Genomic DNA, 72,089 nt, shown 5'->3' with positions numbered 1-72,089 from the left:
AATGTCATGAAGGAATTGCGGAGACTTCTTCACCATACAAAAGAAATGGTGGGGCAGCATATTAATGTGACACAAACATAATGTTCCACTAGCTATTTCATTTTGCAAAGAAAGCAGTTCAATGAAAAATAATTAAGAGGTTCTAAGGTGGCACTGGCAAACTCTGTCCAGGAAGTAAAGTTTGTCCTAAAACTCAGGTGGTTCTCCCAGAAGTTGCACAGCTAATACACTTGATTCTGACCAATCAACCTTCTACCTCTCTGTGCTATTTCAGGAATATGTAATAGTGTGGTATGAAATGTTGATTGATTTTCATCATAGTCTATCTCCACGTTTTGAGATGTGAGATTGGTCCTCCTCACTATAACAATCGCACCAGCTGCATTGAACACATGCTCAGAAGACACACTGGATAAGCCGCATACTTTATTGCTAGACTGCTGAGCTTTGGCCATTGGTGGGGCTTCCCATACCAATACAGTAATGGATTTTGATTCATAGAGACCTCTTTTGGATCATCCATATACTTCTGGATCATCGTCTCTGCACTAGACTTAATACCTGCCAGTTAAAACCAATACAATGCAGATGCTGGGTTCAGTCTTCCTGTTGCTGTTGTGCCAATATTCTGGTTGATGGTGTTGTTAGCTGCTATGAGACATGACTGCCCTCTCTGGGAGTTGATGGCACCACTCCAGAACTGCGTAGTGGGACTCTAAGTTCCAGCCATTCTTCTTCCAGGTCTCAGGGTTGCTTAACAATCCACTTTTGTATTTTGAAACATCCCTTTTAAAAAAAGCAATGAAAGTGGATGCAATTTTTTTGTATGATAGATCAATTAGTTTGGCTCTGATGTACTCTTTGGAAGAGATGATGTTATCTTTCATGCTAGCATTGGCAGCCAATTGAAAGAGTAAGCTCTCAACCAAGGCATGCGCTTCTATGTTTTCATTCACACCTGCAGAGGCAAACCTTTCAGACAACTTCTTCAGCTGGTCCTTTAGCAAACACAACATTGGAATAGCTTAGCCCATCGTGCTGTCCTCCTTGCTAACCACCCTTGTGAAAATCTTAAAACTGTGCTGCATCTGTGTCAGGCATTTGACTAGGTCCCATTTCTCGCCATTCATGGTCAGAGCTTTCCCAACTGCATCACATCCTCTTTGAATGACATAGTCATTGATCTGTTTGTACTGCTCAAACAGACATTGCAACATTTAATAGGTCGAGTTCCAACATGCTGGCACCTCCTGTATCAGGGCTTTAACTGGTATTCGATAGGCACACCAAATAATCCGCAACTGTTTGCGGGCTTTAAAAGAATGGCTGAAATGAGTGCAGATTTTTGTGCAGGAGGTAAGTATGTTGCTGACTATGTCTTTTTTTCAGAAAATCTTGTACCACCAGGTTGATGCAGTGGGCCAAAAACAGAAACCTGAAATAGCCACCGTCTGACATGGCCTTGACTATGTTACTGCAGTTTTCCATGGCAACAGATCAAATTCTGAGACCGTGGGTCATAGCCATTCATACATCTTGCTGTTAAATTCGTCCAAGATGTTTATAACTGTATGTGATTTCTCCATGGCAACCAAGGCCACTATTGCAAGCTTCTGAACACTCTTAAAACTTTCTTCAGGGCCAAGACCTGTAGATATCTTTTGCTTTTCCCCCTCAAATGAGATATAGTGTGCAGTGATGCACATGTAATCAGTCTCCTGACAGATGGTACACATGTCTGTCATCAGGCCGATAGTGTAAACAACACTTTGCTGCAAAGCTTCTCCAAGCAATGCAGCACATAATGATGCAGCACTGGAACAGCAATGCTGGCAAAATAGGTACAATTTGAAACCTCCAGTTATGGGCAGATAACTGCCACAAATTGTAAGCATTGTACAAACATGCAGCTCGTGGTTGCAGTCATAGGGTCTCTCCTGCCTCAACATACCAGAAATATTAGCCTGGACTTTTGAGAAGTAGGTGGTGGTAGACTCAGTGCACATTGTGGTTGGGCAGTCACTGTATGCTGTGGTGTCGCCATCTGACTCTGAGCCTTGTGCTATTGTGAAGTCACTGAGGTGGGTGAATATGCTGGTGCACTCCTCGGGACAGGGCTGCTTTACATGAGGAGATCACCCTCTTCTTCCTCATCATCATCTTTCACCATGATTGGACTTGTACCTGATGTCCCTGGTTCTCCTCACCTTCACCACCACAACCGATTTCAGCAATTTGTTTACCGTGCTACTCACACAGGATTGATTGGTGTTTTCTCATTTGGGTTGTTTGGCCTCCAGTACCCAAATCTGTACCAGGCTTACCTCGACAAGCGTTCATGTGTCAATGCTGCATACTGCAATGTGTTCCCCCTCTTTGCTAACTGTAAAAAACTGCCAAACTGGGAGGAGCACTTTTTTACTAGGCCACTGCCAAAGCCTGGAGGAGAACTAGAGGTATGTGGGCATGTCATTGATTGCTCTCTTGCATGCACACTTCTACTGTGGCAGTGCTTATGGGATTTAGCAAATAGCGAAGCTGGCTGTGCTACCTATGCAACATCCCTTGGAGCAGATTGAATAGCAATATCGGACTCCTCTGTGCCATCTTCCACAATGACTAGCTCCTCGCGATCATCCTCCTCATCACCCCTTTGCATAATTCTAAGGCTTTCATTAGCTTTTATTTTCCCTTGCCTCTCCTGGCATCTCTTGAATACTGCTGGGGTCCACTCCATGCCCCTATCATCATTATCAGAAAATGGTGTAGTAGTATCCTTCCTTTTCCTTGCTGGAGATCTGGGAGCCAATGATTCTAAAAGAGGAGGATCTTGTTTGGGAAAAAGCTTGGCCACCTGTTCTTTTCCAACATCAGTAAGATGCAGTATTGCTGTCAGAGGCTGCTGTCCAATTCGCTTTGTTTCCTGATATGATTTTGTATTACTTTGAGGAAGGAACAAATCTATTGCAGTGTCACTTCTCGCCAACATCGCCATGATTGCAGTGGCTGCCTCTCTGGCAGACATGTTCTTGGACTTAGGTTGGGGTGCTACTATTTATGCAGGAGTGCTGCTCTCAGCATCATTCTTTGGAGCCATCTTAGAGCTGTCAGTTGCTAGTTGTACTAAGCTGAAGAAGTAGAAGAGATTGCAGAACTCACTTGTGACATCACTGAACAGACCTTCTGTTTGATAGTACTGTGGGTGATGGCCCTTCTCTTGTGCATCCCAAAGTAAACAAGCAAGTAAAACATTTAGTGAAACATGACATTGTTGCAGTTTGAATTAGGAAAGGGGAAGGCAATACTAGTGTGGTTGGTTACTAAAGTAATAACCACTTTAAAGTCAAACCACACCACCATACCATAAAATGTAATTCCCTATCAGGATAGCACACAATATACAGAATGATAGATCTCTGTTTTATATCCATATATTGTAAAGGAAATGCATGTGGCACTCAGGGAACTGCATGGGTAAATGGAATAGTAATCTTTTAAAAAATGGAGGTTAGTGTGTGCCTATGGCAGGCAATGTGGTCCAGGGTGAAATGAAATAATCACTACACAGCTGAATGATGCTGATGTGTCTGAAGTGCACTGGAGCCAGGGTTTTCAGGAGGAAATGGAATAATATACCTCAAAAAACTTAATGCTGTTGCGTGGCTGTACTCCTATAGTGGATGGATGGATCGACTGAGCTAAAATAAAACAAATAAATATATAAAATGCAATTTAAAACATTTTTCTTTAAGTGAAATCATGTTTAAAAAGAAATTCAAAAAGAAATTAAAATAAAAACTAAAAAATCTAAATAAACAAATTAAAAAGAGAAAATAAAAATTCTAATAAACAAAATAAAGAAACTGCAAAAAATACATGTCATATATAATCACTATTCATCAAAATCATGTTCTTAATATACATACTACAATGATCCCCAAGCATATTATTAATCTGATTCCTCACATCCATCCATGCAAGCCTATGGCAAAGGCACACTGGCTGGATAGACAAAATGGCTGCCAAACACTGCGACTTGGTCAAAAAACACTGAACAAGGAGGCATGGGGAACAAAGAACACATGCAAGCCTATGGCAAAAGCACACTGTTTGAATGAACTAAATGGCTGCCAGCCAGTGTTCCATGGTTAAAGAACAACACTGAGCAAGTAGGCATGGGGAACAGAAAACACATGCAAGCATATAGCAAAAGCACACTGGCTGGATGCACAAAATGGCTGTCACACAGTGCCACCTGGTCAAACAACATCAGCAAGAAAGGAGACCTGTTGAATAAAGAACACATGTAAGATCATGGAAAAGGCGCACTGTCTGGATGCACAAAATGGCTTCCAGCCAGTGCCAGACGGTCAAACAACTACACTGAGCAAGGAGGCACGAGGAACAAAGAGCTCAAGCAAGCATATGGCAAAAGCACTCTGGCGGGATGTGCAAAATGGCTGCCAGCCACATGGCCAAACAACAACAGCAAGCAAGGAAGAATGGGGGGCAAAGAAAAGACATTTAGGCCTAAAGACACAGACTCCACAAAATGGCCCCCGGCCATATAGCGTGGAGAAGGAAGACAAATCAATGGTGGCTAACGACAAAACACACACACTGGACAGACAAAGGAGGAATGGTAACATTGAAGAATACACTATCATTAACTCAGCAATGCTAAAAATGAAAATTAAGTGATCTATAAAAATTTTACAAAAACACTCATCCTCTCAAGGCATCAAATATTACACCACCAGAGTGCAACAACCTTGTCGGGAAAGGACTCCATTTACTGTCCTGCTTCAGGGCCCCAGGAGGCAGCCCTGGAATCAATTCACCTGCTCCCTGCACAAGCGCTATATTGTGTGATCACTTCCACCACTGCGCAGGATGCACCGGAGTGTGGCAGCCTTGTGGAGAAAGGACTCCATTTACCATCCTGCTTCAGGGACCCAGGAGGCGACACAGCAATCAATCTCACCTACTCCTGGCATAATCATTGTATAGCACAATCAATGCCTCTGCTGCGCAGGACACACTAGAGTGTGGCAGCCTTGTGGGGAAAGGACTTCATTTACCATACTGCTTTAGGGCCCCAATCAATCTCACCTGCTCCCTGCACAAGTGCTATATAGCACGATCACTTACACCACTGTATGGGACGCAGGCAGGCTGTGCCCAGGCCAAAGGCGGGCCCATCCACACCAATCACTGGATAAAGCTGAGTAGGGCTGGGCACACTCTCTTGGCTTTGATTTTCATTGAATCCTAGAAGCTCTATTCTTGAAGGACCAGTGTGAAGTAAGCATTATATTGTGTCTAAATATATTAAGATGGGCAAGCGCAAAGGAATTCATCTCACATTAAACATCAATAAATGAGAAACTGGCTCTAAATTTATTACTAGCTATTTATCTTCTCATATGAGGATAATTGAGCATGAGATTGGCCGGGTGGAAGCTCCCATGGATTCAACCTTAAGAAAGTCTGGGTTGCTTGGCAGTAACACTGTGGAGTCCACTGTAGATCATCCCAATCAGACCCATATAGGGTTGGTTACCCAGACTTTACAGGATAACTCATGCTTAGTAGACCCAGAACTAATTTGTAGGGAAATAACTGCTGTAGCCCATGTAACCCCTGCTTGGTACAAGATTCCCCAAAAATGATACACCACTTTGTTCCGCCAGCCTTCAGCTGCAGAGAAGCAGACAGTAATTGGTGGCTACAAGATGCCCTGGCCCCACTCTCTCAGCAATCCACCCAGCTAATTTTCACAACAAAGGTTCATATAGCAATAAGTGTTCAGGGAACAACATCCATTAAAAAGCCCTCAAGAGTGAATCTGATGTAAAAACCTTTGCCAAACATTGTGTAGAGAGGCTCAGCTGCCTCAAAAATTAATTACTTTAAGGATTTAACAAAGTTCTGTTCCTCAATTCTCTCAAAAATAGATTATTTGGAAAAAAGTTAGATAACTCTTGTTTAGTCCATGTGAAACTCATAGATAAAATAGCCCAGATGGGCAGTATGGCTGTACCAGGGCCCATATAGTCTTCCCTATGCTATCCACAATAGAACAAGGGGGAGAGGGATCCTCAAACTCGGGTACAGCTCCAGAACCATTTCATTGGAATCATGCCTACAAAGTAATAGGGACATGATGACATCCCAACTGAGAGAAAATGCTAAGGAGGGCAGTCAACAATTTCACGAGAAGGGTGGGAATGAGGTTTTGGCATATTCCCTTGAGTGTTCACCATGCATACTTGCCTTGAGGAATGTTCCTAAAACTGTGACATTACATTGCAATTCTCGCATATCGCTCCTGATTAAAGTCTTGTTCTGACTGAATAACCACTCACAATGTTATACTGAGCTTTTCAAAGAGATTGTAACTGTAAGAAGGTTTGCTTGGATTGGCTCATTTCCAAAGTTGGTAAATGGAGACTGTATAATAATGCATTTTAGGAAACCTCACTTAGTGTGAGCCCTGTTACATCATCTGTGACACTCAACATCCTTATTGGGGGCTATCAGAGCACAACCCTCAGAGTTCTTTTACCTGTCCATCAGCAAGTTGGTCTCCCGCTCCCAAATAGATTCAAAACTCTAAGCTCATTGGAGCAACAAGACTGAATGTTTCATCCTGGAGGCACAGTGAATAATGAGGAAAGCACATTAGTTCCTTAACCGCACCCCCAACTGGCATTTAGAAGAAAAAGCAGAGGAGGATAAAATAAGGAGAGTAATCTCATGGAACGTGGCAGGCTGGCGTCCCAAGATAGGAAAGCCAGACTTAAGGATAGTGGAGCAGCATCTAATCATTTGCTGTCAAGAGACCTGGAACCTGACTCCCCCCGCCCCTCCTTATATAGATGGGTACATCACAACTCATATTCTAGGTACCCCTTCAAAAGCTGGTCGGGCTAAAGGGGGTCTGGCCACCATTATCTCCATAGCTCAGATGGACGTTTCAGTATGGGAAGCTGCTACCTCACAAACATTTCCATATGCTTTAGTTTAAATTGTCAAAACCATTTGATTCCTGATTGATTAATTGCTATTCCAACATTTTTGACCCAGCAAAGGTGGTTGATGATTCAGAAGAAATCTTGATCACGGTCCAGAACAAGCACACAAAGGAGCTTTCAATCATTTGAGTGGGTATTTTAATATCCAACTGTGTGGCATTAAAATAGTGGACTCATGTGGAATTAATGATGAAGTGGAACAGCCACTTGTCCATTTTAGACATACTTCATATGGGGATGCTTTAAATAGAGTTGTAGTAGCTAATTCTCTCATAGTCACACAGGATTTTGTTAACATAGATTAAAATCAAAAGACAATATATGTCAGGGTGGTGCAAGCTCAGTAATTGATTATGTTCTAATTTCAAATTATGCTTGAGTATTTATTTTTGATTGTGATATGTTGACTTTGTGTATAGTTGACTATAACCTTTTGGTATTTGGTCTCAACCTAGGATTCAGCGAGACCATCAAGGGCCAGGCCACACTACACAAGGTAGGATTTAGGAAAAATAAGGGGCTGACTATTAAATTGAGGATTATTGATAAGCAAAATTTCTTCAGAGAATTAGTGATAAATATTCAAACTCAAATAGCCATCAGATGAAGCAAATCCTCTGGATATTAAGCAGGCTTACTCCTCTATAACTGGGTACATGGCTGACAAGCTAACAAAAGACAGGGCAAGACCCAGGAAAAGCTCCTAGTGGTCTAGCAAGATGTGTGTGCACCCCCATAGATCCCTACAACAAGAAGGGTGAATTGAGACAGAAAGCCTGGGAAGATCTAATAACAGCAAGTATAGTGAGAGATTTGGTAGCCTTCCGGCATGTGATTAATTGCCCAAACCTGCTAGGAGATGCCATGACCAAAGAAGAGACCCTTGTATCAGCTGCGAATTAGGTGAAATATTTCTCAAAAATCTTTAGCATGAATGATCAGAATGATTACGTGGAAGGGGAGAGGAGATTTCCCTTTGTTCAGGATCTGAAATCTGTAATTGCCCTTAGCCTGACAATTGAAGTCCTGAATGTTATTCAGGCTATGCGAAGCGGCGCCTCTGAGAAAGCTCTGGAACCAGATAGGATTCAATCTGACATATATAAGTAATTCCCACAATTTTGGTGGCTTTTAATCACCAATGTTTAAAGATCTGCAATACTGGGACCACTAGGTAAGACATGGCAGGAGGCGATTATCATCCATATCTCTAACAAAGGGAGAAAAAGGCCAACCCCATTTCTATCACCCAATTTGCCTGCTGGATTTCTCAGTGAAAATCTTGGGCTGTTACTTTAGCAAAATTAGAAAATTGGGTAGCTGAAACACAATGTCTTTCTGATGTCCAATTTGGGATCTGTTCTGGTCTGGGAACAATAGAGCAGACTCTCAACCTATTGCTGAGAGAGCAAAAGTACACGAAGGCAAAAGAAAGTGTGCCCATCTTACTTTTATGGGCCTCACATGTGCAATTGACACAGTGAATAGCCCAACACTCTGGGCTATTAGGGAACAATTAGGTGTAGGTACTGCAATCATAACTTTGCTTTATAGTCTTCAAGCCAATACCTCTGCAAAAATCCATTATAGTAAAGAAGGTAACCTCAAGGAGACAATTCCATCATGAATGGGGGTAAATCAAGGCCCCCTCCTGTTCCCTTTGTACATTAACAGGCTTTAGGATTATCTTTGTACTACTGGGAAAGACCTACCCACAATTGGATCGCCTCATGTCTCTGTACTACTCTATGCTGATGATGCAGTTCTCATAGCGAGAACAGCTAATGGCCTTCAATCTTGGGTGGATGCTTTCAATGCCTTCATGGTTAACTTGGGCCTCAGGACAAATAGAGTAATACTATTGCGGGTGACTGTGCTGTTTCGTCGATTGTCTGTTACACATTAAGTAAGTCATTGGTTTGTTTTAATTTTCAGTTCTTATTCTCTTAAGTGTCTTTGTACCTCTTTGCTCACCGTCATTATACACTGCATTTGGGCGGGGTATGATCTATATGCTTTCCCCCTGTGCCCAATGATATCGTAAACTACATACGCGGCATGGGAAGAAGGGTTTGGCTAATACCACCTACTTGTGTGCTTTATCCAAGCATAGATCATATATATTTTCATTATGTGTGACCGTGTCAGACCCTGCATGCTGTTTTGAATATAGGTTGACATGCTTGCTTATTGATTTGGGCATGACGGCTTTTTAAGATATATCTTGGCTCTCTACTTTTTATTTACACGTGATATTATGAGGTACTTTGCTGGAAATTCGTGTTAAGCCACAAGTACTAGTGCGCTTTATTTAAACATCGGTCAGACATGATTCCCCTCAGTATGACCGTGTTAGACCCTGCGCGCTCTCTGAACATAGGACAACAGACTCGTTTATTGAATTTGGCATGATGGCTTTTTCATAGATTGTCTGTGCGCCCCCTTTTTTATATACTTGCCCGACATAGGTTTCAGTAAGTGCATCTACCCAACCATTATTGTATTTACTTTGCTAGGTGGGTCGTATAATTTCCCTTTGCTTCTTCAATTTGGAGGTACTATAAGGATTGCATTATTCTGTTCATCCTTGCTTGGACCTCTGACGATATGTCAAGACTTTTGAATTTTCGCATCTGACCAGGTGTATACTGTACCTTAAGGTGAGAACATTCTAACCTAATGAGATTATTAAGTTTCTCCTTAAACTAAAAAAATTCAATTTCATAATTGGTCAGTTTACGATTTTCTTAATATGGAATGTCATTCATTTTAAAACTGGATTCTGGATTATATTCTTTTTATAAATATTAGAGGACTTATTTAACATGAAACTTAAGATTGATTGGGATTACAAATCACCTTATTATATAATTTTTCCAAAGGTGAGATGCGTCTTTTTATGGAATAAATTATAATGTTTCCGCTTGATTACTGTTTGTTATTTATGCACATTTACATTTTCTTTGTCTTTGTCTTCCAGTGTTCTTTTTGATTTTTCCCTTCTACTTTCTCTTTGGCAATTTCCCACCGTAAGATCATTGAGCCAAAGAAAACCTCTCTCAATTTATTTCTTTTTCTCTTTTCTTTAGACCGTAATATGTGTATATTTAAAACACCTTTTTAGACAATGTCTTTTTAAATTGTGTCTGTCTGTAATATGTTGTAAAATATGTCTTTATTTATCACTGTATATATTATTTAATGTGGGTTGTCTTTTTGATGTTTATACATGTTCTAGTTTTGCTTTTAATGTTATCATTGTGTTATAATATATGTTGATTTACATTTTGTCTTTATGTAATCGTTTCAGCCCTGACGATGTTCCTTGGCAAAAAGGAACGAAACGCATTGGCTGTGCCTCTACCTATATATATTGGTTTTTGCATCAAGAAGATCCTTTGGACATTATCGGCTCTCCTGAATAATTATTGAGTGCACCTCCTTTTTCTTTGAAATACTTAAAATTTTCTGGAAGCATTTCCAATGAAGGGCACTTGGTTTCTTGTCCTTGTAATGGACTTACCCCTCAAAGGACAAAGCACTTTACCTTTTTCTACTCTTTATACACAGTGCAGAGGAGGTAGTTGTTATACCTAGTTTTGAGACAATTTGAAATTAGATCACATGGATTGGCTTTTGCTTTCTTATAAAGCCTGGTTAGTAATGAGGTTACCCATGCAATCCTGAATTTTATCCTTAAGTGCCTTTCGAACTTGCAGTAAATACTGATTTTGGTGGCCCATTTTTACATGTTTTAACGTCATTTAAATTTTGAGATATAGTCAAATGTATTGCATTTTATTAGATGTACTCTTTTATGATTTGTTGCACTGTATAAGATATATAAAGGAAAACACTATGTTAATCGTGGGGAAATTGTTTTTAATTCCCTTTTTATAAATGTGGTTCTTGTTCTTATGCACTGACTAAATTATAGGCCTGTGCTGAAACTCCACTGCACTACACAGAGTTTTTAGTGTGATAGGTCATGCCGTTTGCATTGATTTTTAGTGCTGGGTGTTTGTCGGCATGAATGGCACCATGATTCTTTCTGCCACTCAAGTAGATTTTGTCCTCAAGCAGCAGCTTCCTCAATGGAAACAGATGGTTTCTCAACTGGATAGGTTGCGACCACAGACAACCACTCAGATATAGAAATCTCGCTTGGAGATGGTCTAGCATTGGATTTTCCCCGCACACCAATTTAACGTTGGCGAGCAAGGAAAAAACTGTGCAGTGAGAAAAAAACCTGCAAACTCCGCGAACAGAGTGGAGTTCACTGCCCCAGCCTACTAAATTAACAGATAGATAGATAGAAAGACTTTATTTCGATTTCGATTCAAACCATAAAAGTATGCATATAAACATCACAGTTGAAGACAATTGTTAAATAGTGCCATAAATCATGTAAAGGATTCCACCAAAACCGTACAATGAATTCATAATCAATAAGATGCAAATAGCGCAAAATATAGTATAGTCCATATAATAGGTTCCTGAGGTAGATGAGGCAGTCAAACAGTAAAAAGGCAACCTCAATGATCCATACAGATTCTCAATTTAACAGACAGTTTTAAGAATTATGGGGCATATGTATCAAACTCCCCTTTAGCGAATCCTAATTTGCGAGATTTTGCGATTCGCAAATTCAGATTCGCTAAACGGGATGTATAAAATAAATCGCTAATCATTTGCGATTACTTAAAAATCGCAAATAATTCGCAGAGTCCCGTATTGCGATTGCTTAATAGCAAAATTCGCTAATTAAGAAATCGCAAAAACGGGAATCTGCAAGCCTGGTGCAGGCTGATGACATCACAAACAGGAAACTGTAGTGATTGCCTGCACCTGCTCACCTGAGCCACACCCAGAGGCTGCTTGTGGAGTGTGAGGAGGCTTTCCTGGAGACAGCAACCAGCAATGGATCCCAAACAAAACCAGCAGGGCAAGGATGCAGAAAAAAGAAAGAGAAAACACAAGTTTTCAGAAAAGGAGCAGGAGGTCCTCATTGAGGAGATGGTCTGCAGCCATGAGCTCCTCTTTGGGAAGAAGGCACTCAAAGTCCCAGAGGCCAGGAAGAGGAAAATCTGGCTGGAAATACAGAGCAAGGTGAATGCTGTTGGAGTCACCACACGCACCATCGAGGAGCTGCGCAAGCGGTGGTATGATATGCGCCAGAGGTCCAAGGAGAGGGTGGCAGCCAGACTCAAGGATGCCAATCAGACTGGAGGAGGACCATCAACTGCAGAGCAGCCAACCCCCCATGAGGAGCTCGTGGAGTCTACCCTCCTGCCTGAGAGCGTTGGTGGTTTGGCTGCAATAGACAGCTCCGACCCCTCATCCAGCAGACAAGGTAAGGTGCATGCCAAATCACCCTGCACTCCTCCCCATCCCTTGCACACTCCCCCAAATGCGCATAGTAAACTCCCAACATGCCAATCCAGCCCAGGTCTTACAGCACACCCAGCAATGCATCATGGGACTCGTAATACTGTGTCTGACTGTGTGTCCATGACACCATCACAATTAAATGCAACATATGTGTTTTGGGGATCATTGAATGGAAATGTGTCAGAGGTTAGCCGTCAAAGAATTGTAACTTTATTGAGTGCCACATGCAGACAGTAACACAAACTCATGTAGTCCCCTTTACATCCACAGCACACGGCATGCCACAAGAAGACAGCGCAGAGGGAGAGGAGCCTGCAGACCATGCGGACTCCAGCGATGACACAGAGCAGCAGCCAATTCAGCGCAGGAAGCGCGCACATGTGCCCCCCACTGCCTCCATTTGAGGACGAAGTCCCAGCAACAGGCGACACCGACAGGAGAGAGGGGAGTCAGGGTGTGACAGACATGCCCCGTCATGACGCACCAACACCAAGGCAAAGGGAACAAGCCATATCCAGGTCAAGGCCCAGGAGCAGCACTGCAACAGAAGGAGAAGGCACCGTGTTCTCCGGCTTGGAACAGTGCATGCTGCAGGAACAGCGCCTGCAAAGCAAGGCAATGCGGTCAATAAATCACCAGCTAGGCCGCATACATCAGGAAAATCGCAACATGGTAGCGGCAATACATGAGCTCTGTGCCACTTTGAGGGACACCCAAGCTGCCAATGACAGGGCTGGACGACGTGCCAATGCACGGCTACACAATTATACAAAGGCAGTCAACCGCCTCTGCACCACCACCAGCGCACTCACACGCAGAAGCGTAACCATGCAGGTGGACATGGCACATTGCTGCCAGGACATTGCACGAGGGCTAGAGCAGGTAACCACTGCTGTGGAACAGCTGCAGACAGCCAATGCTGGTGGCAGCGCACTAATGGCCTCTGCTGAGAGTGAGGACACATCGAGTCGCAGCAGCATCACTCCAACCTTGCCAGGTGAAAGACGCCACAGTGGCAGACAGGTAGCAGGCCAAGGGCGCACCATGGGGGGCACTCACCCTGGACGGCACCAACGGAGGTGATCATCTGCGGGGACACTGATTGTAACACGGGTGCATTTACCCGAAAAGGCTGTTTGCCCTATTACTTGTGCCTTCTCTGCACTGTGTGTACAACATGTGCTGGGGACAATTACAATTTCTTTCATGTGAAGTGTGATTAAACACTTGACACATCATCAGGCTTTGTAGTCTCATTTCCTCAATACTCACCTAAAAGTAGTTTCGTGTGATCTCAGTCCGTCTCTGGCGTCCAGCAGCTGCCCCAACTCCTAGTGCTGGTCTGGCAGGGGGAGCAGGGCGCTCGTCATCCGATGTGTCTGTATCGGTCACATCAATTGTGGTGCCTTTCCTCATTGCCATGTTATGTAGCATTGCACAGCTTGCCACGATTTTACAGCAGGTCTCAGGGCTGTATTGCAGTGCGCCTCCACTTTTATGCAGGCACCTGAAGCGGCTCTTCAGGATTCCGAAGGTTCGCTCAATGACACAGCGTGTAGATCTGTGTGCCCTGTTGTAGCTCCTCTCACTTGCATTTGCCGGATCCAGGTATGGGGTCAGGATGAAGTCACGCACTGCATAGGCACTGTCACCTGAATGGAAAAAACACAATAGGTGAGTCAATGTCCCCCCCCCCCTCAAGTGATGTAGTGGATGTATTGATGTGTGCAATGTATTTACCGAGCAGGTACCCCTCCCCAAACTCTCCAGCACTCAGACGTCTGTGTATTCCACTGTGTCGGAAGATGAAGGAGTCATGTGTACTGCCGGGGTATTTGGCTACGATGTCTGTGATGTGATACTTAGCGTTGCACACAATCTGTATGTTGAGGGAATGGTAGCATTTCCGATTCCTGTAGACATATTCAGTTTCTGCTGGGGGTGTGATGGCCACATGGGTCCCGTCAATGCAGCCAATGACGTGGGGGAAACGTGCAATCTGGTAGAAGTCCAGTATCGTTTGCTGTAATGCCTGTTGGGTGGTGGGGAAGTAAATGTGATGTGAGAGCCTCAGTAGCATTGCATCTAGGAAGGCATGGAAGAAGCGCAAAAGTGCACTCTGTGACACCCCACCAACCTCCGCTATGACCCGTTGAAAACTCCCTGACGCAAGGAGGTGCAGGGAGCACAGGACCTGCACATGTGTGGCAATTGTTTGTGTCCTGCGAGTAGGGTGCTCCAAGTGGGGTTTCAGCTCCTCAATCAGGTCCATTATGGTCTGTGGGTGCAGTCTGTACTTGTCATAGGTCTCCTCTTCAGTGTTCTGGAACAGGGTGATGCGCAGCCTGAAGATACGTTCCTGTCTCATTCTCCTGTGAGCAAGGGCCCGAATACGCAGCCTCCTGGCTATCACGTACATCGCAGCCATTGTGGGTGTGTTTGTTGCATTGTGGGCTGGTTTTTGTACCTTGCACCAGTTTACCACCTGCAAGCAATTGGTGTTAATAGCGATTTCTTAAATTGCGAATTTTGTGAAATTGCAATTTGCGACAATTTCATACATGTGTTTGCGATTTCTTAGCTAGCGATTTCTTGTTAGCGATATTCGCAACGCTAAGGAATCGCAAATTAAGTATTCGCTAGGAAATTCGCTGTTTTCTTGTTTCGCAGCCTAAGAAATCGCTAATTTAGCGATTTCTTATTTTTCTGTTTGGACGTGTGTCATACATATGAAATAGCGAAAAATCAGTCGCAAATGCTGTTTTTTGCGATTTGCAGCGTTTGCGACTAATTTTTCCTTTCATACATATGCCCCTTGGTTACATGGAGAACACTGTCACTGTACAAAAGTTGTAAATACATTAGTGCTGGTCTGATTAAAATTAAGTTTCTTTAAAAGAGCAACCAGATAGCGTTTGCGTGGGTATTCATAAAATTTACATAAAAATATAAAATGCAGCATATCCTGTGGAGACTTTCCGTCGCAGCCACATGGAGCTGCAGCCTTGTTAAAAATATCTGTTTTAGGTCTAATTAACAGATGATGAAAGATATTTAACCTGAACCTTGTCAGCAGGAACTTCTCGTGGGAGCTGAATGAGCCCGTCAAATATGGCTCCATTGTCTCGCATGTTTTTAACATGACATATTTCCTAATACTGGGTTTCAGGAGCTCCTCTCCTTCTCGTCGAACCTTTCTCCCCATATAAAAAGCACGCTTAATTGCCTCCACATCCCCTTTTACGATCCCGCTTGGTTTTTCAAACAACTCCAGACAACCAAGTCGAGAGAAACAGGATTTCAGATATTTTAACCAGGGTGTGCACATTGCCTTATCATGAGACACAAGATCTCTCACAATCAAGCGGGTTAATGGAATGTCCTGGTTCAACCACAGTTTTACCCAGCAGGTCAAAGGGCGCAGGGAAAAAATGTCACATAAATATTGTGCCCCCAATTCTTCATGTACTGCCAGATTAGATGTGCCAATTGGAACACATAGAAGACGCTTCATAAAGGCATTTTCAGCCACCTGTAGCTGTTCTCCAGCCACATAACCCCATAATTCACTGCCATAAACAGCAGTTGCCACTGATTTTGCATTATAGAGTTTCATCATGGCATTGTTGGGCTTCTTCCCTAATTTCAAAGTAAAGTTAAAAATGGTAGCATTGACCCTTGCCAGTTCCCCTTTCTTTTTGGCCAGGAGGGGGCCCCAACTTAGTTTGGTATCAAATAGGACCCCGAGATACGAGAATGATTTCGAAATGGGGATAGATACATCATCTAATTTAAATACAAAGTTCCTTCTTGGCTGTAGGCCAACTTGCATAATAAATGATTTAGAATTGTTGACCATTAGGTCTCTTTCTGTCATGAACAATTTAAAAGCATTTAATAAAGCTTGGAGACACTTCTCGGTTCTAGAGATTAAAATCGCATCATCTGCGTATAAAAGAACAGGAATACCCCGCCTACCAACTCTAGGACAGTCGGCCTGTAGTTTCTGCAATACGGTATCTAACTCATTAATATAAAAATTAAAAAGGAAGGGGGCGAGAATACAACCTTGGCGCACACCCTTCTTAATATCAAAGTTACCAGTAGTACACAGATCCGATGAATACCTAACATTTGCACTGGTGTTACTGTGTAGGTCTACCAGAAAATTAACAATCCCACTATCCACACCCTTCTCCCTCATGGACAGCCACAGCCTTCCCCTGTTGACACAGTCGAAGGCTGATGGCAAATCCATGAAGGCGAGATGGACAGTGCCCTTCTGAACCACAGTGTATTTACTTAGTATTAAGAAAAGATTAAGGCACTGAGTTATAGTAGAACGTCACTGCAGAAGCCATACTGGGAGATGGACATGATGTTATTTTCCAGCGCCCAGTTTGTCAGTCTCTGCAGCAGAATTCTCCCCACTACTTTCACCATAGAGTCTATTAATGAAATTGGCCTATAACAAAGAGGGCTGCCCCTATCCTCCTTCTTAAAAACAGGGACAATCTTTGAGACTCCCCATGATAGGGGACAGCCAATTACAGCAGCTGCATTGAAGACCGACTCTAAAATGGGTGCCCAAAAGCTAGGTTCAGACTTATATAAGTCTGGTGGGATTCCATCAGGGCCAGGAGCTTTCCTGGCTGTGAGTCCCTCTATACCCTCCAAAACCTCGCCTCTATCAAACGTGATAATTCCACCACTATTGCCAGGGAGCAAGTTAACATTTTCAGTCACCACACAGCTATACAATTGTTTAAAATGTGATTCCCACTCTTCCTTTCTTATGCAGCATTCTAGACCATCACCCGGATCCTGGACCAAAAATGTTTTTTTTACTACCGCCTAGAATCTAGAGCTGCATTTTAAAGTAGAGGGATCAAGAATCTCATCCCAGGTCTCCACTCGTAAAAGATCCTTGCGTAGGGCGATGGCAGACTTATATTCTTTGCGACACAACTTTACATTCGCTTTTATTCTAGGATTGGCTGCCAAGGCTATCCTTAGATTACGTGCCGCCTTGGAACAAACGTGATTGAACCATCTCGGTCCCCCATTCTCTGTTTTCTTTACTGGGACCATCATCAGCTCAGACACCTTCTCCGACAAGCTTTGAAAAGCACTAAGAACCTGATACGGGTCTGCCCCTTCTTGAATGCAGTTCTTAATATCCTCCGTGCAGTTATCCCTAATATTTTTGTATAATAGGTCAGGAGTAATCATTGACCATATAAGACGCCATCTCCCATCGGTTGTACTCAACCTGCCAGTAATACATTTCCGATCTTCCTTAATTATCCAGGGACCCTTCAAATGAACAGTGAGTGGGTTATGATCACTGAATTCACTTTGTTCAATGGTAAAAGAGTCCACAAAAGACTGCATAGGCAAAGAGAGTAACCCGTAGTCAATGAAAGTACCCCTCCCATGACCTTTAAAAGTTGGGGTATCAAAGCACTTTGTGGGATCCCTCAGTGCCATAGCCAAAGAAAGATCTAAACTGCTCAATAAATCATTAAAAAGTTCCCCTTCCAACGTATGTTCCAAATGCAAACCGCGAAAGCGGTCACACTGCAGATCCATTAAACATTTCGACAGGGGGTCGCCACAAGGATGAACATTAAAATCTCCCATAATCATTAGGTTATGGAGGCATTCCCTCAATGAAGAATTAATAAATACATTTAGTGCAGATATTTGGTTAGGACCTGTGTTAACATTGACAGTATTATAAAAGTTCACCAAACCAGCCAGACAATTTTCTCCATTCAGTACTAAACCCATAAATCCAGAGCTTGCTGTTAAAATTCTACGAATTTTACAAGAGAGTGTGACGGAAATAAAAGTCACCAAACCCCCCTTAGGCCTGCCTCTACTTGATGCTATTGCAGGAACATAAAAGGCCTTGTACCCTTCAAGGAAAAAGTCACAATCCTGTAGCCAGGTCTCCTGCAAGCAGATGATCATAAATTGCTTAATATACATAATCCAATTGTCGTCCGCCATCTTTGTTGCCAGCCCCGTGATGTTCCAAGAATAACATTATTACAACTTGCTTTAGCCTGTGTGATCTCAATGGGTGCCGTCTCAGCTGGTATTACATTACCCTGACCCACAGACGCCTCACGTCAGTCGCACGCCTCCAAGCCAGACAAAGCATCATATCTATACTGTATATCCACATTAAACCCATTACTACAATAACCAACAAAAATAAATCTATTCTGTGTTTCTGCAGGAGGCCCATACCCACATTGATAAACAACATTGTGCACGTATGGTGCATCCAAGGCAGGGGTCTGAGTTGGATTTGCTGGCCTAATTTTCCTTTGAGGAGGCGGGTCTTTACTCATGTGTGCATAAAAATAGCCCAGTGGGCGAACACATATACTGTTCATATTGCACATTAGTGAGGATGCTCTTAGTAAAACTGTTGCCACATGCTTAGGATGCTTAAAATTGACAACAATGCAATCCCCCACTACTTGTTTTTCTAGACGGTCCAACCCAATTCACCCTTCTTACTGCTATTATTTGGTCCGAATATGCAATTGGAAAGCCACAGTTTTTGCTAAACCATGCGACTGTTTTATTTTTTAATGAGGCGTGGGATTCCCCATATAATAAAGCTGAGTGGTCATCACAAGATGGGACATTTTTGAGCACCACCACATACGGTGCGCAATCAGGTGGGAGGTTAGGATAGCGGCTTTTCCTTATGTGCATGAGATCAGCTCTACCCTCCGGAGCTATTGTGGGATGTGTAGGCAGAGCAGGTATGGCCGGTGTCACAGGGGGAACAGATACTGCTACTGCAACTTGCTGTGGAATCTGCTGTGCATTCCCTAACATAGTTTCCTGCCCCTTTTCCACAACCTTAGCTCTGGCCGTGGTAGCTGACGCCAAGTGTGTAGTTAACAGACCACCTAGTCTATCTACTTCCAATGCCAAAATGTCAAGCTTAGTTGTCAATGGTCTTAGCATCTCCTCTAATTTAGCCTCTATCTTCACTTCCAAAGTGTTAATCAATAGAGCAAATTGCTCAAGATTTAGATTAACATCACCCTCATTGTTTCTGCGGGGTGTAGAGAATCTTAAGCCATTGCAAACTGGCTGAATTGGGTCTAGTTTTTTTTTATTATGCTTCCCACCCCGTTTTATTTGTGTTTTCCTACAGGATCGCACCGGTCTTGGGGCTGGTGGTACCTCCACTATTTCCTCAATTGAGGTATCCGGCAGGTCTTCCTGTGACTCTGCATGCACCTGGGCAACAACCGGTATCTCAGCCCTATCTCTAATGTCCAGGTTAGTGCCCCCATCTATGTCAACCATAAGCAGGGGCATATCTTCCTGTACCACTAATGTGCTCCCCAGTCCCAGGGAGGCCCTACGATCATTATTTATTCGGTTCACTTTTTTCACCAAATAATTATCCATGGTCCCTACCACAGGAGCGGGTTTATCAACTTTCGATTTAGACATTATGTACAAGTATGATTAGGCTAATAAGCAGCAGAAAAAAAAAAAAAAAGATAAAACTAGCACTATACGCAAATAACAGGATAAAACAAATTGAGTCTCACTTTGCGAGTGAAGTCCGGCGCTAAAGGACTCAAGTCTATGGCCCAGACCAGTCTCCTCAGGCCTCTGAGAGCCACAGAGGGCCCGCCCTTTGCCCGGGCTTAGCCCCGGACGCTCCCCGCGCGCGTCCCGCGGGACAGGAGGCGTTCCGGTGTTTGTAGGCGCCTCCGGGCGCAGGCTGCGACGTCCCAGGTGCGCCTCTGCCACCGGGGCACCTGGGAAATGAAGTCCGAGTTGCGTGGCCGACCGTTTCCCTCACAGCGCTCGGTGGGCTAAAGGATGGCGGTGAAGAGTTGTAGGGCTCAGCAGATGCCCTTCACGTGTTGCCCAGCCTGATTCCGGCAAGTTGAGACCCCCACAGAGCAATCGGCGCTCCGGTGTTTGTAGGCGCCTCCGGGCGCAGGCTGCGACGTCCCAGGTGCGCCTCTGCCACCGGGGCACCTGGGAAATGAAGTCCGAGTTGCGTGGCCAACTGTTTCCCTCACGGCGCTCGGTGGGCTAAAAGATGGCGGTGAAGAGTTGTAGGGCTCAGCAGATGCCCTTCACGTGTTGCCCAGCCTGATTCCGGCAAGTTGAGACCCCCACAGAGCTATTGGCGCTCCGGTGTTTGTAGGCACCTCCGGGCGCAGGCTGCGACGTCCCAGGTGCGCCTCTGCCACCGGGGCACCTGGGAAATGAAGTCCGAGTTGCGTGGCCGACCGTTTCCCTCACGGCGCTCGGTGGGCTAAATGATGGCGGTGAAGAGTTGTAGGGCTCAGCAGATGCCCTTCACGTGTTGCCCAGCCTGATTCCGGCAAGTTGAGACAATACTTCCAAATTATATCGAAAAGTGAATTTAATTGTGCCAAAGGCACCTCAATATTATTTATTAGCTTAGACTCTCTAGTTGGCCTAATGGACCATTTCCTAGCTTAATTCTAACAAATTTTTTAACGTTTTTGCCATTTGTTGGATCTCCCACTTACCAGGAATGTGCCATTGTGTTAACAGAAGTCCTACAATGACATATTTATGATATAATATAAATGTTTTGTTGCCTATCATATGTTTTCTTATGTACCTTAGCATTTGTATATGCACTTTTATGGTTCAACAAACCAAATAAAGTTATTTATTGATTGACTCATACACCACATACATGCACTGTTGCACATAAAGAAGTGAACTACAAAAAAACACAACATTGGTAATTCAATCCAATGCCATCTCAGCCCTAAATAATGTTTTTAAAAAACATATACAACAGAAAAAGTTGTTGCATGCACACATGTGTGACACTGGCCTGGGCCTACTAGATGGCCCCTTGGCAAACTAGGCCACATAGTAAAATAAATAAATCTTGAAAATTTAACAAACGTGGAGAAAATGTATTGAACTGTTCAACATTGTTCCTTTATAAAAGAAGAAGAATTACATGTAAAAATATAACTAGGCCCTGACTGAAAAAAATTCAGGCCACCCACCATAATAACTTTGAAAAATCAAATAAAAGTATTAACAAATAATGGTTCATGCCCTGTATCAAACAAACACAACATCCTTATATAAGAATTATTGAACTTATTTATGAAATATCAAATACAAAGGCCCATAAATTCAATGTTATATGCACCAGACAAGGAAAGTTATCTTTTCACCTCCAATAAAAAGTGACCAGGAGATGGACAAAGAACTAAGAGAAGCCACAGGAACAGGAAGTTAAAATCTCTGGGGCACTTTTTTCCAGTTGCAAAAAAAAAGCTTCTCGCACAAACAAACCAACTCTAACGACCCGTTGGAGAAGAAAATCCACTCGAAAAGCCTGTTAGCTGCTTCTAAAGCACAAAAGCTACTTGAGTGGTGCGTTCCTGACTGTGATCAGCACTACAATTGCTCAGCAGTGGACAGAAGTCTTGCACACGCTCGCTAGTGGCCCAAGACTATTGTGGTGCTCTCGAATGAGCACCAAAACAAAACTCAAATGCATGAATGGAAAAAAACTCTGCTTCGCATTCGTGAAGACAGAATTCAGGAACTCGGCGCTGCTCCGGGGAACACGTAGTGCCTGATCCCGCAAATTCCGAGTGCGGAGATGAGTTTACTGTCCGGGCCTAATAATGTTACATTAACCTCTGTTTTTTCAGTGAATTTTCTAGTTTCTTTTAAAGTAAAGTAATATTTATTTACCATACGTGAAACCAAAGCCCCATCAATAGCTGTTCACCATTCAAATATGTTCCCAAGTGTATTACACACTATTCTAGTACATATAATTCTTTGCAAAGGTACCCTGCAAGTAGGCCATAGACAATGATATCTGTGCTTGAAGATGAAAAGGGTTTCAATCAAGTTTCAATGTCTGACCATGTCTCAGCCATGTCTGTACTTTTATATGTAGTCTGAGACATGTGGTGCAGTTGATGACCCTAAATTAAAATGTATGTGGCCTATGGTATACCCGGCGAATATTCACAGATCTACTTCACCTTTCAGTCAGAGAACCACACATCTATTTTTTAAGCAGGCGTTGCGAAAGCATTTGAACACACATCATTATACTCCACTGCTGTGTATGATAACTAGAACTTGATTAATGAAGGTTCTTTACACACATGTACTGAGTGTATGATAGTCCAGTACCTATAAGTACAAATCATTTTTTAAGCAGATCTCATAGAAGCACTTGAAAACACACCTTTGTATGCCGCTTTTCTGTATAATAACTAGAAAGTGATCCATGCACCTCCTTCTACAGATATTTACAGAGCATACAGACTCAAATACAAGTAGTCTAATAACTACAGCTTATTTTATATGTCTCATGTATCCTCTAAAAGGCACTGTCACACTCATTAAGATCTATGGAAAGATGCTGAAACTCATAACAGTGGCATAACAGGAGTCGGCATTTAATTTTGGGATAGGCTTTGCACTGAAAGCTCTGTCTCTGCAATGAAACTGGCATTGAAATCTAAGCTTTAAAACATGTACCCAAGTATATTAACCTCTATCTCATGGTATACAACTCTCTGCAAATGTAGACTGAAAGTAGGCCGTAGAGAGTGATGTGTCTGCTTGAAACTTAAAACAAATTCTGACTAGTTTTAATGTCTGACATCTTCCATGTCTCACCTATGTCGGTACTTTTACACATAGGGGCCAATTCCAATCCTGGAAAAAGGCTGTACGAATCGTTGTACGGAGCGTTTTCTCCATACGACTCGTACCCAGTAACTTTCCGTACAACCTAGGAAGTACGATTCGTACAGAAAGCCTATTTCTGTACGTTTCGTACAAAAGCCCGTACGGGTAAAAAAAACTATGATTCTGATCCGGAACAGCTTGTACGCGACGTCCGGACGTATTTAGGCAGTGGTTTCCGGCCCAGCAAGTACGATTCATCCCTACGTCATTCTATACGGCTCTTTTTTACGGGAGCCAAAAACAGCCGGAAAAGCAGAGTCCTACGCGAACTGCTATGCAACGGAGCCCCGGTATGCGACGTACACGCCAGGAACCCCATTGTACGTGTCATGCCGGTCCTCCTAGCCTACGACCTGGTGCACCGGACCCGACGCACACGCCGCAGAAGGTGAGAACAACACCCAGGGGCCAGGGTGGGGGTGAGGGGCAGGAAACATACCCCATGCCCAAAGCCAAACCTATAATATGGAGCCCATACATTACCACCAGGGTCTGGTCACTTGGGGGGGCGTGGCCAGCAAACCCTGCATACCGCAACAACGGAAGTGGCACACGTACCCCTACGGCACCAGTACAATAGTGATACGGACCGTACACACCCAATGAATGCGTGGGTACGGTGCGTTTCACACGTACCCCTACGGCACCACTACAATAGTGATACGGACCGTACACACGCAATGAATGCGGGGTACAGTGCGTTTCACACGTACCCCTATGGCACCACTACAATAGTGATACGATGCGTACATACACAATGAATGCGGGGGTACGGTGCGTTTCACCCGTATCCCTGCGGCACCACTACAATAGTGATATGGACCATACACACGCAATGAATGCGTGGGTACCGTGCGTTTCACACGTACTGCTATGGCACCACTACAATAGTGATATGGACCGTACACACGCAATGAATGCATGGGTACGGTGCGTTTCACACGTACCCCTATGGCACCAGTACAATAGTGATACGATGCGTACACACGCAATGAATGCGGGGGTATGGTGTGTTTCACCCGTACCCCTACGGCACCAGTACATTTGGGATACGAGGCATACACATGCCACGAATGTGGGGTTACGGTCTGGCCCTGCATGTTACCTTCATATTGGTGAGTGTGTAGGTCCAGGCCAGCAGTGTACTGCTCCAAGGGGGTGGGGGGGTGGGTGCAGAGGATTCCCAGCAGTGGCCAGCCATATAGAGGTGGCTGTAGATGAATACCTGCAGTGTCCAGCCACATGGGGGAGGCTGCAGATGAATACCAGCAGTGGACAAACATATAGGGGTGGGTGCAGATGAATACCTGCAGTGTCCAGCCACATGGGGGTGGCTGCAGATGAATACCAGCAGTGGACAAACATATAGGGTTGGGTGCAGATGAATATCAGCAGTGTCCAGACATATGGGGGTGGGTGCTGAAGACTCCCAGCAGTGAACAGAGACATGGGGGTGGGTGCAGAGGACAACCAGCAGTGGGCAGAGACATGGGGGTGGGTGCATATGACTCCCAGCAGTGGCATGCAATATGAGGGGTGGGTGCAGAGGACTCCCAGCAGTGGACAGAGACATGGGGGTGGGTGCATTTGACTACCAGCAGTGGCATGCAATATGAGGGGTGGGTGCAGAGGACTCCCAGCAGTGGCATGCAATATGAGGGGTGGGTGCAGAGGACTCCCAGCAGTGGACAGAGACATGGGGGTGGGTGCATATGACTACCAGCAGTGGCATGCAATATGAGGGGTGGGTGCAGAGGGCTCCCAGCAGTGGACAGAGACATGGAGGTGGGTGCATATGACTACCACCAGTGGACAGAGACATGGGGGTGGGTGCATATGACTCCCAGCAGTGGACAGAGACATGGGGGTGGGTGCATATGACTACCAGCAGTGGCATGCAATATGAGGGGTGGGTACAGAAGACTCCCAGCAGTGGACAGAGACATGGGGGTGGGTACATATGACTACCAGCAGTGGCATGCAATATGAGGGATGGGTGCAGAGGACTCCCAGCAGTGGACAGAGACATGGGGGTGGGTGCAGAGGACTCCCAGCAGTGGACATAGACATGGGGGGTGTACATCATTATCAGATGACCACACCTACATGGTGGTATGTACGCATCTCTAACTTTGAACTATGATGACAGTGCCATAACAACACATTACTGACAGCAGTGTCCCACTCCCAGGAGGATGGATGTCTTTCACCCACTGCATGACACACCGCATGTGGGTGTGAGGACAAGTAACGCATGCATACCCACCCTTGGCGGATGCAGCACAATACACACCCTGATATCATGCCACAAGACTGTATAGTCATGTAACTGCCTACAAAACTAAGATAGCCAAAGGGAACACACACTGTCATGCACATCCCAGGACTGATAGGAATGTCCAGGTGCTGGTCCAGCCACCAAGATGTTGTCTCTTATGGAAGGAATAGGGTGGAAGTCCCCTAGATACAATGCCCACAATTGTGAGTCACTTGCCCAAATATCCTGCATAACAAGTACCATTTGTGTGGTAGGCTGTGATTACACACATGCATAGTGCTGAAAAGGGTGAATTTGTCCCTGAAGGCATTTTGACATACTCAAAAAACAAGTACAGTGACTAGCAAGGATGGCACAGACGATTCAGCAGGAGACATCGGTGAGCAGTGATGGCCATTGTTGAAGGGATCCGTTACCAACAAAGGAAATGTTGACACACGTCAGCACAACAATAGTGCAACTGTTTGCAGGGAAGATGTCAGGTGCCACAGAGGAAGCAACACTCCTTGGAACAATGTCTCTAAACAAAATGAACACACACTACCAATGATTCTTTGCAGAGACAATGTGATGGCACACAGATACCATGGTCCACCTCATACAAAAAAATTTCTCAGAACCCTAACACATTACCAGAACACCAACTCCAGGAGCCTCAGCACCAACATCAAGTACCTGAAATGCAATAGTGTTGAAAGTAAAAATAAAGGCTTTATTCAGCACAATAAAAAAAATACCCAAAATAGACTATTTACAGAGGCCAATGGCCAGTCCATACGGAAAGTCCAAGGGGGGACGTAGGGGGCCGCGTCTACCCCTAGCTTGCCTGCACAAATGAACCTCCAGGTTCGTTGGACGGGTGGGCATCATCTGTGGCAGTGCCAGGCACCGCAGGGACAGGAGGGGGAAGGGTAGGTGTGGTGGGTGCAGGGGTGGACGTCTCCACCACAGGGGGTGGGGCAGCGCCGAAGGTGGAGGCGTGCTCGGCGCTGCACACTGCTGCCAGTACCTCCATCCGAACCCCTGCACCTGAGGATTCCCCTAGGTCAAGGGAGGGTGTGGTGGGTGAGGGATGGGGTGCAGCGCTCCTGGGGGAGGGGGTTGATGTGATGGGGGACTCAACTCCTGTGCCCGGGGACTTCCTCGCCCGCTTGTGGGGTGGTGGCTCAGCGGGGGCGAGGTCCAGCACAACCAGAAAGAGCTCCTTGGGTGACCGTTTCCCAGGGGAGCTAAGGGGAGTGGTTTTGGAGGGACAGGGTTGTGAGGACTGCTTACTGCGACTGTGGCTGCGTGTATGTCGTCTGTCCCCAGACCCTGTGGGTGTGCCTACATCCCCCTGAGTGTGCATGCCAGGAGGTGTGCGCTTTGCCTTTCTTGCTGGTGTGCTGCCTGTGTCTGGTGGGGTGCGTGATCGTGACTGTCTGGGTGTGCGTTGGACAGGTATGGGAGAGGGAAGTGTGGATGGATCCGGGGTAGGGGGGGACGGAGCGCTGCAGGAGACTAACTGCTGCTGTCAGGGAAGAGTCCATGGACCGCAGAATCCTGCATTGGTCAGACATTGTTGCTGACATGCCCTCCATGAACGACACCATCTGTGTAAGCAGTTTAGTGTGGCCATGGAGGACATTCAGCACCGATGCCTGCCCAACCTGCAACTGCTGCAGTATGTCCACAGACTCTTCACTGAGGGCAGCAGGGGTGACAGGGGCAGGGGGTGCGGTGCCTGGGCCGAAGGAGACATGGTGGGCCTCTATACGGACAGAAGGGACGGGAGCAACTGGGAGGGCGGAGATGGTAACGGAGGAGGCGGGTCAGATGTGCGGATGCTGCCAGAAGAGGTCAGCGTCGGACCCGTCGGCATCATAGCTGGTATCGCCTCCAGACAGGTCCTCAGACTGACTCCCCTCGCCCTCCGTGCCACTGCCTCCTTCTGACTCTAAAGCACTGGTGGCACTGTCACTGGGTCCCTCCTCCAGGTCCGTGCAGGTGTCTCCTTCGGTTTCCGATGATGATGCTGTGGGCAAGGAGAAGAAACAGAAATGCATCAGTCACCTGTATACATATGACACATGAGCACAAAAACAATAGGTCACAGTGCATATCAGGCAATGCATCATGAGTAACAGTTAGATTACTCCGCACATTTGTAAGCCCTGTACTGCCCAGTTGGTAGACCCACTATGCCACTTGGACACAAGGAATAAAAGAACACACCAGGCCACAACTTGAATGAGGAATACACTACGAAGCTAGTGTCTGTGAACCGGTGAACAAAGCAATACAATGAAGTCATGACACCTCTTGTTTACCTTGAAAGAAACAGTAGTGGTGCACCCAACGTAAACTAACACACCTCACTACTCAAGGTGTCACCACACTCAGAGACCTGTAAGTACTTTGGAACACAAAACGGAAAAATGTTGTTACCTTGGGACTCACAAAACTTTACAAAATCGACATGTATTGAATGTGGTAATTTGCCATTTTGTGAAAAGAACACACATGTGCCTGCATGAAAGATGTCTCCCAAGGAAGTGCACACAACACTACATTTACACTGTCATTGAAGAAGCTGGCACCTTTTTCAAAGAAGCCACTGTTAGAAATAAATGGTGTTGCAGAAAGTACATATACATGAGCCCACGGAGGTCTTGATGTCTTGACACACGTTAGTTTGTATCACCAACAACAATGGAGTTTCACAAAATCAAGACCACTGTGGGAATATGTATTCGGAGAATCTGCAACACCATTTAATTCTAACAGTGGCTTCTTTGAAAAGGTGCCAGCGTGTTCCATGAAAGTGGAAATGTCGTTTGGTGTGCACTTCCTTGGGAGACATCTTTCATGCAGGCACATTAGTGTTCTGAACACAAATCATCAAATTACCACATTTAAAACATGAAGAACTGTCGACAAGTGCTGTGAGTGCCAAGGTACAAACATTTTTGACTAACAACTTGAATTATGTCAGTTGTCACATGGTCATCCGTTACCTAATGACATAGTTGGCTACACATATGACCCACTGCCTGTCATGTAGAGTGGCACACATGTCCAAACCCAGGACAATGCATAAGCTAATGGGCCTGCAATTGTGTTGTAAAAAAAACATAGCTGTACTGTGGAGACACCCTCATGGCAAGCCAGAATGTCCACACAGATGTCAGCACACAAAGACAAAACTGTGTTGCATATGAACCACACACATGTGCCAATAAGTTATGAGCAGTATTCATGTTGTTAAAAAAATTACACAGGCTGCAATGCACGACATTAAGCACTGGCCACCATCACAGGGGCACTGCACGGTGATTCTTTGTACAGCCAATTCTCACACACAGGTCAGACCTGGCAAGGAGAAATCAGGGGTGCCCATGTAGGCCTCTTCCGCACAACCCCCCCATACCTGAGTCAATGTAATTGATACAGATCAAGAAGTGACACCTCTTAATCAGGGTTTCAAAAACTGTGCAGCAACAATTGCTAAATTGACACAACATCACCTTGTGGGGCTGCCAACACATATTTGTGACAAACAACCATCAACAGATTGTTGTGAATAGCCACACAGGCCCTGCCCAGTGTGAGTATGCACAAGCCAAATGGTATATCCCTGTCCAGTGGACACATGTAGCACACATTGGAAATATACAAACTAGGCCATGGAACAATGCCACAGAGGCAAACATATGCTGAACCCACAGAGAATGTGCACAGTGTTGGATGACAACTATGATTAGGAGGCCAGGGTGTCTCAGGGGATTGTAGTGGGCACACTGCTCCGTGTTCCTGGAATGAGCTGACTGTACCATGAGCAACCGTCATGGCACTATGCATATCTCCCACTCATGCACATCATGTCTGAGGCCACAACATTGGTCATGCATGCTGCAAGGGTGTTCAGTTGAAACCTCACACTCCTATGTTGAGACTCATCATCAGTGCCAACAAATATGGACCCCCAACATAGTGAACAGGTCATGGCACAGGCAAGGTACCAACACATGTCACAGACCACTCTCCCACATGATGCGGAAAGCAATGTGCACTTTGATTTTCTGGCACCCTAGATGACCATGTGCAAATGAGATTACACACAGACCAGGGGACACATGTCAAGGAGGGGAAGGGATGAAAAAGAACACCAGGTGACATTGGGGAACAGTAAATGCACTGCACATATAAACTCTGGGAGTGTATCCAGGCTACAGAGCACTTCCAAAAGCTAGTGACACATAACACAACAAACAGCCATGTACCTACCCCCTTGTTGGTGCAGTCTCTCCTGTAACTGCCTATCGAGGTCAGGGAAGACCACCGCCAGGACACGGGTCATGTGGGAGGTCAGGTGTCGGCGCCCGCCGTGGGGGCGAGGAGTGTCGAGCCCCACCTGGACCCGGGCGATCCGCCGGGTCCAGCACCGGATGTCCTGCCACCGTTTTCGGACCTGTGGTAGGCGCCGACTGCGATCCCCCGCCAATCTCACGGCCCTGGCGATGTCCTGCCAGATCACCATCTTCTCGTAGGCAGTTACATGTCAGGATGACAAAGTGAGACAACATCACTACACCTGCTCTATGTCCCAGAGACACACATTTGAACATCTTTGATATGTTGAACAGGGCATAGGATGCTGACAGGTGCAAGCCCCAATTCTCTACATGGCATTGAAAGTCAACAGGTGGCATAAGGGGTGCGACACACTCACTGATCATGGCACAACCTGTGCAGCAAATGCAACAGCAGGCAGATGGACAGCACGTGCCAAGCAGTCACATGTCCCACTCCACTGACACACCCTCAGCAGACTAGACAGACACACCCAAGCACAGATCACTCGCCTGTCAGTCACAACAGCGGATACAACCCTCACTCTGCACATGTGCCACTTGCCTGTGGGGTGTCACAGGTGTTGTGCTAGCTCTGCAAGTCAGACACACAGCAGGGCTTACTTGTCACATCAGATGGGTAGAGCTGTTTCCTCCTCCATGCAGCTGTGGTGCAACACTTCACATAGACACTCACATGACAAGGAAAATTCACACACATCAATGTCCATGAGGTCGTACACATCATTTGGACACTCTCACCACAGGTCCACTCAACTCATACACATCTGTGGGTACAGTCAACAGTCACACCGGGGGGGACCACTGAATCACATCAGGACAATAGGAAAAAAAGCCACCAAGGATTTGCCAGGCTGAATGTGTCATGCACTATGCAGTGAATGTCACAGCAAGCACAATGCAAGTGAGGAGTACACACAGGAACTACCTCATGCTCTGCATGAGAGACATAAGCATGTCCCCCCCGGGACCCACTCTAAACAACTGTGCATGTCTGTCACACCTGGACACAATGCCAGAAGTGACAGTCACACAACAGGTGCATGGGGAAAGGTAGTCAGCACTCACCTGCTCCCCTGGTCTCCCATACAGCTTGGGGTACTGTGGGAGGAGGACGTCCAGCAACGCCTCATTCTCCTCTAGGGTGAATGGCTGCGCCCTCTCCACAGTACGCAACATGGTCCAGAGGAAGCAGAGACAGCAGCAGTGTGGTCGACTGGAAAGTTGTGCAGGCAAGTGCCCTCTCATGGGTTCTGGTTGCCTTATATCTCTCTTGCTGAGGGGCATTCATTTAGAGGAGTACAGAGTGAGTGGTCAGACTCATTCGCATCATACGTTTACTCCAATCACTTTAAACATACACCAATGACACGCATTCGCATCGTTCAAATTTTGAGCATCATGTCAAGTCAACAACCACTTTGCAACATTGTATTATTTGGCCAACTGACTGTTCCAGGACACCTGATGGACACATTGCAAATGAAAACTCTGTATCCATGACAACCAGCATGCATTTTGGGCCGAATACTTGTCCCCTATGTGTCCCCTATGTAATTTTGAAACCCACACACATGTACGGTGCGTTTCTCGCATACCCCTACGGCACCAGTAGAACAGTGATACGGACTGTACACATGCAATGAATGCGGGTGTACGGTGCATTTCACACGTACCGCTACGGCACCACTACAATAATGATACAGACCATACACATGCAATGAATGCGTGGGTACGGTGCGTTTCACACGTACCCCTACTGCACTGCTACAATAGTGATACGGACCATACACACACAATGAATGCGGGTGTACGGTGCATTTCACACATACCCGTACGGCACCAGTAGAACAGTGATATGGACCGTACACACACAATGAATGCGGGTGTACGGTGCGTTTCACACGTACTCCTACGGCACCAGTCGAACAGTGATACGGACCGTACACACGCAATGAATGCAGGTGTATGGTGCGTTTCACAGGTACCCCTACGTCACCACTACAATAGTGATATGGACCGTACACACGCAATGAATGCGTGGGTACGGTACGTTTCACACGTACCCCTACGGCACCACTACAATAGTGATATGGACCGTACACACACAATGAATGCGTGGGTACGGTGCATTTCACACGTACCCGAACGGTACCACTACAATAGTGATACGGACCGTACACATGCAATGAATGCGGGTGTACGGTGTGTTTCACACGTACCCCTACGGCACCAGTAGAACAGTGATACGGACCGTACACACACAATGAATGCGGGTATACAGTGCGTTTCAGACATACCCCTATGGCACCAGAAGAACAGTAATACGGACCGTACACACGCAATGAATGCGGGTGTACGGTGCGTTTCACACGTACCCCTACGGCACCACTACAATAGTGATACAGACCGTACACACTCAATGAATGCGTGGGTACAGTGCGTTTCACACGTACCCCAACGGCACCACTACAATAGTGATACGGACCGTACACATGCAATGAATGCGGGTGTATGGTGCGTTTCACACGTACCCGTACGGCACCATTAGAACAGTGATACGGACCGTACACATGCAATGAATGCGGGTGTACAGTGTGTTTCACACGTACCCCTACGGCACCAGTAGAACAGTGATACGGACCGTACACACGCAATGAATGCGGGTGTACGGTGCGTTTCACACGTACCCCTACGGCACCAGTACAACAGTGATACGGACCGTACACACGCAATGAATGTGTGGGTATAGTGCGTTTCACACGTACCCCTACGGCACCACTACAATTGTGATACGGACTGTACACACGGCAGGAATGGAGGGCTACGAGTCGCACAAGGATGTCCATCAAGTACTTGTCATTGCATACTTTCATGTGCAGGCCCTAGGTGTGTCAGCCAGTGATATTGCACAGGTCCACTCATCTAGTTGCACAATTGATGTATGATGACCTGTGGACACATGTCATGTGTGATGGGGCACTATGTGGCACACATCACCTTGCCACTTGCCACATGTGTGTCTGTAGTCCAACTGTGTCATGCACAGCAGCAGTGGGATGGCACAGTCATCACCACCCGCACCTGTCTCCTGATGACAGGGACACTCTATCAACTGACATGTCACGATCAGCGTGCCCCTATGTGACTATGTCAGGTGTGTGTCATGTGTTCCCATGAGCTTGCTGTTAGTGTTCCATCAACTGCATCTGCTGTTGGTGCATCCAACATGGGTCTGTGTGGAGATGGGCATGGCACACATCTACACACACCATGCCACATGTGGATTCCCACAGCTGTAGGGTCTGTGTGCATTGGACATCATATTTTCCCAGGCATACATGTCTGCGTCGTCTCAATGGCTATGTTTATTTGTTGTCACGTGTACCCCTTCATCGCAATGTGCTTCATATGTACATTTGACATTCCATGTGACCTGTGCGTGTGCCTTGCAGTCAACTGTCTGGATGAGATGACATCCTTCCAATGCTGCTATGTGGATGTGTGTCACTCCGGTGATATCACAGGCTGTTCACTGAGACTTGCCCCAGCTCATTTCAGGGCATGTCATGTAGACTTGACAATCAACAGGTGTATCTGGCTTTTCGTAGGAGTGCCAGCAAGCTGGCATATGTGTCCTGGATGTAATGCACACATCAGACTCCATAGTTACCTGATGTTTAGTTGCAGTTTAGCATGTGCTATGTTCATTGACATTGATGTTGGCAGACTCTCAATCTTCATAATTCCTAACAATGTCTTGCAGGGCACCGCCTGTCCCAGAACAATGCCAGACTTGGCTGCCATGAGGGAACGTGCCTGCATCCGACGTTACAGATTCACTCAACAGTTGATTGAGGACTTGACTGACAAGCTGGCACCACACCTACAACCGCGACACAGGTATCCTACTGCGCTGACCCCAAAGATGAAGGTGATGGCAGCCCTACATTTGCCACAGGTACGTTTCAATTGACCATAGCTGATGTTGGTGGGATGTCACAGACAATGTTCAGCCGTGTCCTGCGTGATGTTTTGGCAGCCATGTTGGAGCACCTTGATGAATTCATCAAATCTCCTACTCCTGAGGAGTTGACAGATGTGAAGGGTGATTTCTATGCCCTGGGAGGGATGCCCCATGTCATTGGGTCCATTGATGGGACACATGTGGCTTTGGTACCACCACAGGCACAGGAGCAAACCTATCGCAACCGCACACATTACCACTCAATAAATGCCCTTGTGGTGTGTCTTGCTAACGTGCTGATTTCCCATGTTTGTGAAAGTTTTCCAGGATCAGCACACGATGCCTACATCATGAGGCATAGCAGGGTGCCACAAATAATGCTGCGGCTGCACAACGAACGAGCATGTCTTGTTGGTGGGTATACTCTGTTGGTCCTGTGTGTTGTGGTATCTTTGGCTCTTTCGGCATCTCCTGACCCACTTATTTACATGATGTTTCCATGTAGAGGGCTCTGGATATCCCAACATGCCATGGCTAATGACACCTCTCCGCAACCCAAGAACAGCTGCAGATCACAGGTACAACAATGCACACGGGCAGACCAGGCGAGTGATTGAGAGGACGTTTGGCCTCCTGAAGAGCCGATTCTGGTGCCTTGACAGGACAGGCGGTTCCCTCCCATATGCACCGGAGAAGGTGTGCAAAATCTTCATTGTGTGCTGCATGCTGCACAACATGGCCGTTGAGAAGGCAGTGCCACTCATCCTCGATCCTGATGAGCAGCAACACCCACCCGTGGAGGCTCCAGGGCTTGGTCACGAGGCAAGTGATGAGGAGGAGGAGGATGATATCCGGAGTCAGCTCGTTCACAACTTCTTCTCATGATGGTGAGTCACTGGGTATGAGTGTGCAAGCTTGTAGCATTGAGTGGCATGTGTTGCAATGTGTGTGTCCAGCTGACTGAATGCAAAGTGACTTTAATGTGTGTACTGATGTGTCACTCGAGTGATGATATCATGCCACACAGTTTTGCGGAGAGACTTTCTTTGAAATTTGCATGTGTCCAACATTGTTCATGTTTCGTAACTGACCATGTGTGCGGCGAAATTTGTTTTAGGTGACTTCTTGTGTGTCTGTCATTCCCAGGCTTTTGCGCCTGTTGTCTGCTCGTGTCATCTTTGTCCTCCTGCTATCCCTCATGAGGATTGCAACGTGTGCTGAATCAGTGTTCCATGCACGGACATGTGGAAATGCCAGTTTGGGTAAGGATTGCAGCAAGGCTTTTTGGTGGTGGTATGGGTTGGGAATGTGTGGGGACTGCTTCTGTGCATGTTGTGGTACCATGCATACATGTCCTCTCACCATGGAGCATATAACATGTAGCATCCCTCCCATGACATGATAGTCACCCTTCTTGATAGTCATCTGTAGTGGAGTGTGGAGTCTGATGAAGGCATCAATGTGCGTAAACCTTGCCTCTGAAACATTGCTGATGCTACGAGTGGACATAGTGTGGGACATCACAACAACAGGCTCTATGGTGATATGCAGCCTCTCCGTGTGCAGCAAGATTTGTTTGGCTCATCCCCTTAACTTGTGTGCCAGTTCATTGGGATTCACAACATCTGTGTTGTGAAGGGGGGGTCCAGCGTATGTCCCACATGTTCTGTCAACTGACCTGTGAGTCGGTTCGTATTGATGCATTTCCCTTTGTGTGTGTTTGTGCAATAAAGGTGTTCAGCACAATCCAAAGTGCCTCATCTCTGTCACTGCAGATCTCTTGCCAGTTTGCATGCGTCATCTATGGCATAATTGTCAAAGATTGAGCATATGAGTGTATGTGTACCTCGGCAACATGCATGCAGTTCTTCATGGCTAATAATCTCTATTATGCATGAAGTACCTGGTTGTGTATGTATTTGTGCAGGTTGCTCCCCACAACGGGACGTCAACGACTGCTGACGGTGTGTCTCCTATGTGCAGCTCTGCATTTGGTTGCCTGATCCTGTGGCCGTCATTTTTGTTGATTCTTCATACATTTTCTCGGAGTGACCCATGAGTAACCTGACACTCCTTCCTTTCCATACACCTGTTGCACTGTGCCTTTCTGACCTCCTTGTCTTTGTGTGCTACTTTTTGCCTAGTTTCTCACCCCTTCCGCCTGCTGCTGCCTCACCTGCGGCACCGCCCCACTGAGTGCCCTGATTCTGCAACCCACACGCCTCCAAAATGCTCCTCCCTTCCCCCTCCACCCATTCTTAAAGCAGCCAAAAGCTTGTCTGTGCCACTGTTGCGCCAACACCGTGCCAAAAGCAGGACCGTCTGAGCCTGCAACGTGCCCAGTGCATGACCCTCTGGTCCTTGCATGACCCACATCACACAACAGGCTCATGCTGCAGCCATCCCTCCAATTAATGTCCACCAGACAAGCAACTGCCTGCTATCAGGCAACCCCTAAGCGCACACACGACACCTTTGCATGCTGAGTGTGCAACTCCAACTGCCTACACAGCGCTGCCCTGCCTACCAGACCCTGTTAGGACAACCAGGTCATGTGCCTCCTACTCCACACCCGCTCCGTCCACCAGCACGCCATTGGACTCTGTTACCTCCTCAATACAACAGCCCCACACATCACCTTCATGAGAGTAACCTGGAGAAAAGCATCCTCAGCACACAACGTCTTCATTGCCATCTCTCACGGATAAAAGATCACCCGCAGGGACGGCACCAACAAACCCGGTGGATGACTTGCAATTTATTCACAAGAAAACCCTCAGAGTCACAAATCCGGTTTTGCACCAACTCCCTGGCAACCCTCAGAGTAACACTCATCTACAGATCTCCAGGCCTACATCCACAATTCCGCTAAGCCATCAACACGTACATCTGCACGCACGCCCTCACCTCCACAGGCTACATGTGGCTGGGGGCCAGTAACTTCTTGCTGGAGGAGAACCACAGCACCATCCATCATTGGTCCATCAACATTTGCATCCACGTCTCCGACAAGCAACACACTGCCCCACACCCCACTACCGATCCCCCAAAGATGCTTGATGTAAGTCACCACAGACAAGCTGTGTGGGACACTCGGACCAACACCCCCGCCACACCCTGCAACCTCACACACTTGATCAGCAACTGATCCAACAATCTTGCCACATTGCGGACTTTCCTGTGAAGCACAACAGTTAAGCCACCTGGGACAAGGCAGACCTACTGGACTCATACAGATCTAGCCGGACTCTTGTGCAAACCTTGCAACACAAAGAACCATCAGTTACCTTACAGCCCTGGAAAAGGCCACACATAGCCATCACCATATCATCAGCAAGGACAAGTGGAGATCCTTCAGATAGGGCCGAGGCACCACAACACACGACATAAAGGAGCTCATGAGCATTGTGAGTGGACTGACGGCAGCTCTCCATCCAAAAAGACACCCCACCCTTGCAAGGCAGATCAAATCCCTTGCAAATTTCTACCACTGCAAGCTCATGGACATACGCGACAGCCTTGGCACACAGAGGCAGACAGCACTATTATCCACGGGACAAACCCCCCTCAGGTTCTGGACTCCTGTCAGCAGCAAATACACCACCTGGCTCATGTGCACCATCCACTCTGGCTCTCCATCAGGCCCCTTCCCACACAACATCTCAACCACATCATTCCCCATCCTTGAAGCCCACGTCCAGCACGTCATGAATGTCTCCTTTGAGTTTGCAACATTCCATGGAAGCTGGAGGCATGCAGAGACCCAGGCCCTTCTTAAACAATGGACGGCAGTACTGCAGGAACTCCTGTTACATCACCCTGCTTCCCTACCCAGCAAATGTCATCAGGAAGACACTCAACAAGCAACTGACAAACTTCCTCCAGACAAACAGCTCCAGGCACCCGGCACCAGACCATCTTCCACAGTAATCACACCACTGCAACTGTCATAATTTCCACCACCAATGACATCTTTGCCCTGCTCAACAATGGTGAGACCACCCCCCTTGACCTCTCAACGGCATTGTACACCATGTGCTACCACACTGTCAGCTCACACATCTCCAACACTGGCATCCAGAGGAGGGCCCAGGATTAAATCAACAAGTAGCTCACCAGCAAGGCCCAGGGAGTCGGCCTCCACCCTTCCGCATGTGGTACACTGGGGTCATCTGGCCCATGCCCCAGGGCTCATCTCTCAGCGTGACGATCTTCAATGTCTCCATGACCCCCCTCTCCACCATCACATGCGCACATGTCCTCATCATCATCTCGTATGCCATTGACACCCAGCTGCTCCTCACCCTCGCCAAAGAGCCAGCCATTGCCAGATCCAACCTTCAAGAAGGCATGAGATCTGTTGACAATTGGCTGAACATCAGCCCCCTGAGGCTGGAGTTGGACAGGACTGAGGTCATCATGTGAGGATTTTCCCCTTACGGCTGGGTCAACTCCTTGTGTCCCACCGGCCTGGGCACCGCACAAGCACCCAGTGGCCACGCACGCAAGCTGGTGTTCAGCCGGGTCAACTACAGCAACGCCCTGTACGGAAGGAGAACAGCAAAACTGCAGGAGAACTTGTCCACATCCAGGGTGCACCCGCACACCTCATCTTCAACATCCCCTGCCCTAGCCACATCACCGTTCACCTGAGATAGCTACAATGGATCACTGTCTGCTGCAGGATCACCTTCAGACTCCTCAGCCACACTCAGGAGGCAATCCACAACCCCAGACCCAAAACCGACCTTGGACGTCTGTCATCCAACTCCGTGCAGCCAACCTTGCCCTAGCCACCATTCATCACATCCACAGAACAACTGCATGCAGGAGATAGTTCTCCCACCTCACCAAACAGACCTGTGACTCCCTCCCCGGGCACCTCCACATGACCCATGACCTCTTCGCCTTCATGATACTCTTCCAAATTGGTCTGTCCGAGCAGTATTGCAAGCCCCTCCTCAGGAGCTTGATGCCATCACGGGTGTCTGTATTTGATGATACAATGTGACCCAGGTGTGTCCTCGACTGGACTCACATCCCAGTGTATGGATGGCCAGAGTTATTTCCATACTCAGGCATACTTTGACATATCCCCACACTTATGTTGTGGACTCATGCGAAATGGCTGCAACATCAATTCTTTTGAATTTTTTATTCTAGGCCTGGGCCATGATTTGTGCAAGAAAAAAGTGCAATACAGGGACCATGGAATCCAAAGTTCCTTGGCATTTGAAAGCAGCAGAGTCCAGACCACAGTGTTTGGCATCATTGGTCAGACTGTGACCAGCAAGTCCATGTGGCAGAGAATGTCAGTCAATGAGGTGATGCTGTTGCACATGAAGGCCAGGTGCCAGGCCAGGTGACCTGGGAGATGTGGATGGCCCACTGCCTCTCACGGTCTTTTCCGTGGACGACCCACCTTCATCAGGGGACCCTCAGATGCAGGCCTTGATGATGCTTGGGACGCTCCGTCGGACAAATCCTCCTCCTCCTCCCTCCCTGTGGCTGGTGGTGGTCTTCGCCTGGTGGCACAGGGAGGGTTGCCCATGTTATCTGCGATCCGACAGAGTGAATGGCTTATGTCCCTTTGCACCGCCAGGAGCTCAGCCAGTCTTGCCTCCATCCGTCCTTGGTGTTCTTGTTGACTGGCGTGTTGCTCGGCCTGCTGGTTCTTCATCTCTGTGATGGTCCCCTTTATCTCTGTGAGTGTTCCAACTACCTGGCTGATCTCCCTGGTGTCACGCTGGTATGCCTCCATGATGTTGTGTATGTGTGAAATACCGGTCTCTTCCGCTGGCTGGTCAGCTTCTCACCACCGCCTGCCTTCGCTCCCACCACCCCTGCCCACACGAGCCTGGCCTGCCGTTTTGGGCACATCGGGTCTACGGGACCCCTGAGGGATGGCAGTGGTGGTGTTGTCTGCCTCCTCCTGGGTGCACGGCGAACCTTGTCCCTTCTGGTCAGACTGGCTCAGTTGTTCACTGCGGGCAGGGCTCCTCGGTGTCTCCTGGGATGTGGCAGGAATGGGGGTGGTGGTTGGCACAGATGTTCCTGAACCAGGTGCTGCAGGGACTTGGACAGCAGAGGGTCCAGGTCGGTCGGGGTCATCCGCGGAGTGTTGAGAGGCGTCGCTGCCGGTGGGATCAGGTTCCTCCCGAGCCTGGGACAGGGATTCTTCACCCCCATTGTTGGGGGGAGATTCCTCACGTTGCCCTGTGTGTGAGAGACAGTCAATGTTAATACTGTTTCATGCAACATCCATGTTTCATACACATTCTAGTTGGCACTGTTCCTCCAGGTAGTTGTATGTGCCTAGCATTTTCCTCAATGTTCACTTGTGGATGGGTTTGTTGCGGGGACAGATTGATATGTGTTACTGAGTCTTTGACTTGTTGATTTTTGGATTGGATGCTTCTTCGGCTATGTATTGGTCTTGTTCTGTTACATGTCCATTGTGACGGTGGGTAAATCCATTGCCTGTCCCAGAGGTGTCTGCTTGTGTAAGGGGTGTGTGTGACAGGGCCTGCTGGTGGGTGTAGTGTGATTTTGCACTGGGGCTCCCAGGTGATGTAGCTGTCCCCCATGGAGCATGCTGCTATGACAGTGAGTGTGAGTTCCTGTCCTAGATATCTGACCTTGTTGTCTTGGTGTTTGTGTTTGCACTGGTCACAGGAGGGCCTTGTGCTGCCTACACCAGGGCCCAGTGTCAGCTATCTTGTCAGTACTTTCACAGTCTCTGTGCATTGAGCATGGTGCATGGGTATGTACCTGGGCCATATGGGATGAGGGCAATTGTGTCTGATTTGGAGTTCAACAATGCGTTTTGTGACACCCACCCTCCCAGCGTACCGGACATCCATTCTTGGGTTAGTGCTTCGTGTAGCATGGGACATAGCATGGCCTTGCTTTCTCAATGGGGCATACACATGTTAGTGGCATTGGCGTTGTTTTTGACTATGGTTCTGGCCAGTGAGTGTTTGGAGGTAGTTGCGTGCATTTTGTGTAGTTGGGGTGTGTATGCCATTACCCCCATGTTACATAAGTTGTTTGTGTACTCACCAGGCTCTGGAACTTCTTGAAGTCCATGTACTCCCACCGGTGGAAGCAGGGCCATCACCTTCTCCTCCCAGAGATGGAAATGTACTGGTCTGCGGGGCCCACCACCTCCAGTGATGTTGCTCTGGGCGTAGTCGTCATTCATTTTTTGCTTGACTGCCCTCCGCAGATCATACCACCTGGCTTGGCATTCAGTCCTGTTCCTTCTGATGGGTGCAACAGCATTCACCCTATCAACGATCCTCTGCCACAGGCGTGATTTTTCGGCTATGCTGGTCTGTCTGACCAATGTTCCAAACAGCTGTGGCTCGACTCTGATGACTTCATTGACAAGGATCTCCAACTCCTCCCTTGTGAACTTTAGATTCTTGTCTGTGGGCATGGTGTGGGGTGAGGGTGTGGATGGTTGTGGGTGTGTGGGTCTGAATGTGAAGTTGTGGGTCTGAATGTGAAGAGGGGGTATGTGTGAAGGAGGTTGTGTGAAGGTGTATATGTTAAGGTGGATGGGTGCAGTTGTTGTGTGCTCTCTAGCTGCAGTGAATCTGTTGCAAAGGCTCATGGCTTGTGTGTGTGGGCCCTTTTTATTGGTCCATTTGTGGGTGGGCCTCAGTTTGAATTTTTGGTGGGTGTGTTATAAGGGGTGGTTGTGAGTTTGGCCCGCTGTTTCCCTGTTTGGATGTGGCCAGGTCAGTCATTTCCATGTTCTGTGCACTGTAGACGTGTTTTGTGGTGTTGTGCGAGTCGAATAGACCCTCCTTGTGCTGTTTTACATTGCCTATGTACGGTGCGTACATACGTGCTGTTGTTGTTTGGTGTGTACATACGCGATGTTGGGGTATGCACCGTACATACGCGATGTTGTTGTGAGGTGCGTACATACGCCATGTTGGGGTACGCACCGTTCATAAGCGATGATGTTGTTGTAAGGTGCGTACATACGCGATGTTGGGGTACGCACCGTACATACGCGATGATGTTGTTGTGGGGTGCATACATACGCGATGTTGGGGTATGCACCGTACATAGGCGATGATGTTGTTGTGAGGTGCCTACATACGCAATGTTGGGGTATGCACCGTACATACGCGATGATGTTGTTGTAAGGTGCGTGCATATGCATGGGGGGGCCTGTACAATGTTTGCTTTGTAGCGGGTGAAGTCATTCCCCGTGTACGGGATGTTTTCCGTACGAATCCTAAATTGGAAAGCCGGTTCGGATCGTACTTGTACAGTCGGACTGTATTTTTAGGCTTCGTACGGAAAAGTGTCCGGGTCCGTCTCGTACAACTTTTCCCGATCGAATTCGTATGGATCGGGCCGATCCGTATGTATTTTTCCCGTACGAATCGTACTTCACGGGAGGGACGGGACTTGTACGATTCGTACGGGAAAAATTATGGATACGAGTCGTACGGGAAAAAAAATACAGGATCGGAATCGACCCCATAGTGTGTCAGCTGTGGTGTAACTAATGACCCTAACTTAAAATATTACAGTGTACCACACCCCCACAAAAATATTAACAGAGCTACTTTACAATTCAGTCACACAAGCACAGACCTCTTTCCGAAGTATACCTCTTAGAAGTAATTCAACACACAGCTTCATACCCCGCTCTTTTCTGTAATAACCTAAAAGTGATCCATACAGCTTATTCTATACATATTTACAGAGAATACAGCATGAAATACAGGTAGTCTAATACCTACAGAATACTTGACATGTCTCATTTCACCTCCAAAAACCACTGACACACTCATTGAGGTCTCTGCAATGATGGAGACACTCATAAGACTGGTATGGCAGTAGCGAGTGTTCCGTTTTGGCTTAAGCCTGGCAACGGAATTTCTGTCTAATTAAACGGGTAGTGAAATGTGAGGTTTAAAACATGTTCACTAGGGTATTAGCCACTGTCCTAGAACATATAAGTCTCAGGAAAGATGTACTGCAAGTAGGTTGTAGATAGTAATGTGTGGGCTTGAAACTAAAAACGTATTTTGTCAAGTTTGAATGTATTGCCTCTTCCTTGTCTCAAGTATGTCTGTACCTCGACACGTAGTCTGACACATATGGTGCAACTGAAGACCCTAACTTAATATCTATATGGTTTATCATACCTTTGTGCAAATCTTAAGAGAGCTATTTCACCATTCAGACCCAAAAGCACAGATCTTTTTTTAAATAGGCCTCATAGAAGCACTTAAACGCATGTTATGTTGGGTCAAGTAGAGTTACTTTGGTGAGTAATCGTCATTGTTACATGCTTGACTTTTTCCCTAAGGGCAGTGTGGCTTCTTTGTAGTGTTTTGCATTGATTGGTCTTCTTTTTCCTGCACACACTTAATTGATTCTCAACACCTGCACTGTTTAATAAAAACTGTTAAGCAGAAGCGTGCTGATATTGGTGCTACTGCAAGGCCGGACGTTCTTTTCTTGGGGCACGGCCCGGCAGGAGTGGAATACATGAAATTAGAACTCTTAGAGGCAAAGGCAGTTACTTTATGACTGAAGAGCTTGGTAGGGGTGCGACGACGAGGTGTCAGGGGCACAACAACAGGAATGAGTGTGATAAACTGAATTGAAAATGGCCTGAGGCTCCGAGAAACAGCTGGGATGATTTTGAATGAATCTTGCATCCCAGCAGAGGTTGCTACTGCTGAACGTTGTCAACTGTGAGTTGCTGAGCTTCTATTTATATTGCCACACTGCACCACTAGCATCCCTGTATCTGGATGGTCCACAACACAAGTGTAATGTCACACGTACAATTGTACTTTCTTTCATATATGCATAGTGAAATGCATGTCAGTCATTTTGAAGAAACAGGATGAATAAGAATGATTGCTGAACCTTTTAAATATTTGCCCACGTAGCAAAATGTTAACATGAAGAAACATGCAACAAATATTAATATCAAACTACCTGCATTCTCTCCTCAGCCCTGCTTGTGCATATTCACTGCATTGCAGATGATTTGCATGAAAAGAATGCTTCCTTGCAAGCTCCTGCCTTTCAAAGCCAACCCATGAAAATGTTTTGTTAATGTATTTGCTACATAATTTATGCATTACTAACTCTGTGTTATTTAAACATATGTATCAAAGTATAGGTTTCATTTATGTACGTAGAATATTATGCAAATCTGGCCCTTACCATGCCTTGCTAAACTGCATGTTCAGGTCCCTTAATGCCTGAGACAGGACCTCTGATTTTTTTTTTGTTTTTTTGCAGGGGCAAGTGTTCTAGAAGGAAGTTGAAACCATAACTTTATTGGTTTCCTGTGGTGCTTTTCCTTTTCTTTTATCTACACATCCGGAAGATTATTTTCCCAAGAGGGTTCTTTGTTTGTTTAGGATTAATTTAGTAAGCAAGTTAATCCTTTAATGGTTCTTGCCTTTCACGCTCAAGTGAAAGTTTGTTTGCTCTCTGCAAAGAAACATAATTCCTTAATGTGTTTCTCCCTTCACGCTTCTGTGTGTCTGCCTAGTCTGTTTGTTTGTTTAAGCACTAACTTGAGCCAGAGTTAATCCTTTAATTTGTCCCGCTTTAGTCAGTTTCCCTACACTAAGTAAACTCCACTTGGTTGCGGAACTCTGCAGAATTGGACAGCGCTTTTAAGTAACTCCGCGAAATTCAGCAGAGTAAACCTCCGCAAACTCCACTCAGGCCTATTCCACACATATTTACAGAGCATACTAACTGAAATAGAGGTAATCTAATTCCTACAGGCTACTTTACATGTCGCATATCCCCCTAAAAGGCTTTGATGCACTCATTGAGGCCTCTGGAAAGATGGTGACACTAATAAGAGTGGCATGACAGCAGTCGGCCTTTCATTTTGGATAATGCCTGGCAGTAGAAGCTCTGTCTCAATAATGAAACGGCCATCACCTTCAGCCTCCCGGTCATCCCATTCCTGGTGCCTCCACCAGTTAAGGGCCCAGCTAGTACTGCTGCCATCCCCTCCCACTATGACACAGACAGGGGACTGCTGTTGCCCATGCTGCAGCGGTTGGACCGCATGGAGAGGCATGTAGAGAGCTGGCTGGACAGGATCAAGCAGAGCCTGGACCAGTCCTGGATCCAAATCAACATTGCCGTCTTCTAATAATGTTTTTAATTTTTTGTTTTGGTTGGAGGGATTTGTGGGTGGAGAAGGTGGGAAGGGATTTGGGACTGGGTTATTAGTTAGATATTTGGACTTTGGTTGTTGATGAGGATGGGCCAATTTGTTTGATAGAGAGGAGAGGGCCTGTTGTGGCTGGAGAGGGTGGATTGTTCTGTATAAAATTAAATGGTAAAATTGTATTTCTTCAAAATGTATGCCTAAAGTAGTTGATTTGTGTTATACCTTTACTTTACACTGCTGCCTTTTAGCACAGCTTGTTTTTTTCTAATCTTCTTTAAAAGTGTATGCCGGTTATTTATAGTTAGATGTACCTCTGTAAGCATCTTGACAATTAGGGCGGTTGCTGTCATGACCTATATTGTCTACAACAACCTCTATAAATAAATTATTATTCAGTAGTAGTTACTTGTTTTCTTACAAACTTAAGTAGTTTACTTTACTCCATACTTCTCTTACGTGAATACAGATAAAGCAATTACAGGGAAGACATCACAACTTCATAAGCAAGGTCCCACTCCCACCCAGATGAGTTCCAACTGTAGGATTAATCAGCAGTATTATTCATCGCAGGCAACTAAATAAACTAAAAACACTGAAGTACTAGGGAATACATCATATCAGAGCTCTACAAAGAATTGAGACCAGAATACTACATAACATAAACGAAGTATAACTGATAGTGATAAAAATAACACAAAATAGCAAGCGTAACTTTTTCTTAGCAATGGGGATCCAGTCTTTAATTGAAAGCTACAAAATCCGCAAGTCACATCTCAATAAATCACACAGCCAAGGGGGGGAGAGATTTAGGGGTTTGATGAATGGATAGGAAAGGGATTTGGGGAAAGGTGTAACAAAGACAAACACTACAGAAGGACAATATTCATCAAGGTGATGAACAGCACATCATTGTCATCAATCTGTTGTGGAAGGAAAACCAGAGATCAAAGTTATCAGATAACTTCTGTATTCTAGGTTTAAAAAAAGTAAATCACAGATGAGTGAACTCAACACATCCAGTTATAAAATTATGATTGTCAAAAGATGAAATGATACCGTATTTCAGAATTAGGTAGTGCATCTGCATTCTCCTCAGGAATGTCCATCAGTCTTGGGTGCCTACCTGGACTGGACCAGTAGGTAAGCAGAAATGATGAGCTCAGATTTTGCCTTTTTGTCATGCAGGAGATGAGAAGACTTGTGAATTGTGAAACACAAACTGAATTTTAGAGTCAAGCAGAAGGACAGAAGGAAGTTAAGTTGATCAGGAGTGTACCAAGAAGACTTTGAGGCAGAGAAAAACCAAGAGGATTTAAAGTTTCACTTTTGCCACCAGTGCAAAACTCACAAATCAACACACCTCCCTCCATTCCACATAGCTGATTATTTGGTCTCAGAGTCATGGTTTCTCTTTGAAGTCGATAACTTCTTTCTTCAAGCTGTTGATGAGGTAGTACTGCCCAGAGTTCCTCCTCCTGACTCCGAGTAACTCCGTCCCATTCACTCCCGAACACGATAGATGAGTAGTGCACTGCTGTTGGAGAACAAGCAGAGAAACAGAATTGCAGTATTTTATGTAGGTTTTGTTTTGTGAACTACTAAAGGTACTGTTCTGATTTCTGAAGAACCAGAAAAAAGGAGTGGACCCGCAAGTAAATCCGGCTAAGTGAAAGGGTCAATCACCTGCAGGAAAAAATGCTCACCCATCATTTAGGCCTCAACCATTGCAAATCATATCAATCAAGTTCCCAAATTACAGTTGAACACCCTCCTTAATTGCCTGCCACTACATGAATTATCAGTCATCTCTCACAATCACTCAATAGTATATCACTTATTAGTGCAAAGGTTAACTGTTCCAATCCAAGCACAGTGGTAGGTACAACATTTCCTCTTTGATACAACCAACAGATTTGAATTTGGCAGTCTTGTAAATTAAATGACTTTCTGGGGTAGCCCTTCAAGGTGCTGAAATAAATAGAAGGATCATCGAAGTTCACCTTGCAGGTTAATTTTCACTAAGTAAGTTTGTGAAGGTCAAACACTGGTAAGAAAAAATGATCACACATCATTCAGGCACAAACATTGCAGATCATCTCAATCAAGTTCCCAAATTACAGTTGTACACGCTCCCTCACTGTCTGCCGCCACACAAATCATCAATCATCACTCACTCACCATTGCAATAGTTGTAGTTACCTCTTCCAATCCAAGCACTGGTAGGTTAGTTAGTAGGTACACAATTGCATCTTTGACGTAGGCAACATATCGTAAATTTGACAGTCTTGTAAATCAACTATCTTCTGGGACAGCTCTGCTAAGTGATGGATAAAAGTTAGGCATGCAAGGGAAGCAGGCATATTCTCCAAAGTCATGAAGGAATTGCGGAGGCTTCTTCACTGTACAAACAAAATGGTGGGGCAGCATATAAATCTGACACAAACATAATGTTCCACTAGCTATTTGTTTTGCAAAGAAAGCAGTTCAACGAAAAATAATTAAGAGGTTCTCAGGTGGCACTGGCAAACTCAGTCCAGGAAGTAAAGTTTGTCCTACAACTCAGGTGGTTCTCCCAGAAGATGGACAGCTAATTAACTTCATTCTGACCAATCAACCTTCTACCTCTCTGTGCTATTTCAGGAATATGTTACAGTGTGGTATGAAATGTTGATTGATTTTGATCATAGTCTATCTCCATGTTTTGAGATGGGAGACTGGTCCTTCTCACTATAACAATCACACCAGCTACATTGAACACATGCTCAGACGACACACTGGCTACAGGATAAGCCAGATACTTTATTGCTAGCCTGCTGAGCTTTGGCCATTGGTGGGGCATCCCATACCAATACAGCAATCGATTTTGATTCATAGAGACCTCTTTTGGATCATCCAGATACTTCTGGATCATTGTCTCTGCACTAGACTTAATACCTGCCAATTAAAACAAATACAATGCAGATGTTGGGTTCAGTCTTCCTGTTGCTGTTGTGCCAATATTCTGGTTGATGGTGTTGTTAGCTGCTATGAGACATGACTGCCCTTTCTGGGAGTTGATGGTGCCACTCCAGAACTGCGTAGTTGGACTCTAAAGTCCAGCCATTCTTCTTCCAGGTCTCAGGCTTGCTCAACAATCCACTTTTGTATTTTGAAACATCCTTTTTTGTAAAAAGTAATGAAAGTGGATGCAATCTTTTTGTACGATGGATCAATTAGTTTGGCTCTGATGTACTCTTTGGAAGAGATGATGCTGTCTTTCATGCTAGCATTGGCAGCCAATCGAAAGAGTAAGCTCTCACCCAAGGCATGTGCTTCTATGTTTTCATTCACACCTGCAGAGGCAAACCTTTCAGACACCTTCTTCAGCTGGTCCTTTAGCAAACGCAACATTGGAATAGCTTAGCCCATTGTGCTGTCCTCCTTGCTAACCACCCTTGTGAAAATCTTAAAACTGTGCTGCATCTGTGTCAGGCATTTGACTAGGTCCCATTTCTCGGCATCCATGGTCATAGTTTTCCCAACTGCATCACATCCTCTTTGAATGACATAGGCATTGATCTGTTCGTACTGCTCAAACAGACATTGCAACATTTAATAGGTCGAGTTCCAACATGCTGGCACCTCCTGTATCAGGGGTTTAACTGGTATTCGATAGGCACACCAAATAATCCACAACTGTTTGCGGGCTTTAAAAGAATGGCTGAAATGAGTGCAGATTTTTTTGTAGGAGGTAAGTATGTTGCTGACTATGTCTTTTTTTCAGAAAATCTTGTACCACCAGGTTGATGCAGTGGGCCAAAAACAGAAACCTGAAATAGCCACCGTCTGACATGGCCTTGACTATGTTACTGCAGTTTTCCATGGCAACAGATCAAATTCTGAGACCGTGGGTCATAGCCATTCATACATCTTGCTGTTAAATTCGTTCAAGATGTTTATAACTGTATGTGATTTCTCCATGGCAACCAAGGCCACTATTGCAAGCTTCTGAACACTCTTAAAACTTTCTTCAGGGCCAAGACCTGTAGATATCTTTTGCTTTACCCCTGCAAAAGAGATACAGTGTGCAGTGATGCACATGTAATCAGTCTCCTGACAGCTGGTCCATGTGTCTGTTGTTAGGTGGATAGTGTAAACAACACTTTGCTGCAAAGCTTCTCCAACCAATTGCAGCACATAATGATGCAGCACTGGAACAGCAATGCTGGCAAAATAGGTGCAACTTGAAACTTTCCATTTTGGGCAGATAACTGCCACAAATTGTAAGTATTGTACAAACATGCAGCTCGGTGGTTGCAGTCATATGGCCCCTCCTGCCTCAACATGCCAGAATTATTAGCCTGGATTTTCTATTTTTCTGAGGCCACTAAAGTAGGTGACTTTTGAGAAGTAGGTGGTGGTAGACTCAGTGCGCATTGTGGTTGGGCAGTCACTGTATGCTGTGGTGTCGCCATCTGACTCTGAGCCTTGTGCTATTGTGAAGTCACTGAGGTGGGTGAATATGCTGGTGCACTCCTCGGGACAGGGCTGCTTTACGTGAGGAGGTCACCCTCTTCTTCCTCATCATCATCTTTCACCATTATTGGACTTGTACCTGATATCCCCTGCTCTCCTCACCTTCACCACCACAACCGATTTCAGCAATTTGTTTACTGTGCTACTCACACTGGATTGATTGGTGTTTTCTCATTTGGGTCATTTGGACTCCAGTACCCAATTCTGTACTAGGCTTACTTTGACAAACGTTCATGTGTCAATGCTGCATACTGCAATTCGTTCCCCCTCTTTGCTAACTGTAAAAAACTCCCAAACTGGGAGGAGTATTTTTTTACTAGGCCACTGCCAAAGCCTGAAGGAGAACTGGAGGTAAGTGGGCATGTCATTGATTGCTCTCTTGCATGCACACTTCTACTGCGGTATTGCTTATGGAATTTAGCAAATATCGAAGCTGGCAGTGCTAGCTGTGCAACATCCCTTGGAGCAGATTGAATAGCAATATCGGACTCCTCTGTGCCACCTTCCACAATGACTAGCTCATTGCGATCATCCTCCTCATCACCCCTTTGCATAATTCTAAGGCTATAATCAGCTTTTATTTTCCCTTGCCACTCCTGGCATCTCTTGAATGCTGCTGGGGTCCACTCCATGTCCCTATCATCATCATCAGAAAATGGTGTAGTAGTACCCTTCCTTTTTCTTGCTAGAGATCTGGGAGCCAATGATTCTAAAAGAGGAGGTTCTTGTTTGGGAAAAAGCTTGGCCACCTGTTCTTTTCCAACATCAGTAAGATGCAGTATTGCTGTCAGAGGCTGCTATCCAATTTGCTTTGTTTCCTGAAACGATTTTGTACTACTTTGAGAAAGGAACAAATCTATTGCAGTGTCACTTCTCGCTGGCATTGCCATGATTGCAGTGGCTGCCTCACTGACAGACATGGTCTTGGGCTTAGGTTGGGGTGCTGCTATTGATGCAGGAGTGCTGCTCTCAGCTTAATTCTTTGGAGCCATCTTAAAGCTGTCAGTTGCTAGTTATATTAAGCTGCACAAGTAGAAGAGATTGGAAGACTCACATATGACATCACTGAACAGACCTTCTGTTTGGCAGTACTGTGGGTGATGGCCCTTCTCTTGTGCACCCCAACGTAAACAAGCAAGTAAAACATTGAGTAAAACATAACATTGTTGCAGTTTGAATTAGGAAAGGTGAAGGCAATATTAGTAAGGTTGGTTATTAAAGTAATAACCACTTTAAAGTCAAACCACACCACCATGCCATAAAATGTAATGTCCTAAAAGGATAACACACAATATACAGAATGATAGATCTCTGTTTTATGTCCATATATTCTAAAGGAAATGAATGTGGCACTCAGGGAACTGCATGGGTAAATGGAATAGTAATCTTTTAACAAATGGAGGTTAGTGTGTGCCTATGGTAGGCAATGTGGTCCAGGGTGAAATGAAATAATCGCAACACAGCTGAATGGTGCTGATGTGTCTGAAGTGCACTGCAGCCAGGGTTTTCAGGAGGAAATGGAATAATATACCTAAAAAAACATAATGCTGTTGCGTGGCTGTACTCCTATGGTGGATGGATGGATCGACTAAGGCAAAATGAAACAAATGAATATATAAAATGTAATTTAAAACATTTTCTTTAAGTGAAATCATTTTTAAAATGAAATTCAAAAAGAAATTATAATAAAAACTAAAAAATCTAAATAAACAAATTAAAAAGAGAAATTAAAAATTCGAAAAAACAAAATAAAGAAACTGCAAAAAATACATGTCATATATAAGCACTATTCATAAAAATCAGGATCTTAATGTACATACTACAATGATCCCCAAGCATATTATTTTCACATCCATCCATGCAAGCCTATGGCAAAGGCACACTGGCTGGATGCACAAAACGGCTGCCAGCCACTGCCACTTGGTCAACAAACACTGAACAAGGAGGCATGGTGAACAAAGAACACATTCAAGCCTATGGCAAAAGCACACTAGTTGAATAAACTAAATGGCTGCCAGCCAGTGCTCCTTGGTTAAAGAACAACACTGAGCAAGGAGGCATGGGGAACAGAAACACATGCAAGCCTATGGCAAAAGCACACTGTTTGGATGCACGAAATGGCTGTCACACAGTGCCACCTGGTCAAACAACATCAGCAAGAAAGGAGACCTGTTGAATAAAGAACACATGTAAGATCATGGAAAAGGCGCACTGTCTGGATGCACAAAATTGCTTCCAGCCAGTGCCACATGGTCAAACAACTACACTGAGCAAGGAGGCATGAGGAACAAAGAGCACAAGCACGCCTATGGCAAAAGCATTCTGGCTGGATGTGCAAAATGGCTACCAGCCACATGGCCAAACATCAACAGCAAGCAAGGAAGAATGGGGGACAAAGAAAAGACAAACAGGCCTGAAGACACAGACTCCACAAAATGGCCCCCGGCCATATAGCATGGAGAAGGAAGACAAAATAATGGTGGCTTATGACAAAACACACACACTGGACAGACAAAGGAGGTATGGCAACATTAAAGAATACACTACCATTAACTCAGCAATGCCTAAAATGAAAATTAACTGATCTATAAAAATTTTACAAAAACACACATCCTCTCAAGGCATCAAATATTACACCACTAGTGTGCAGCAACTTTGTCAGGAAAGGACTCCATTTACTGTCCTGCTTCAGGGCCCCAGGAGGCAGCCCTGCAATCAATTCACCTGCTCCCTGCACAAGCGCTATATTGTGTGATCACTTCCACCACTGCACAGTATGCACTGGAGTGTGGCAGCCTTGTGGGGAAAGGACTCAATTTACCATCCTGCTTCAGGGACCCAGGAGGCGACACAGCAATCAATCTCATCTACTCCCGGTACAATCACTGTATAGCACAATCAATTCCTCTGCTGTGCAGGACGCACTGGAGTGTGGCAACCTTGTGGGGAAAGGACTCCATTTACCTTACTGCTTCAGGGCCCCAAGTAATCTCACCTGCTCCCTGCACAAGTGCTCTATAGCATGATCACTTACACCACTGTGTGGGACGCAGGCAGGCCGTGCCCAGGCAAAGGGTGGGCCCATCCACACCAATCACTGGATAAAGCTGAGTAGGGCTGGGCACACTCTCTTGGCTTTGATTTTCATTGAATCCCAGAAGCTCTATTCTTGAAGGACATGTGTGAAGTAAGCTCTTACCGCATTATATTGTGTCTAAATATATTAAGATGGGCAAGCGCAAAGGAATTCATCTCACAACAAACATCAATAAATGAGAAGCTGGCTCTAAATTTATAACTAGCTATTTATCCTCTCATATGAGGATAATTGAGAATGAGATTGGCCGCGTGGAAGCTCGCATGGATTCAATCTTAAGAAAGTCTGGGCTGCTTGGCAGTAACACTGTGGAGTCAACTATAGATCACCCCAATCTGTCCCATTTAGGGTTGGTTACCAAGACTTTACAGGATAACTCATGATTAGTAGACCCAGAACTAATTTGGAAGGAAATAACTGCTGCAGCCCATGTGACCCCTGCTTGCTACAAGATTCCCAAAAAATGATACACCACTTTGTTCCGCCAGCCTTCAGCTGCAGAGAAGCAGACAGTAATTGGTGGCTACAAAATGCCCTGCCCCACTCTCTCAGCAATCAACCCAGCTAATTCTCTCAACCAAGGTTTATACAGCAATAAGTGTTCCGGGAACAAAATCCATTAAAAAACCCTCAAGGGTGAATCTGATGTAAAAACCTTTGCCAAACATTGTTTAGAGAGGCTCAGTTGCCTCAAAAACTTACTTTAAGGATTTAACAAAGTTTGGTTCCTCAATTCTCTCAAAAATAGATTCTTTGGAAAAAAGTTAGTTAACTCTTGTTTAGTCCATGAGAAACTCATAGATAAAATAGCCCAGATGGGCAGTATGGCTGTACCAGGGCCACATAGTATTCCCTACGCAAGCCACAATAGAACAAGGGGGAGAGGGATCCACAAACTCGGTTACAGCTCCAGATCTATTTCATTGGAATCACACCTATGACATAATTGGGACATGATGACATCCCAACTCGGAGAAAATGCTAAGAAGGGCAGTCAAAATGTTCACGAGAAGGGTGGGAATGAGGCTTTGGCGTACTCCCTTGAGTGTTCACCATGCATAATTGTCTTGGAGAATGTTCCTAAAACTTTGACATTACATTGCAATTCTCGCATATCGCTCCTAATTAAAGTCTTGTTCTGGCTGAATAACCACTCACAATGTTATACTGATTTTTTCAATGAGATTGTAACTGTAAGAAGGTTTGCTTGGATTGGCTAATTTCCTAAGTTGGTAAATGGAGACTGTATAATAATCCATTTTAGGAAACCTCACTTAGTGCGAGCCCTGTTACATCATCTGTGACACTCAACATCCTTATTGGGGGCTATCAGTGCACAACCCTCAGGGTTCTTCTACGATGAGAGCATCTCTAGCTTACACGCTATGGTTATCATCCTGCACCCCACAGAGCTAAACCTCGAACAATAATCTTTTACCTGTCCAACAGCAGGCTGGTCTCCCGCTCCCAAATAGATTCAGAACTCTAAGCTCATTGGAGCAACAAGGCTGAATGTTTCATCCTGGAGGCACAGTGCATAATGAGGAAAGCACATTAGTTCCTTAACCGCACCCCCAACTGGCATTTAGAAGAAAAAGCAGATGAGGATAAAATAAGGAGAGTGATCTCATGAAACGTGGCAGGCCGGCGTCCCAAGATAGGAAACCCAGACTTAAGGATAGTGGAGCAGCATCTAATCATTTGCTGTCAAGAGACCTGGAACCTGCCCCCCCCCCCCACCCCTTATATAGATGGGTACATCACAACTCATAATGTTTCCGCTTGATTACTGTTTGTTATTTATGCACATTTATATTGAGTACTTTCTGTTCCAGTGTTCTTTTTCATTTTTCCCTTCTACTTTCTCTTTGGCAATTTCCCACCGTAAGATCATTTAGACAAAGAAAACCTCTCCTCCCTATATTTATTTCCTTTTCTGTTTTCTTTAGACCTTAATATGTGTATATTTAAAACACTTTTTTAGACAATGTTTTTTTAAATGGTGTTTGTCTGTAATATGTTGTAAAATATGTCTTTTTTTATCACTGTATATATTATTTAATGTGGGTTGTCTTTTTGATGTTTATATATGTTCTAGTTTTCCTTTTAATGTTATCATTGTGTTATTATATATGTTGATTTACATTTTGTCTTTGTGTAATCGTGTCAGCCCTGATGAAGTTCCTTGGCAAAAAGGAACGAAACACTTTGGCTGTGCCTCTACCTATATATATTGGGTTTTGAATAAAGAAGATCCTTTGGATATTATTGGCTCTCCTGAATAATTATTGAGTGCACGTCCTTTTTCTTTGAAGGGCACTTGGTTTCTTGTCCTTGTAATGGACTTACACCTCAAAGGACAAAGCACTTTACCTTTTTCTACTCTTTATACACAGTGCAGAGGAGGTAGTTGTTACACCTTGCTTTGAGACAATTCGAAATTAGATCACATGGATTAGCTTTTGCTTTCTTATAAAGCCTGGTTAGTAATGAGGTTACCCATGCACTCCTGAATTTTATCCTAAGTGCCTTTCGAACTTGCAGTAAATACTGATTTTGGTGGTCCATTTTTACATGTTTTAATGTCATTTAAATTTTGAGATATAGTCAAATGTATTGCATTTTATTAGATGTACACTTTTATGATTTGTTGCACTATATAAGATATATAAAGGAAAACACTATGTTAATCGTGGGGAAATTGTTTTTAATTCCCTTTTTATAAATGTGGTTCTTGTTCTTATGCGCTGACTAAATTATAGGCTTGTGCTGAAACTCCACTCCACTACACAGAGTTCTGCAAGTTTTTAGTGTGATAGGTCATGCCGTTTGCACTGATTTTTAGTGCTGGGTGTTTGTCTGCACAAACGACACCATGCTTCTTTCTGCCACTCAAGTAGATTTTGTCCTCAAGCGGCAGGTTCCTAAATGCGAACAGATGGTTTCTCAACTGGATCGGTTGTGACCAGAGGCGACCACTCAGAAATCTTGTTTGGAGATGGTCTAGCATTGGATTTTCCCCGCACACCAACTTAACGTTGGCGAGCGTGGATTTCACCGCCCCAGCCTACTAAATTAACATTATTTCCAAATTATATCGAAAAGTTAATTTAATTGTGCCGAAGGCATCTAAATATTATTTATTAGCTTAAACTCTGTAGTTGGCCTAATGGACCCTTTCCTAGCTTAATTCTAACAACGTTTTTGACGTTTTTGCCATTTGTTGGACCTCATATGAATGGAATTTAACAAAACGTACGTGTCTGCCCATTTTGTACCATTACTAACTTCCAAGTGTATTCTTTAGGTTGCCTCGGCAATCAAATGCGCAACCCTACATTTGATCATATCTACATGCTCTCCACACATTACTCTGTGGAAAGAAAACTTGTATAAACATCATACTTTGTGAAAACTCCCTAATTGCAATTGGTACAAATAAATGATGCTCTAGTTCACTCTAATACAGTACAACTCAAATATATTTTCAACTACATACAATCTAAATACTTTAATGCACTCTCTGAGAATAATATGTGTTCAGAAGTTGGCTTTCTGCAGAATGATCCAGAAAGTCCATTACTGGACTTAGCTAATTAAGAAATGGTTTTTCTTCAATTTCAGAAAACCATTCCTGAAATCCCTAATTAGATTTGCATTTGTTACGAAGAACACATGATGAGAAGGAAGTAAAAACACTTGGGGGCAGATCTATATTGGAGATGCGCCACTTTTACGCCGCCGTTGCGTCACTTTTGTGACGCAGCGGCGGTGTAAACCCTGCGCCACGTTGCGCCATATTTACATCGTGACGCATCTATGGAGATGCGTCACGATGTAAAGCCCTGCGCCACGTAAAACCTGCGTCAGGTTTCACGTGGGCGTGTCGACAGAGGGGGGGCGTTCCGTCGCAGGAACGCCCCTGAAAAGTGACTCAGTCAAATCTATAAGATTTGACTGAGTCACTTTCCCAACGCTGATGCGCCAAAACCCTGTGCCTGCTTGAAGCAGGCGTAAGGCCTGATGCACCATGTTAGGGATAGGGTAGGTTGGAACAGTGCTGGAGTTGCGTCGCGCTTGCGATGCAACTGAAGCACTGCGCCAACCTTACGCCATCGGATGCGTCACGCATCTGTTTATTCCTGCGCCATAATGCGCCGCATTGTAAATGCGGCTCATCATGTGTGGCGCAAGGGTAAACTTGCGTGACGCATCATTCCTGGCGCATCCTTGCTGATTTGCAGGGATGCGCCAGGAAACATAAATCTGCCCCACGATCTCCTGGGGAAAAATGAAAATGAGGCAGTGTCTAATTTGGAAAAAAATAAGTGATAGGTCCCTTTTCAGGAGGCCACTGCAGCTTGCAACACCCATTGGCACTGCCTGCGCTGCCAATGAATTGTTCTACAAAACTACTAGCCATCACAGTGCTACAAGTGCAACAATTTAGACTGATTGAGGCTGTATTAGTTCAATTTTATTAATTAAACAACAGTTCTACTTATCATCTCTAAATTACACAATCACTGCCACCATTTGGCAGCTGTCATAAGTGCTCGTGCTGAGCTCCAGAAACCACCGGCTCACATTAAGCACAGAAATGAGAATAAATTGGCATGAAGAAATTCTGCTTACGGAGAAATTATGTGATGTATGTAAAAGCCAAGTAATCTGCAATTACTGCCTTGGGAAACCATACCTTCATTCCTTTATTAGGAATTTCTAACAATTTGGAAATGTATGTAATTCTGCAACAAAAACAAAACCACCATTGTAATTCAATGCAACATAGAGGAATATTTAATGGTTTTAGTCAATTGAGTGTCTACAAAAGACAAAGAGTTTGGCAAGAATTAATAAGCATAGGAAAAGTTCAGAAAGCAATACAGTACCTTTAGAAAAAATCCATATATTATAAAAATGTAATAAAAATGTAGAGACTGCTAACTTCATCACAACTACATACTTATCATTTGGAAAAGAAAATCAAACAGGACAATTTAAACACATTACCGAGAAATAAGCTGGTCAAATATATTGTATATTATAGTATACACCCCCTAAACTGCAGAGACATGATTAGCGATGCTTTCGAACTGTATCAGATGAAGCAACTTAGAAGAGAGCCTCTTTGTGTCTAGGAAAAAAACTGGAAGAGAGATGTTTTCCACATTTACTTTCCACTAGAAATGTGGATAATATGATGATTGTCCAGTCCAAATGTCAACATCAGTACCGAGCTACAAGACTATATTCAGAGATCCCTGCATTGAAATTATATTCCTTACATTATCACACTACTAAATGAAAGTGAACATGTTATGCATACTGAAACCAGCTTTACTAATATAGTACAGGCTTTTGTTGAAAAGGTACATGACAAAGTTGAAAACCTAGAATATAACTTGATCTACATTATGGCTTATCAACCTGGAACAAATGAATATTGGTTTAGAAGACATAGGGCATTGGAATGTATGCTCAAAAATGTAGAATCATCTACTTTATTACTTTAAGCTGTGCTGAGTATGGATGGGATCAATTTCTTCTTGAAGTAAAAGCTAATATCCAGACATTAACTACAAAACACCTGCATAATTATGTTCTTTGGATCCTGTCAATGTTTGCTGATATTTCAACCACAAAGTTTAAACTATGCTTCAACAATTAATCAACAAATATCAAGTAATCAGCAAGAGGTACACCACACACCTCTCTGGGACGAAGATGCACCTAAGGTAGATACGAGTCTGATGACTCAGTTCTGCATATTATTGAAGTTTAAGTGACTTGTGACAATCCCAACAAAGATATAACAATAAACTATGTGAGCAAGTTTTACTTAAGTGTAGTAAATAATAATTAAAAAAATATTGATTTAAATCCAAACATCACTCAAAATGTTGCTCTGGATTCCCAAGCCCCATTTAACAGGAAGAAAGAATCAACAATTTTATATCATGTGTAAGACATGCATTAACTGGCAAATCACTAAAATGTGCAATATTAGAAGACACCAAACATCACAATGCATTAATCACTACAGCCCTTTAAATCTACATATGCGGGATGCTGACATGGATATACAATTTGTTGCAGATAACTCAAAAAGACTAGCACATTATTTTACTTCCTACATTACAAAGGCAAAAAAAATGATGAGCAGGAAGCATGAAAACAAATGTCTGCTGAGCAATCCTTAAGTAAAACAATTTATAGATTTAACCTTCACATACTATCTCACCAAGATACCATGGAATCCCTAGATGGTCCTTAGGTTGCCTGGACTACAACTCCCACAATGCACCTGTCCAAAGGACCCAACCCAGGATGGGGACTCTTGGTGGAGATGATGCAAGCGGGCTCTGTTAACCTGTAGCTTGCAGGGAACCCACTCCTTAATCCTTCTTAAAACAAGGCAAAGTCCTTAGGGCTGTAGCAGGTGCAATTCTTCAGAGTGCAGTCCTTTGGATGCAGATATAGAATCCAGCAGAGCAGCCCTTCTTCTTCTTCTTGTAGTTTCAGACAGCAGATCTGAGGAGCAATGCCACTCTCATATTTATTCACAGTTTCTGGGTGTCAAGTAGGGTGGCACTCCTGACCAATGGGATGCAGGTTGCCACCCAGGTGTATGACCAATCCCTCCAAAGTATGGTATATTCTTGACCCAGAAAGCACCCTTGTCTCTAAATATAACCTTGAGAAAGTCTCTCCTTTGGGGTTAGATCTGGCTAAGCCAACCCACTGGTGTGGCTGAGTTTCACTAACACACCCCTTCCAAACCCCCTGACTAATCTAATTACTGAGGCTCCAGTGTCTGGGGGTGCAGGATGTGGGGGTCAGCCTGTGCTCATCCCAAACTGTCATTCTCCCTTTGAAGACCAGTTTGGCTGCCACACCCTCTTCCTACCTTTTGGCTTCTGCAGCTAAAGTTCTCCACCCACAGGAAATCCATTGTCTACTCTGACAGGACACTTTGTTCCTCATCCAGCAGACCTGACGGAGCCTGAAAAAGGCTGGCCTCTCATGAGAGTGCACCTTTAAAACACAGAAAAGAAAGTTTAATAACTTATTTTCTGTAATAGTTATTACACATTCAACAGTGGCAAGTTGCTAGATTTATCTTAACTATTAATTAGATACCTTGAAGTATATTTTTATAAAATATCTCAATGTTAGCCTATGGAGGCTTTCACTACAATAGGGGAATGACAGAATTGGCAATTTTATCTTCACCAGGGCATAAAAACATCTGTTATAATGTCCCAGCTTACATTTACAAGGCAACAAAAACGAGTGCCCCTGTGGAAAACTTATGAAAGGCAGGACAATCAGAGGAAAATATAAAATGAAAAAATGCAAAATCTCCTGACTATATATATTTTTGGTTGGTGGAATTTTTCGCCATCTTATCAACGCTCACTAGGAGTCCTAAGGGAGCCAAGAAACATATACAACTGTCTACGCAGCTGAGGTAAATAAGCCTATGTTAAACAATAGAACCTTTATAGTTTTTATTGTTGATATTTATATACAGAAATTGTTAATATATAATTAATTATCAAACCTATATCTGCTTGTATGGAACAAAATAAGGAAAATGAGAATCAAACACCAAGAGAACTTATGTCACGACCTCTGCTGAAACATCACACATACACTCACTCATACAACATGCATTATCACACTAAAAAAACAACCAAATGTATCAAAAGTCTGAAGAACAAGACATATAAGATATTTGAGAAGGCCTAAATGTGCGCTCAATTCTTTCGTTGGAGTAGTACTTACAAAATGTATCTAAATCTCATAAGTTGAATCTTTCTCCAATGACTTATAAGTGCATTTCAACCAATGACTGTGTACAATGGTCATCTTGTTATTGTATTCAGAATTTGCACCAACGCAAATTATTGTAATGACCCTGATATCCTGGTCGCACCTTCTTCAGGGCGCCAAATGTGTAAATGTATCAGAGGGGTTTGGTGTCAGCAATAAATGTGTGCTGTAATAATGCGTTTTTGAAATGAGCGTCGTCTGCAAACATAAGAATTGGTATTTTTGCACCTGCAAGTACCGGTGCATCAGTAGGATATGGCAAACAATTGTGCTACACCATTTCAAAAATAAAGAAAGCAAAGTCAGAGCCATAACACACCCTTGTCGAACACCCTTGGAGACTCGGAATCTGTCTATGACATTACCCTGTGACCCCATCACACCTGGGCAAAGTTATTCTCAGGATGTCTACTATTAAGGATAGTAGATCAATTGGCTTACCTAGGTCCTTAAGGACCATCCAGAGCTTTTTCTGTGAGACCAAGTCAAACGCCAACTTAAGATCTACGCCATCAGCAATAACTACTGTGCACCAATATATTAATGTAAATCGAAAGACCTGGTCAATAGTGCTCTCATGGGCATGGAAGCCTGCCTGTAGGGGCATTAATATGTCATTTGCTGTCATCCAATCCTGTATTTCTGGGAGAACTAGTCTTGCCGCCATCTTTTGAATTGAATCGATTTGGCTCATTGGCCTGTAATTGCTAGGAGAAGACCAATCACCTTTTTTAAATATTGGAATAATCTCTGCCCCTCGCAAGGATTCTGGAATGGGAGCAGCTCGAGTGATTGCATTAACCAACAGTTGTATGCATCTTTGCCAGATTTCCTTATCGTGCAAAAATAGGTCTGCCTAGATGCCATCCAGTCCATCGGCTCTTCCCCTCATCACTGCTCCCAGGGCTGCACCTACATCATGAGGGTCAAAGGCTAGGATTGACGTGTGAGTGGGAATTAAAGAAGGCCCGTGCACTTCTTCATTCTCTTCTGTATATTGTTCTGAGAAATGTGCAGTCCATAGTTCTGGTGCTACATGATTATGTGGGGACGGGGCCCCACATAATTTTGCCCCACTTTACCAGGTGCAAGAACTTATAAAGATTTTTCCCTGTACTGGCTGATCGCAAATCTTGCCATCTCTGTTTGTCCCAGTCCTTTTTTTGCTCTCAGCTGGGTAGTTTTATACAGTTTCCTTGATTGGGAAATACTAGCCGGGCTTTTTGACTTAATTACTTCTGCAAGCGACTTGTAAGCTTGCCTGCAATCCTTATTGTACCAGTTGTCCTGAGCTGCTCAAGGTTTATAATGCTCTTTAAGTGGCTTTTAAAAATAGGTCCTGAATTTGTCGAATAATATGTTATGAACCCAAATATAGTTTTTTTCAGTTGTTACTGGTTTTGCTCAGTCTGTAACACATTCAAGGTGTCAGTGATGTCTACCATTATAGCTGTTACTGTTTCTGGATTTTTGATGACCTTATACCACTTGACCAGTCTCATGATGTTAGAGAGCAGGACAGTTCAAATCATGCTTTGCGTTAACGGTGTTATTCCCCTATTATGCTTTGCTGATTTCATTACAAGTATCAGGGGGTTATGGTCACCTTCATCCCACTCTAGTATCTCCATGTCAATAAGGTCAGGCCATTGTTCCCTATTCATTAATATTTAGTCAATTCGGCTCATACTATGTCCATTATTGAATGTATTCATCGATTGCCTATCAGATATGGTCATCCCATTTTCTGCCCTAATCCCCCTTTCCATACACAAAGTGTTCAATTGAATAGCTGCCTCGGTCCATGGGTGCCAGTTCTGAGCTAGGAGTTCCCCAATCAGCATCTTCCTCCTCTGTTAGCTTGCTATCTTCATGATCAAGGAGCTCAAAGGTTATATTAAAATCCTCTGCAATAACTAGGTGAACGATGTCCGATTTGTATCCAGAAATTCATACAATAGAGATGCAGTGTAGGATTCTCTACTTCCTTTTAGTATTGTGGCATAAGGATTAAACATTGTAATTTGTGTTTGTGAACTCGACTGGATATGAATGTCCTATTTATCTGGGCTATTAATCTGAAGTGCCTGTACTTTACACCCTACATCTTGCTTAATCCATGTAGTCAACCCACCTGATGGTCTGCCCAGATGGCCTTGAGTTGGTGGTTTATAGTAGTTCAGGTACCCTAAACGAAATATTGGATCCTTGGACCATGTTTCTTGAAACAAGCATATATCCTGCGCATCAATCAGTCCAGACCAGTCCAAATAGGCACCCCTTGACCTCAATCCTGCGATGTTCCATGAGAGTAATGAGATCTGAGATGCTGGCAAGGCTCTGGATGTGCATTGGTGCTTGTTAGACTGTGGTTATCATTTCCTTGATTCAGTTGGTCTAATATAGATTTTGACTTGTTTAAATTTCATGGGGTTGATTGCAGGCCAGTATCCTCTCCAGTTTGCCCAGGACCCAAATCCTGAAAAAACTGATGGGGTGGCTTCCATGGCCATCAATCTATTTCACGTAGAGGAGACCCTACTGTACAAGTCGCAGCTGGTTTATCCATAGCATATTTCATTGAAGAAATCTGGGGGATATACTTTATTCTGATCTTAGTGTCTATAAGTTGGGTAGTCTGAACATCAAATGCCATTAGATTTTCTACTAATTCTCTAATACATAATGTCAGGGCTATGCACTCGAGATCAGAGCCTGTTTTTGGGGATCTCTTAGCAGCAATTATATCTTCTCTAATAAATGATCGGCAGCCTCTAACGTGTCTAATCCATTGGGTACATACGTTTTTCAGTGGATTATGAACTATGGCATCTTCTGTTTCATTCCAATGCATGTTGAAGTCACCTAGGAGCACATTTGTGGTGTCAGTAAGGAAGAACTATGCTATTAGGTTGGTTAGTCCTTCAGAGAAGAGTAGGCAATCACCAGGGGTTGTAGATAGTGTGAAGTACATTTTGAGAGGTGCCATTTGAAGTGAGTTCGACTTGGACATATTCAAAGGTTGAGTAGTCTGTAGCTTCTAATGTGCTAAATCAAATTTCATTTTTGATGATTGCAAGCCCGCCCCTATTTGTTTTGGCCTGGCCCATCTAATGATAGAAGAGTAATGGGGAGTGAGTAAGTCCAGTGTGGTGATTGAATGTTCGTTAAGCAATGTCAATACTGTCCGCTAGTATTGTTTCAGCTATTAATGTTGCATGTTTAACTGCAGATCTGCAGTTAAGAAGAATGCAGGATAGGGAGTCTGGACTGTTATGAGTGGATGTAGTGTCTGGGTAGCGGTGCATTGAGCAGGTGGTCTGGGCGCTAATTTAACTCAAGGGATTCTGTTTGTGCACTGATTACTTGGATTCTGGATGGAGGCTTGAGATTGATGAGATCATGGTGAGTGGGTGTGTTGAGAGGCTGACTGTCAGTGTGTCTGTGCACTATGATTGGCGTATTGGTGGTTGGAAAAGCGCTCTCCAGCAATGGAGCAAGGTGTGTTAGTGGAGTCTTAGGGACAAATAGGTTCTAGGTTAAAGGATGGCGTAGCAAAGAGGGGAGAGAGTGGGAGATAGAACCATTTTGCTATAATGAGCCTAAGAGTGACAAGAAGTGTCAGTTAATCATAGATAGGTGAAGGTCAGTCACTTGAATTAGGATGTTGTCCGTACTAAAAATAGATATGAAGAGTCCCACAATACTGCATCATCATCTAGTCAAAATATCAACTGAAATTGTTGAAGGTACAACATCGCCATGCAGTGCTCTCTGTTTTGGTGGTCTCTGGATAGTTTGTTAATGATAATCAGTCCATCCAGTTTTTCACACCCACCGATTCAAAAGGTGCCAATCTCTAACACAGAATCGGATTGTATTTGTTCCCCTTAGTTAAAAAAGAGTGGTGAATAGTAAGCCTGGGTGGAGTTCAAATAGCAGCACTATGCAGAACTCTGCGAAGCAGTAAAAACCTCTGCGACACTATGCAGAGTTCTGCAACCGGGATGAATTGCCTGTCCCATCCGTTTGAGTGGCGTTTCTGCCGTACGGAAGACCAAAACTTAAGTTTAAGTGAGACAAAGGTCTAACTTTACTACTCGTAAATGCCCTTGTGAATACCAAATGTCGTAAAGTTTGACCTGTGTGTCCATTTACCTTTATGAATCAGGCCCTTGATGTATAACTAGGTCTACAGGTCTGTAAGTGCGCATTTAAGTCACTGAAACTTCAAATTGCATGTTTTACATTTTAGGCATGTAGCACCCTGCCCTATAGCCTACCTATAGCCTACATTAGCATTGACTTATATGTAGCAAAAGATGAGTTTACGCCTTTGTAAATGGCTTCTGAATGCCAAGTTATCCTGGCAGTAACAATGTACAGGCAGACTCTGCAGAAGCAGGCCCAGCATATGATTAAATGGCTACTTGTCTGGCTGGTTGTCTTGGTTGTGTCAGTACTTGAGTACATATCTGAGCGGGTGTACCAGTCCATCTGTGTGTTTGATACTGGATGTTTAAGGATCTATATTAGTATATAAGCAGTTCTCTTAGTAACTCTACCAGTCTTTAAAAGTCTTTGTAAGTGGCTGTATGGATTGCTTGCTGACCCTCCTGCACAAATTAGTGCTGTGTGGGTGAGTGATTGTGTTAAGTGCCTCTGTCGCTGACAGACTGGGTGTGTGAGTTGCTGCACATTTTTTAAAAAGGTATGTAATTCACAGTATACATGAGAGACTGCATGTATAACTGGGCATATAGGTTTTTAAGTGCACATGTAACTCACTGGAACTTAAACGTACATGTGTTACCTTTTAAACACATACAAACCTGGCCTATGGGTTACCTACGTCCTACCTTAGGAGTATCTTATGTGTAGAATAAGGTGAGTTCAAAACTTGACAAAGGTGCAAGACATGTTTAAAGCGCTACTTGTCTGGATGAGTGACTAGAAGTGTCAGTATTTTAGTACACATCAGAATGAGTGCTTTAGTTTCTCTATGGCTATGCCACTGTATGCGTAGGTAACTATGTAGGTGTGACACTGGATAGCTTAATATCTCTATGGAGTTTTTATCTGTGTATGTAAGTGGATGTACAAATTGCTTAGTGGCTGTATTAGTGAGTATTGGGGTATGTAACTATGTGTGCAACTGCTCTGTTACTACTAGATACATAGTGCTGTGGGGGTGTGTGAGTGATGTAAAAGTGCCTCTGCCACTGTCTAACTGGGTGTTTGAGTGGCCCTATGCTTTTGTAAATATGTCACGGTATGGGTGAGAGACTGGATGTATAACGGGGTGTATGGGTCTGTCAGTGTGCATGCAACTCACTGAAGTACATGTCTTACCTTCTAAGCACATAGCACCCTGCCCCATGATCTATCTACCTACTACCTTAGGGTTCACTTATATGTAGTAGAAGCGGAGTTTAAGACTTGGTAAGGAGTTATCAATGCCAAATCAACCTGCCAGTAAAAATACACACACAACTTCTCCATTAGCAGGACCAACGCATGTTTAAAGGTCTACTCATCTGGATGGACTATTTCAGTACATATCTAATTAAGGGCATCATTACCTCTGTGTGTGTATCACTAGATGTATGAGTAACTATCTTACTATATGACTGGCTGCCTTAGTATCTCTCTAGATCTGTATATGTGTATGCACATGGCTCTATGGATTGCTTACTGGCTGTATTAGTGAGTGTTGTGGTATGCAACTCTGTGTGCAGCTGGCTCAGTTACTGCTGGACAGTTAAGTGCCTAGTGGGTGTGTGAGTGAATGTGTAAGTGCCTCTGTCTCTGTCTGGATGTGATAGTGGGTCTATGCTTTTGTAAATAGGTATGAATTACTGGCTGTATGGATTTGTAAGTGCAAATTCAAATCACTGAAACTTGAAAGTGCATGTCTTAGCTTCTAAGCACATAGGACCTTGCCTTATGACCTACCTACGTACTACCTTAGGGTTCACTTATATGTAGTAGAAGTGGAGTTTATGACTTGGCAAGGAGTTTTCAATGCAAAGTCGACCTGACAGTACAACTACACACACAACCTCTGCTTTAGCAGGTCCAACACTTATTTAAAGGGCTACTTGCCTGGATGGATAACTAGTACTCTCAGTACTTACAGGTCTAAATAAGTGTATACGTCTCTGTGTGGGTGTGTCATTGGTTATGTAAGTGACTATATAAGCACATGACTGGCTGTCTATGGGTTGGTATGTCTGTATGTAAGTGGCTGCATTGATTGCTTACTGGCTGTATTAGTGAGTGTACAGGTATGTATCTGTGTATGTAACTGCCTCTGTCACTGTTGGAGACATAAGTGTTCTAAGGGCATGTGACTGAATATTTAAGTGCCTCTGTCACTCTCTGACTGCGTTTGTGACTGACTTCATGGTTTTATTAATAGGTATTTCATTGGCTGCATAGACAGCTGACTGGATGTATAGCTGTGTATATTAGTATCTAAGTGCATTTCTAACTCACAAGTGCAACAGTTTGAAATATTCGAGGTCCCCAAAGCTAAAGAAATGGGTGGGGAGGCAAGTATTAGTATTTTGTAATGAATACTGTATTCATAAACACCCTTTGTTATGCTCATCTCTATAATAGATGAGCAGTGCCACCATGTGGCAGTGTGTCATTAGTGTGGTGATGACAATTAAACGATGTGTCGAGCTCCAAAAATCAATTAAGTGGCAGTTTTGAGCACCGGAAAACACCGGCTTAAATAAAACACTGACTGAAACTTCAAAGCACATGTTTTGCCTTTTAAGCTCTTACCATCCAGCCCCATTGGCTACCTACAGCTTACCTTCTGGGAAACATATATGCAATAAAAGGAAAGTTTAAGACTTGGCAAGGTGTTATAAATGTCAATTCCACATAGCAGTGTAAACTGCACCACAGGTTCTGTAGTAGCAGGCCTAACACATATCTGAATGGCTACTTCTTTGAGTAGCACAATATGAGCTACAATACCACTAGTACTGTTTAATTTAGAGGCCTTGGGCTTAGCTAGATGATTAAACTATGGTCTTACAAATAATTTAAATAAGCCAACTGTGAATAAGTCAATGAAACCATGATTAGGGGACAAGAACATGCACTTTACCACAATCTATCACTGATAAACTTTTCATTCTGATAATACCAAATGACTGTCTTAGTGTGTCACTGAATTCCTTAGTGAGTGTTTCATTGTCTAAATGCATTTATAACGGACTGCATGCATACATATCTCAGTTACTGTACAAATAGGTGAATACTTGCATCAGTACCTGACTACAAATACAACTGAGTATATCATCTTCTCTTTGGGTATGTGACTGAAAATGTAAGTGACCTTCACACTTTCTTTCAATTAACATGCACTTATAACTCAGTATATTCATATACTTTTTAAATCTACACCATCATTACCATACCTGTGAAATCTGTTTTATGTTCTCCAATTTTTAACTCAGTCACAATTGAAATCTTTTCTCAAGCAAAATATCTTGGCTAAAGTACAAGAATGGCATGCCATTCTCAGTACAAATGAACCAGTAATGTCAATCTTTCCCACTCTTTTTTCACTGATGCGTCAACCAACTCTTAAAGGTTCTCACCTGAGATAAGGGAGCTGAAGAAAGAATCCAAAAAAATAAAAATAAAATGGATGTGCAAATATGATGGGGTTAATAATGGAATTTATAAAAAAAAAGCTCAAACGGGATCTGCAAAGCCAAAAAGAACAGTCAGTCCTTACACTCTTCCAAAGAAATACACGTCATTGACAACTGCTTTTTAAAACCCAATATTACCAGGGCTGGCCCCCTTTTTCCAAGGAATGGTGTGAGAAGCTGGCCAATCACTTTTAGGAATATTCATGCTTAATTATGCCTATCAAGACCCTTAGAACCCCTCATTAAAGCCAATTAAAGAAATAAAGTTGAGAAGCCAATGGTAGAACTCTCAAGTTTCCCAATTTTGAGTAAAAAAATATTTTAAGGTCAGCAAACACAGTGAAGTCAGGCTCACCATTGGACACTACCCCCCATGGATATTCTGCTAAAAGGTGGTGAGGCTGATATGTCTGCTTTAAGAGTCATTTATAATCTATCTTTGCAGAGTGGATATGTTCCTGACACTTGGAAACATGCAATCATGTTCCCATTGCTGAAGAACCCTTCCTTGGAACCTGACAAGGAGGACAATTGTAAACCCATTTTGATACTTCCGGGAGTTAGTGAAATCCTGGAAAAATTGTTAAATGGTGTTCTCTCTGACTTCCTGGTACCCAACTACCTAATGCACCAGACGCAAGCTGGTTTTTGATCTGGCTGCAGTATAGAGAAAGCTCTTTTATTGGCCACAGATAACCTAAAAAAGACACTGGACCAGGGTGGGTCAGCTGTGGTCATCCTTCTGGATTTAAGCGCAGCTTTTGATATGGTTTCCCACCCAATCCTATGTCAGAGGTAAGAAGAAATTGCAATCATAGCTGTGGCATTAAAATGGCTAACATCATTTCTAGCGAATAGGAGTTTTCATGTCAGTTAAGGGACTTTCCTATCAGAGACACATCGTCTTGAATGGGGAGTTCTGCAGGGCTCTACACTTTTAAATGTATATGTCTGCCCGTTATCAAATATAATTTATTCCTCAGGTTTTAGGATGGGATTATACGCAGACAACACTCAGATTGTTGTCTCCATATCACTCAATACAGACACTACTTTTGGAAAACGTACTACTTGTCTGGAGCAGGTGTCCAGCTGGATTGGAACAAGTTGTCTCAAGTTAAACGGGGAGAAAACAGAGGTAATGGTGATGGGAAATAATCCCTTGCTCTTCGATCAATTTGTCTGGCCCCATGTCTGTGTGGAACACCCTCCCCAGATCAGATGTAAAGAACCTCTAAGTCATCCTGGATAAGGACCTAACTATGAGCCCCCAGGCAAAGCAAGTTGCAGGTACTTGCATCAGCCTCTTAAGAACACTTAGGAAGATGATCAAGTGGCTCTATATGGAACGTTAGGAGATGGTGGTCCAGGGCCTGGTACTTTCCTCCCTTGATTATGGCAACTCTCTCTATTTAGGCAGCCCCTCATATGTTACCAGGAAGTTGCAAGTCACTTAGAATGCTGTGGCTTGAGCTCTGCTGGGTTTGCCCAGAACGCAATCAGCACGTTCAGCCCTTGTCCATCTCCAGTGGCTGCCCAAAAGAAAAAGAATAGAATTCAAGGACATATGTACTTCCAACAGAATTAAACATTTGGATTGCCCACATCCACTTTGGCAACTTATCAGCTCATATAGTGCCCATAGAGAGCTTAGATGGAACAATCTCTTCCTTCTTTCTGTCTCTAGAATCAAGAGAGCTAGAGGTGGGGGTTGCTCATTTGCCTTCCTGGATTCTAAGCTCTGGAACTCTCTTCCTATTCATCTTAGACCAAACAATAATGTGCTGAATTTTAGGAAGCAATTGAAAACACTTCTCTATATTTAAAGCAGCATGCTCTTTCACTTGTCCTGTTAGCACCAGGTAGCCCATTTTTGGGTAGTTGTGAGCTCCTTAAGAACCGTAATATGAACCTTAACTTTAGGTCTGTGAGTGAGAGTGGGAGTGTCTGAGTGGGTCTATGAGTGGCTATAAAAGTGTCTGAATGGGTCTGTGAGTGGCAGTGAGGGTCTGGGAGTGAATGTGTGCATGACTGAATGGGCCTGTGAGTGGGTTGAGTGAGTATCTGAGTAGGTCTGTGAGTGGGTCATGAGTGTCTGACTGGGTCTGTGAGTGGGTTTGTGAGTGTCTGAGTGGATCTGTGACTGGGTATGTGAGTGTCTGAGTGAATTTTAAGTGGGTGTGTGGGTGTCTGAGTGGGTCTGTCAGTGGGTGGGAGAGTATCTGAGTGGGTTTGAAAGTAGATTAATGAGTGTCTGAATGAGTGTGAGAGTGAGTGCATAAGTATCTGAGTTTTTCTGTGAGTGGGTGTCTGAGTGTATGTGTGGGTCTGTGAGTGGGTGTGAATGTCTGTGTGGGTCTGTAAGTGGATACATAAGTATCTGAATGGGTCTGTGAGTTGGTGCATGAGTGTCTGAGTGGGTCTGTCAGTGGATGCATAAGTGTCTGAGTATGTCTGTGAGTGGGTGTGTTAGTTTCGGAGTAGGACTATAAGTGGGTGTGTAAGTGTCTGATCAGGTCTGTTAGTGGTGTGAGAGTGCCTAAGTGGGTGCATATGTGCATGTTTGGGTCTGTGAGTAGGTATGTGAGTTTGTGTGTGGGTTAGTGAGTGGGTTTCTTTGTGTCTGAGTGGGTCTGTGATGTGAGTAGATGCATGTGTGTCTGAGTGGGTCTGTGAGTGGGTGTGTGTGTCTTAGTGGGTCTGATTGGGTTTCTGAGTAGATGCATGAGTGTCTGAGTAAGTGTGCAAGTTTATATTAAAACAAGTTTGGCAGAATTCACGAGCCCGCTGAAAAGTTACACTGAGCCATGCTGAGCAAAGTGATGGATTAGTAAATCCTCTGACATGGGAAGAAGCCTAGTTCGGGCCATGCTCTTGTTCTTGCTCATCAGGGGTCCCTCACAGACCCATATATTACACCCAGATAGTCAGGGTACCTCTACCCTGCACCCTTATACAACATTTTGGGCCTGATTCACAAAGGTGAACTGAGATGAAAGGCTGACTTTATGAATTTTGGCATTCACAAAGGGTATTTATGAATAGTAAAGTTGGAGGTGTGTCTTAGTTAAACTTAAGTTTTGGTCAAAACTAAGACAAAAGTCTAACTTTACTACCTGGTAATGCCCTCTGTGAATACCGAAAGTCATAAAGTTAGACTTTTATCTCAGTTTACCTTTGTGAATTGGTCCCTTCTTGTTTATTTTTGCTGCCGGGTACCATTCCCTGATATCTAAAATGGTGGCTGCAACGTTCTACTACGGTTGTGACCAGCCAATCACGGAAGTGCTGTTGGCACATACGTTTGCAAAGCGCCGTAATGGATCCATGGAGGAATTGCATGCCTAGATATATAAATGTGTTTTTCCTTTAATAACTCAAAAACTACTAAACAGATTTACACCAACTAGAAAAAGCATGCTTTCTGGGCCAAGATCGAGCTTTCTGTCAAATTTGGAGTACTTGCATTCAGTGGTTCGGGCTGCAGTCGTTTCTAAAACTCCCATGCAAAATTGCATGGGGAAAACAAATTTTAGCAACTCCCCCTTTTTCTTGGTAACCCACCCCTGGGCTGAAAACGGCCCGGTGTGTTGGGCCCCCCAATTGTAGAAAAAGCAAAACAGAGGGCAGGAAGTGAGCAGAAAAGGCAAAACAGAGCAGCAGAGGGCAAAACAGAGGGCAGAAAAGCAAGGAGAAAAGGCAAAACAGAGGGCAGGAAAATGAGCAGAAAGACAAAACAGAGCAGAAGATGGCAAAACAGAAAGCAGGAAAACGAGTAGAAAAGGCAAAACTGAGGGCAGAGAAATTATCTGAAATGGAATAACAGAGCAGAAGTTGGAAAAAAGGGCAGAAAAACAAGCAGTGAAGGCAAAATGGAGTGCAGAAAAATTAGCAGAATGCAAAACAGAGCAGAAGATGGCAAAACTGAGAGCAGGTAAAATATTAGAGAAGGCAAAACGGAGCGCAGACAAAT

The sequence above is a fragment of the Triturus cristatus genome, chromosome 1_2 (assembly GCF_964204655.1).
Source record: "Triturus cristatus chromosome 1_2, aTriCri1.1, whole genome shotgun sequence".
NCBI classification, from domain to species: domain Eukaryota; kingdom Metazoa; phylum Chordata; class Amphibia; order Caudata; family Salamandridae; genus Triturus; species Triturus cristatus.
The sequence above is the reverse complement of the archived record's forward strand: the minus strand, read 5'-3'. Positions refer to the sequence as shown.